Below are 72089 nucleotides of genomic sequence, written 5' to 3'. Positions count from 1 at the left end.
TTTTTAAATAAATAATTTATATTGAAAAAAAAAAAACACAAAACGTTATTTTGCTTTGCTAATTCAAAGATGAAACAATGTTTTTGAAGTGCAAATGTTTTTATTATTAACCGACGACAAACACGTGTAGCACGAGAGACATTTTAAACCAAGCATGACTAACACCTCAACAGACTACTATCTACAAGGGATTTTATATTTATAACAGAAACATGATTCACAAAAAAGTGTCAGAACCTGAAGACTTTTTTTTTTTTTTTTTAGATCAAGAGCGAGTTTATAATTTATTTTGGAAAAAAAAGTTATTTGGCTTTTTAAATTTCTATAATATAATTCAAATATTTTTATAATATAATTCAAATAATTCTATAATATAATTCAAATATTTTTATATAATTCAAATATTTTTATATAATTCAAATAATTCTATAATATAATTCAAATATTTTTATAATACAATTCAAATAATTCTATAATATAATTCAAATATTTTTATATAATTCAAATATTTTTATATAATTCAAATAATTCTATAATATAATTCAAATATTTTTATAATATAATTCAAATAATTCTATAATATAATTTGAATATTTCTATAATATAATTCAAATATTTCTATAATATAATTCAAATATTTTTATAATATAATTCAAATAATTCTATAATATAATTCAAATATTTTTATAATATAATTCAAATAATTCTATAATATAATTCAAATATTTTTATATAATTCAAATATTTTTATATAATTCAAATAATTCTATAATATAATTCAAATATTTTTATAATATAATTCAAATAATTCTATAATATAATTTGAATATTTCTATAATATAATTCAAATATTTCTATAATATAATTCAAATATTTTTATAATATAATTCAAATAATTCTATAATATAATTCAAATATTTTTATAATATAATTCAAATAATTCTATAATATAATTCAAATATTTTTATATAATTCAAATAATTCTATAATATAATTCAAATATTTTTATAATATAATTCAAATAATTCTATAATATAATTTGAATATTTCTATAATATAATTCAAATATTTCTATAATATAATTCAAATATTTTTATAATATAATTCAAATATTTTTATATAATTCAAATATTTTTATATAATTCAAATAATTCTATAATATAATTCAAATATTTTTATAATATAATTCAAATAATTCTATAATATAATTCAAATATTTTTATATAATTCAAATATTTTTATATAATTCAAATAATTCTATAATATAATTCAAATATTTTTATAATATAATTCAAATAATTCTATAATATAATTTGAATATTTTTATAATATAATTCAAATAATTCTATAATATAATTCAAATATTTTTATAATATAATTAAAATAATTCTATAATATAATTCAAATATTTTTATATAATTCAAATATTTTTATATAATTCAAATAATTCTATAATATAATTCAAATATTTTTATAATATAATTCAAATAATTCTATAATATAATTTGAATATTTCTATAATATAATTCAAATAATTCTATAATATAATTCAAATATTTTTATAATATAATTCAAATAATTCTATAATATAATTCAAATATTTTTATATAATTCAAATATTTTTATATAATTCAAATAATTCTATAATATAATTCAAATATTTTTATAATATAATTCAAATAATTCTATAATATAATTTGAATATTTCTATAATATAATTCAAATATTTCTATAATATAATTCAAATATTTTTATAATATAATTCAAATAATTCTATAATATAATTCAAATATTTTTATAATATAATTCAAATAATTCTATAATATAATTCAAATATTTTTATAATATAATTCAAATAATTCTATAATATAATTCAAATATTTTTATAATATAATTCAAATAATTCTATAATATAATTTGAATATTTCTATAATATAATTCAAATATTTCTATAATATAATTCAAATATTTCTATAATATAATTCAAATATTTTTATATAATTCAAATAATTCTATAATATAATTCAAATATTTTTATAATATAATTCAAATAATTCTATAATATAATTCAAATATTTCTATAATATAATTCAAATAATTCTATAATATAATTCAAATATTTTTATAATATAATTCAAATAATTCTATAATATAATTCAAATATTTTTATATAATTCAAATATTTTTATATAATTCAAATAATTCTATAATATAATTCAAATATTTTTATAATATAATTCAAATAATTCTATAATATAATTTGAATATTTCTATAATATAATTCAAATATTTCTATAATATAATTCAAATATTTTTATAATATAATTCAAATAATTCTATAATATAATTCAAATATTTTTATAATATAATTCAAATAATTCTATAATATAATTCAAATATTTTTATATAATTCAAATATTTTTATATAATTCAAATATTTTTATAATATAATTCAAATATTTCTATAATATAATTCAAATATTTTTATAATATAATTCAAATAATTCTATAATATAATTCAAATATTTTTATAATATAATTCAAATAATTCTATAATATAATTTGAATATTTCTATAATATAATTCAACTATTTTTATAATATAATTCAAATATTTTTATAATATAATTCAAATATTTTTATATAATTCAAATATTTTTATATAATTCAAATAATTCTATAATATAATTCAAATATTTTTATAATATAATTCAAATAATTCTATAATATAATTTGAATATTTCTATAATATAATTCAAATATTTCTATAATATAATTCAAATATTTTTATAATATAATTCAAATATTTTTATATAATTCAAATATTTTTATATAATTCAAATAATTCTATAATATAATTCAAATATTTTTATAATACAATTCAAATAATTCTATAATATAATTCAAATATTTTTATATAATTCAAATATTTTTATATAATTCAAATAATTCTATAATATAATTCAAATATTTTTATAATATAATTCAAATAATTCTATAATATAATTTGAATATTTTTATAATATAATTCAAATAATTCTATAATATAATTCAAATATTTTTATAATATAATTCAAATAATTCTATAATATAATTCAAATATTTTTATAATATAATTCAAATAATTCTATAATATAATTTGAATATTTCTATAATATAATTCAAATATTTTTATAATATAATTCAAATATTTTTATAATATAATTCAAATATTTTTATATAATTCAAATATTTTTATATAATTCAAATAATTCTATAATATAATTCAAATATTTTTATAATATAATTCAAATAATTCTATAATATAATTTGAATATTTCTATAATATAATTCAAATATTTTTATAATATAATTCAAATATTTTTATAATATAATTCAAATATTTTTATATAATTCAAATATTTTTATATAATTCAAATAATTCTATAATATAATTCAAATATTTTTATAATATAATTCAAATAATTCTATAATATAATTTGAATATTTCTATAATATAATTCAAATATTTCTATAATATAATTCAAATATTTTTATAATATAATTCAAATAATTCTATAATATAATTCAAATATTTTTATAATATAATTCAAATAATTCTATAATATAATTCAAATATTTTTATATAATTCAAATAATTCTATAATATAATTCAAATATTTTTATAATATAATTCAAATAACTATAATATAATTCAAATAATTCTATAATATAATTCAAATATTTTTATAATATAATTCAAATATTTCTCTAATATAATTCAAATAATTCTATAATATAATTCAAATAATAGATTATTTTTATTTTTTTGAGCTTATAAACTCAACAAAACTTGAATGATAGATTTGCAGCATTAAATCTTTGCTTGATCAGATCAAGACGAAAGTCTCATTATAGAGTCCCTTGGCTAAGAGCCTAAAAGACCCAATCTGCCCATAATCTGCCTCGATAGCTCTCACAAAAACCCACTGCCTGCTCTCCAAAATTCAACCCCCACTCTTGCTCCGCCTCCTCCTGGGTCTTTTCACGTCTGCCTGACTCTGGGCTTTTGTTAATGGTCATTGTTCAGCCGCCTAGAGAACACGTTCACTTAAGATAATATCTAACTCGTCTCCAAACATCGTTTCTCTCACAAAGTCACTCCTAGCTGGACTCTTCCATTAAATGAAGTACTTATTTTTTTCAAACAAAGAGAATATCTCTTGGGTGATCTGACTCTGGCTAGAGAAGTTTTCACGTCTCTGCTACCCGCCATCCACTCTTTCTCTTGCCAAGCATCCAACAAGTGCACATCTGCCACCAACATGCACATGTGTATAGTTGTTATCTTCAACAATATGCTCTGCGGCTTCCTCTGCTGCACGTCTACATTTCCTGCAATGAACCAATTGGCCTCTAAACTCGCATTTCGCCTGTCTTACATCAACCCTTTTCTCTTGGGGAAAAACTTATTTATCTCATGAGCTTTCTTCAGCGTGAAATTGCAAATGTCAATCTTGAGCCGCATCATTTTCAATTTTAATTTTATTTATTGCAGACAATTATCCTCATCTTTCTTAGTTGTTGTTTCATGATGTTTCGGACAACTATTCCTCTGGCCTTCATCAGGTGGTAACCGCGACGGGATAGGAACTCTGAATCTCTTAACTGCATTCTCAGTAATCACTGCCGTCCATAGTTGTTGTCGTCTCACTACGTTTTTGGCCAACTAATCCTTTGGCCAGGATTGAAACCGCTATCTTCAGGCAATGCTCATCTGCAACCGTAGAGATTCAACGTCTCTATCAACTGCGCCACGAGCCCCGAAGGGCGATCATGGTTGGATTTTTTGGTTTTACAAATCCACGTTTATTCATTATCTGATCTTCTATAGTCGGGTCCGTACCGAATTATATGTATTAGATTGGAATTTTTCTTGGGTTAGATTGAGGTGAGGAGGGGGAAGAACATATATCAATGGAAGACCTCCCAGAATGTTGACACAATAAAAAGAAATAATTTATATGATGCTGGATATGGATAGTAATAACAGATAATAATAGCTGATAACCAATTTCCTGGGGGGGGGGATTTCAGAAGAAAGAGGGGGAAAAGAGAAAAAAAGAGCTAGAGGGAGAAATAGCAGACTTCATAAAAACTAGGTACCCAACTAAAATCATGGTCTTTTCCCTCCGGCCAACTGAAAGATACAGACCAGCCTCGTAAAGAAGATTCTTAAGAACTAACGGAATTGTTAAGTGGGAGATAACTATTTGAAAAGAATTTGATTCTGTTAAAAATCCTGCACCAAAAAAAACAATTTGTTTTGTTTAAGTCCAGCCCCAACTTATCTAGTCTTTTTTTTTTTACAAACTTTATATCGAATTATTTTATTGTGAATTATTTTATTGTAAATTATTTTTTGATATCGAATTATTTTATTGTAAATTATTTTTTGATATCGAATTATTTTATTGTAAATTATTTTTTGATATCGAATTATTTTATTGTAAATTATTTTTTGATATCGAATTATTTTATTGTAAATTATTTTTTGATATCGAATTATTTTATTGTAAATTATTTTTTGATATCGAATTATTTTATTGTAAATTATTTTTTGATATCGAATTATTTTATTGTAAATTATTTTTTGATATCGAATTATTTTATTGTAAATTATTTTTTGATATCGAATTATTTTATTGTAAATTATTTTTTGATATCGAATTCTTTTATTGTAAATTATTTTTTGATATCGAATTATTTTATTGTAAATTATTTTTTGATATCGAATTATTTTATTGTAAATTATTTTTTGATATCGAATTCTTTTATTGTAAATTATTTTTGGATATCGAATTATTTTATTGTAAATTATTTTTTGATATCGAATTCTTTTATTGTAAATTATTTTTTGATATCGAATTATTTTATTGTAAATTATTTTTTGATATCGAATTCTTTTATTGTAAATTATTTTTTGATATCGAATTATTTTATTGTAAATTATTTTTTGATATCGAATTATTTTATTGTAAATTATTTTTTGATATCGAATTATTTTATTGTAAATTATTTTTTGATATCGAATTATTTTATTGTAAATTATTTTTTGATATCGAATTATTTTATTGTAAATTATTTTTTGATATCGAATTATTTTATTGTAAATTATTTTTTGATATCGAATTATTTTATTGTAAATTATTTTTTGATATCGAATTATTTTATTGTAAATTATTTTTTGATATCGAATTATTTTATTGTAAATTATTTTTTGATATCGAATTATTTTATTGTAAATTATTTTTTGATATCGAATTATTTTATTGTAAATTATTTTTTGATATCGAATTATTTTATTGTAAATTATTTTTTGATATCGAATTATTTTATTGTAAATTATTTTTTGATATCGAATTATTTTATTGTAAATTATTTTTTGATATCGAATTATTTTATTGTAAATTATTTTTTGATATCGAATTATTTTATTGTAAATTATTTTTTGATATCGAATTATTTTATTGTAAATTATTTTTTGATATCGAATTATTTTATTGTAAATTATTTTTTGATATCGAATTATTTTATTGTAAATTATTTTTTGATATCGAATTATTTTATTGTAAATTATTTTTTGATATCGAATTATTTTATTGTAAATTATTTTTTGATATCGAATTATTTTATTGTAAATTATTTTTTGATATCGAATTATTTTATTGTAAATTATTTTTTGATATCGAATTATTTTATTGTAAATTATTTTTTGATATCGAATTATTTTATTGTAAATTATTTTTTGATATCGAATTCTTTTATTGTAAATTATTTTTTGATATCGAATTATTTTATTGTAAATTATTTTTTGATATCGAATTATTTTATTGTAAATTATTTTTTGATATCGAATTATTTTATTGTAAATTATTTTTTGATATCGAATTATTTTATTGTAAATTATTTTTTGATATCGAATTATTTTATTGTAAATTATTTTTTGATATCGAATTATTTTATTGTAAATTATTTTTTGATATCGAATTATTTTATTGTAAATTATTTTTTGATATCGAATTATTTTATTGTAAATTATTTTTTGATATCGAATTATTTTATTGTAAATTATTTTTTGATATCGAATTATTTTATTGTAAATTATTTTTTGATATCGAATTATTTTATTGTAAATTATTTTTTGATATCGAATTATTTTATTGTAAATTATTTTTTGATATCGAATTATTTTATTGTAAATTATTTTTTGATATCGAATTATTTTATTGTAAATTATTTTTTGATATCGAATTATTTTATTGTAAATTATTTTTTGATATCGAATTATTTTATTGTAAATTATTTTTTGATATCGAATTATTTTATTGTAAATTATTTTTTGATATCGAATTATTTTATTGTAAATTATTTTTTGATAAGAAAGTGATCTCCAATGTTTCATTAATTATTGATTGCCTGTGGATTTAAAACTTAGTCAATTGTTTCCACACCAGTCTTGACATCCAATGCTCAGGCTGCAGCAGAGAAAAGATGCATATCATCCAACATTGGAGCATCTACGAAGTATAATTCAACCAAAACGTCTGACATCAAACGGCCAACTGAGAGACATGCCCGGTAGGGTCATAGATCAGCTAGCATGTTAAACGGGTTGCCACACGGACTTAGGGTCATTGTGAATTTTGTGTACTTCAGTGACGAGTGAATGTCTGATTACATTTTGAAGGGTCCAGAGGCTAAAAGTGTTTCTACTAGGACTTAGTGTTAGTGCGTATCTTGCCTTTGTATATGGCTGTATCCAATGGGCGACAATCAACGTATCGGTGACAGATTTTGAAGTTTGGTTAATAGTGCAACCAACATGTCGATTACAAGATCAAATTCTATGATTGTTTTCTGCTTCTGCATATCATCATCGCCATTTCCTCCCTACACACCTTAAAAACCAGCAAGGTTCTTTCCAACGTGACATTTAAATTTCCTGGCACAAGTACTTTTATCTCGCTAACCTTATTATTACAATGTCTGGCAACCCTCCTACCGTTTCTGCACCTGGCATCGTCGAAATAATTTTTCGGCATCTGATGACGTCCTTTTACCTTTCTGCACCTAGTAACGTTGGCAGATGCAAAAATGGTAGGAAGACGTTCCTACTTTTGTATCTGCCGACATCTTCATACCTTTTCTCTACCTGACAACAATGCCTTCTACCTGTTCTATGCTTGGCAACATCTTCCTACCTGTTCTGCACCTGGCGATGTCTTCCTACCTTTTAGACACCACAATGTCTTCCTACCTTTTCTACACCTGGCAACGTTTACCTTCCTTTTCTGCACCTGGCAACATCTCTATCTGCACCTGGCATCTTCCTTTTCACAACGTTTCCCTACCTTTTCTGTCCCTGAAAACTTCCTACCTTTTATTCACTTGGCAACATCGTCTACCATTTCTGCACCTAGCACCATCTAATCTTTTCTGCACCTGGTGGCATCTTCCTACTTTTTCTGCACCGGGCAGCAATCTCCTACTTTTTATGCACCTAGCGACGTCTTTATACATTTTCTGCACCTGGTATTGTCTAACAATTCTTCACCTAGCATTGCTGCACCTGGTGACGTCCCTACACTCACCTGGCAACTTTTTACACTTGACTTCCTGCACCTGCCGACGTCTTCATACTTTCTGCATTTAGCAACTTCTTATCTTTTCTGCACCTGGCAACATGCTTCTTCTTTTTCTGCCCCTGACGACGTCATCCTATATTTTCTGTGTACAACGTCCGTCTTTTTTCTGCACCTGTCAACTTCTTATCTTTTTGTCCCAGGCAAAGTCATCCTATTTTTTCTACACTGACATCCTACTTCTGCACCTGGCGACGTCCCTACCTGGAGTTGGCATCATCTAAACTTTTTCTGCACTTTGCGAAGTCCTCCTTACTATTTTGCACTTGACGACTTCTGTTTGTATCTGGTAACTCATTATTACTGTCTAAGTACTTTTTCTGCACCTGTCGACATCTTCCTACTTTTTCTGCACCTGACACCTGGAAGTGACTTCTTACCTTTTCTACACCTAGCATCGTCTAATACGTTTTCTGCACCTGGCAACATGCTCCTACCATTTCTGCACCTGGCAATATCTTCCTTTTATTGTACGTCAGTCCTTCTACTTTTTCTGCATCTGGCGACGTCTCTATCTGGACCGGGCAATTCTTCCTACTATTTCTGCATGGTGACGTCTTTGTACGTTTTCTGCACCGGGCAAAATGCTCCTACCTTTTCTACTGGTGACATCTCTGCACCTGGCGACATCTTTCTACCTCTTCTGCATCTGGCGACGTCTCTATCTTTTCTGCACCTGACAACATCCATACCAGCACCAAGTGTCTACCTAAAATTTGAATCATTTGCAAAGGATAAAAAAAGAATTATAACAATTATTTATTTATTAGATTTTTGAAGCATTTCTCACGCAAAATGTTGAAATGCTTTCTGCACGGCATCATCTTCCTACCATTTCTGCATCTGGCAACGTCTTTCTTACCTTTTCTGCATCTGGTGACATCCCTACCTGCTCATGTCTCCCTTTTCTGCATGGCAACGTCTTCCTACTTTTTCTTCACCTAGTGACATCATTCTGCCTTTTTTGCACCTGGAAACATGCTCTTACCTTTTCTGAACAACTGACAACGGTTCGCGACAACAGGTCTCATTCATTACATTTTTTTCAATGCAGGTGAAACCATTACTACTGACAAGTACTGTCAACAAATGGAGGAAATGCATCAGAAACTTCGACAACAACACCCAGCATTAGTCAACTGAAAAGGCCCAATTCTCCTCCACAACAATGCCCGACCGCACGTTGCTAAAGTGAACTTGCAGAAGTTGAACGAATTGGGTTACGATATTTTGCCTCATCCGCCATACTCTCCAGATCTCTCACCTAGCATCTCAACAACTTTTTGCGTGAGAAATGCTTTAAAAACCTAAGCGATATCAAAAACACCTTCAGTGAGTTCATCGCCACCAGAACATAAGATTTTTTACGTTACTGGCATAAATGCACTTGTTTTGGGTTAGCAAAAAATGTGTTGATTCTAACAGGGCTTATTTCAATGAATAAATTTTTGTTTGAACCAAGATTTGTTCATCTGAATTTAAAAGTTTAAAACCGCAAGAACTTTCTTGTTAACCTGCTATTAAATCAAAGATGCGGAAAAAAATTATATATATATATATATATATATATATATATATATATATATATTAAATAAGATACATATTATATACGTTTGAAGCCAGACCCAACGCATTGTTACAAAATAAACAGATGTTTATTTTGTTAAAAATTTATGTTAAAGTTCATGAATATATTTCGGGCCCTGTCGGTGGGGCATTAGAATACGTCGACTGCCCCCCTGCAGAGGGTAAAAGTCCCTAAATGGGGGTCCTGGATATGACCTTAAACTATATCCAGTGGTGAGGCCCCAGCTTGTGGGCTTTGGGGAGTGTGGAGCCACCCTTTAATTACCATTGCTCCCAGGTCCACTCTGACCCGGAGTGGTAGTACCTGTTAGGGTCCCAACTATGGGTTAAATAGAAACCGACGCGAAAACAACAAATATATTCTATTAAAAAAATTTTCTTCAAAATCTTTGGATTCAGCATTAAATAACCCGAAAAGGGTTGATATGCCGTAAAACAAAAACAACCAAACATAAATATATTTCGACGGAAACCGCCATCTTCAGTATGTTATTTTCTTTTTGTTTTTTTTAGCATCCAAAACTAAAGGACAAAATTTTCATTCTATCCTTTGCAAATTATTCAAATTTTAGTGTGTTATTATGGATGATAACGACTACCAGTTGTCAAAATTTCAGCTTTTCACAGTTGTTATTTCTAACAAATATTAGGTTTTAAAATTTTGTCCCTTAGTTTTGGACCCTACTGTGTGTGCATATATATATATATATATATATATATATATATACTAGCATGGGCGCCCGGCGTTGCCCGGGTGTTTGAATGTGTATGTTGAGCAAAAAAAAAAAAAAAAGTGGTAGTAGGAAGGCAGGCTCGAACTCCTATTGCAAAGGAGGAAAAGAACGGGGTAAAACCTAACATTTATGCTGTTACGACCACCGCCAAACCGGAAGCGACATTTTTTAAAATTAAGGCTAGACAATCTAAAGGAGAGGATAACTTTAAAAAATATTGGTGAAAATAGTGATCCCCCCCCCCTGTAGAAAAGTGCCTAGTTGAAGGAAAAGATATTAATGTTTTTAGCCAAGTTTTCGATATTTCTCGTATGAAAGGTCGAACTTTAAAATGATACTGATCTTGGTAAAATCTGTTGCATCTATTGAAAGTTTAAGGCAGACATGCAAACAGACATACATACATACATTTATATATTGGTAACTAAAAATCTTCGACCTAAACTGATTGAAAAAGCTTGCCCTATCTCTGAATACCCTTTATGTAAAATTTCAAATATTTAGACCAGAAATTGTCTGAGTTATTTGGAAGAGACCGCAGAGGTCAATTTTTGTTTTAACTTCGACCCCTATTATGACCCCTTAAAATTTATTGTTTCGGGCTCAAATCAAGTTAATAAGTTAGATCCATGTCCAAGGAACCTATATCTAAAATTTCAAGTGCGTAGACCCAAAATTGTTGGAGGAGTTTGGTAGAGTTCTCAAAGGTCAAATTGTTGAACTTTGACCCCTTAATCGCCAAATTTCTGGCCAAAAACCGATCACATCGATTTTCCCAAATCTCAGTAACCTGTATATCAAATTTCGAGTCTGTAGACTAAAAATTGACAGAGTTATTGCGTAGGGAAATGTACACAGACACACAGATACACAGACACACACACAGACACTTTCACTTTTATATATATATATATATATATATATATATATATATATATATATATATAAGGAATTCAATATAAACTGTATAAATTAGAAATTACAACAATTTATTATTTGACAAGGAATAGAAATTTTTTAAAAATTTTCCTTATTCCTTGCGGGATGAAAGTCATTTTTTGAAACTCCATGGAATAAGGAAATTTTTGTAATTTTTGTCGAATAATAAATTCATGCTGAATTCCTTATATCAGTGCTCCATCTCAAATATTGAGCTTTTTCATCTGGTTAACATTGTCAAATAAAATTAATATTTATACTTGCTGGAAGTTTATTATTCAATTTGGAGGCTTGAAAATGTTTTTTGAAATTTTTTAATTTTATATAGTAGCAGGACCTGTGGAAATTCCACAGCGACATCTTTCATGTGCAATATATTACTGTTGGGTATTCTGTGGACGTTAAGCGTGAATAAAGACCCTGCGATATTATTGTAGCCCTTTTGTTAAAACTGTGAAATTATTTATCTAAGTAATCTGGTTAATGTAGTGTCAGAATATATCTGGTTGTTACACGTTTATCTCCAATATACTGATAGGAGCCTGTGACATATTTCACTTGTATGGATGCCAGCACAAATGGAAACGCTACAATATCATCATACTATCTTTAAACTGAACAGATATTACCCTTGGATCCTAGCTAGAACACCAAGAAGGTAAATTTTAGTTTTATGTACATCCCAATGCAACCCTTACCCCTCTGTTGTCCAGGGGCAGGCCACATCCGTCGGTAACCTGGTTCACAGGAGCATACTTGTGATGTACTCTTGGCAGTGTTCATCGCTCCCGGCTCGCAGGACCATAGATGCAACCCAGTAGGGATGCATTCTTACTTGTTTGGTGGTGGACCCCTCAAGGGTGACCAGACTCTTACTGGTCACTGGAAAATATCTCTCTGCTGCTCAGGGCACACGAAATGTGCATGACCCTAAGTCCATGTGGTAACATTGTCGATTTTGGCCGTCACTCTGGCTTCATGCTGGATCCAGTCTATCTCTTTCATCATCTGACGTCAGGGCATACCTGAAATAAACTGCATTTTCATTCAGACCGGTAATCGAGAAACAAAGAAAAACTCTGGTTCATTTTCGTAAAAACCAAACAAAATAATTATTTCTAAATCATTTTACACTTGTTTAAAGTCGAGTTCTTTGATCCGAGCTTCGTGATGCAGGTTGTATAACTTAAGTTCATCTAGTTAATTTCCCAGCTAAAAACAAGAGCTTTCCAACTTAGCTCTTATGAGGGTTTCGCCCCCCCCCCCAGGCAGGGCAAGGGCAATGTGGACGTCTCGATGCCAGCCAGTAAAAAGACCCTAATTCTAAAAAAGCCAATCGTTTTTATAAAACTGGCCTCTTCCCCCCCCCTCTCTCATATTGAAGATTACTTTTCTTTTTTTTCCTCTGAACCTCATTTTTTTCTCTTTCCCATTATCTAATATTCTTTTTCTTTTCTCGTGAACTTCTTCCTCTATCCCCTTATTTTATATTCTTTTCATTTTCTCTTTTCTTGTGAACCTCTTCCTTCTCTTTCGTGACCATATCTCTCCCTAGGTTCAATTTTATTTATTTATCTGTCCAACTAACTTATCACTGGCTTGGTGGCCTGGTAATTAAATACAACAGGTGGACCCAGATGACAACATTTCCCAGACACCACCAAAGCAGACATTTTGAACCCAAGTCATTGTTTCCATAATATTTGAATTGTTCTTTCTAAACTCAACCAGAAAACGATCCTGTATTGTTTTTCTGCCAAACTCAAGAATCTCATTATCATATTTATTTATTTTTTTCCCCCCCATTGAAATATTTTATTTCTTATGGACACTTTTCCCTCTTTTTATCGCTACATAAGTACAAAATGGAAAATAAAACCGCTTAAAGAACAATTATCTACTATCCTCCTCCCCTCCTGATAAAGGGCCTACTTCACAAGATTTCCAGCTACGGTATAACTGGAAATATTTTCTCAATCATTAAATCATTTCTCTCCGATAGGCTCATAAGAGTAGTGGTCGATGAACAAAAATCAGAGGCCTGCAGTATTAATGCTGGAGTCCCTCAAGGGTCAATCTTGGGCCCAACTCTCTTCCTGATCTACATCAATGACCTCCCTAAACACATACTTAAATCATTCGTTGACATCTATGCTGATGACACGACCATCTACGACAACACATCAAAGGCTGCAAATGACAAAGTTCTCTCTAATTCTCTCTCCTCTGATCTCGAGCGCGTGGTTCAGTGGGGGAAGACGTGGCTGGTTACCTTTAATGCATCTAAAACCAAACTCCTATCTTTACATCATCAACGCTCTGATCCCCATCTGGCATCAATTGAAATGGATGGCTCTTGTCTAGGAGAAGCCCCGTGTTTTGACAAACTTCTGGGTTTGTCCTTTACTCCTAATCTGAAATGGAACACGTACATCAAGTCTGTTGCCAAGGTCGCTGGAAAGATGGTGGGATCCTTCTACCGCTCCAGAAGATATCTCACTACTGATGCAATTCTCTATCTATATAAAAGCCAAGTACGTCCAAGGATGGAATACTGCTGCCATATCTGGGCAGGAGCTGCTAAAAACAGCCTTTCCTGCCTTGACAAAGTACAAAATAGACTTTGTGGCTTAGTGGGGAATGCCCTTTTCTCTACCCTGCAACCTCTCTCCCACAGAAGAGACGTTGCGAGCCTATCCTTGTTTTATCGTTATTTCTATGGCAGGTGCTCGTCTGAACTCCAATCTCTGGTCCCCCCTCGCCAATCTTTCATGAAAAACACCCGTCTAGCCGAATCCACTGTGAAAAATTTCCCCCACTCTTTATTTGTGCCTAAATCAAAACGTGGATTCCATGAACAAAGCTTATTTCTTAGAACTGCACGCCTGTGGAACTCTGTTCCGTCTGCCTGCTTCCCACCTGACTACAACTTGGATGTGTTCAAGTCCAACGTTAACAAATTCCAAATGAACCGCCCCCTTAAGTAAACACTTCATCAAATCTCCACACTAACGTAATGTACTTGCAATAACCCTTATCCCTGAGTGGCTTCTGGGCCTTGATAAGTGGTGACCACCGTGTAAAAAAAATAAAAATAAAAAAATAAAGTCACAGGGACATTTTTCTTTTTTTTTCTTGATCAAATATTACACCCCCTCTCCTGCCTTCTCTTCCTGTATTTTAAAAGCAAGACCATCTGGTTTTGCTCAGAATCTTGCTACACCAAAAGCGAAATCATTTTATTTACTTTTTTTTTTTTACATTGTGTCTTCTGTGATTGGGAAATTCTATTTATTAGAAAGATGGAACGCGATAACAGACTACAAATATCAAATACGCATATCTGTATATAATAATTTAATATCTGTAAATAATAATTTAATATCTGTATATAATAATTTAATATCTGTATATAATAATTTAATATTTGTATATAATAATTTAATGTTTGTATATAATAGTTTAATATTTGTATATAATAATTTAATATTTGTATATAATAATTTAATATCTGTATATAATAATTAAATATCTGTATATAATAATTTAATATCTGTATATAATAATTTAATATTTGTATATAATAATTTAATATCTGTATATAATAATTAAATATCTGTATATAATAATTTAATATCTGTATATAATAATTTAATATTTGTACATAATAATTTAATATCTGTATATAATAATTTAATATCTGTATATAATAATTTAATATCTGTATATGATAATTTAATATTTATATATAATAATTTAATATTTGTATATAATAATTTAATATCTGTATATAATAATTTAATATCTGTATATAATAATTTAATATCTGTATATGATAATTTAATATCTGTATATAATAATTTAATATCTGTATATAATGAATTTAATATCTGTATATAATGAATTTAATATCTGTATATAATAATTTAATATTTGTATATAATAATTTAATATCTGTATATAATAATTTAATATCTGTATATGATAATTTAATATCTGTATATAATAATTTAATATTTGTATATAATAATTTAAGTCACTTCTCTCGCAAAAAGAGAAGTAAAAAGTGAAACAGAGAGAATGAAAGGGAGATAATCGGGGGAATTTTATTGAAAGCAGACGAGTGCCGTACATTGTTATTACATATGTGTTGATTGGGGCAAAAAAATAAGACTGAAATTAAACAAAGAACAAGTGAATTTATTGGATGCCTGGAAAAATCATGGATTATAATAAAAAAATGCGAGCATGAAAAATAATAGGGTTAAGCTTAAACGTGGAAAAGTAAAGGACTAGTTGTTAAAAGTGGAAAAGAAAAGGACAAGATATTTTAGTAAAAAATATAATAAATTTATAACTTAAAATATTGCAGCATTAAGAATTTTTTTTTTAAATTCAATTTATAACTTAAAATAATGTGTCATGTGAACGATTCACATGCATTCATAAAACAGTTGACGAACAGATAAAAATCCGACAATCCACTCATATACACATTTTACGATTTTAATTCCTTAGCAGCCCTTTTTTCCTGATGAAAACTGATTAAAATGTTTTCCACATGCCTGAATGCCCTATATACCAAATTTCAAGTCTGTGGATCAAAAATTCACTGAGTATATAGGTTGAGAAGTGTCATCATACACACATTCTCACTTTCACAGATAAATAGATTTATTATTATTTTTTTTCTGCAGCTCATCTCTATGTATGTGTTGGGAATCCGATATTGATTTCAGCTTTTTTTTTTTTCTGCCTTTCACCACTCGTCATTCGTGAAGATAATAAGACGTTCTTTTTTACACATGTTTTTGTTTTTGGGTTTTTGTTTTATTTGTTAGGTTTTCTTTGGTTTATTTTTGTTTTTTGGTTTATTTTTTAGTTTTTGTTTGATTTTTTGTTTTTGTTTATTTTTGTTTTTATTTTGTTTGTTTTTATTTTGTTCGTTTTTATTTGTTTTTATTTGATTTTTTGTTTTTGTTTGTTTTATTTGTTTGTTTTTATTTTGTTTGTTTTTATTTTATTTGTTTTTATTAGTTTTTGTTTGATTTTTTGTTTTTGTTTGTTTTTATTTTGTTTGTTTTTATTTTGTTCGTTTTTATTTGTTTTGTTTGTTTTTGTTTTTATTTTGTTCGTTTTTATTTGTTTTATTTGTTTTTGTTTGATTTTTTGTTTTTGTTTGTTTTTGTTTTGTTTGTTTTTGTTTTTATTTTATTTGTTTTTGTTTTTATTTTGTTCGTTTTTATTTGTTTTGTTTTTTTATTTGTTTTTTTTGTTTTTGTTTGATTTTTTGTTTTTGTTTATTTTTGTTTTATTTGTTTTTATTTTGTTTGTTTTTATTTATTTTGTTTGTTTTTATTTATTGTTTGTTTTTGTTTTTGTTTATTTGTTTTTTGTTTGTTGTATTTGTTTTTTATGTTTTTTTTATTTTTATGTATTTTTTAATTTATTTTTTGTTGTATTTTTATTCTTTTTCATCAAACAAAAGCATATTGCCACTTGCAATGTAAAGTGCAACTATTCGGTGTTGTGTCTAACTGTAGGGAGTTGAGCAGCGAGATGTTTGTCTGCATTACATTTAAACTTTTGTGTGTTAGTACAATACGGGAAGCAGGAAACAGGGAATAAATTCTGAAGTTGAGCAGTTCGAACGGAGAAAATATTGTAGTAGAAGACTTTCGAGCATCTAGGGGCCTCGACAGAGAAAGGGTGAGATTTTGCTGCTTGTTGGATTAGTCAGGAGTATGTACCTGAAGGGGACACAAGTGCTATCAGTTCATCAGAGCACATTTCATTAGTGTACTTGTATAATGCCACACCGAGGGCAACCGTCTTTGGCTTGACACTCCAATGAGAGATGGGGCTGTGATCTCAAATGGAGAGCCAACCGCGCAACGTTACAAGTAAAAAAGAAGAAAGACAAAAATTTCTAATAATTACTGAACCTTTTTTCGCCGTGAAAATGCAATAGGTTTGCTTAACAGGCCAATATGTTGTCAATCAGAAGCAAATAACAGCAGCCACACACGCAATCGTAACAAAAGACATAAAAAAATTTTTTAAAACAATCTCAATAGTTCAGATCAGAATTCAAACGATAAAGAAAAAGTGAGAATAAGAAATAGTAAAAAAAAAAAAAAAATGTGTACTAACGTTATCGTCAACAAACTTCAGTGATGGGTGCCATTTTTTCTTTCCTTTCTTTTCTCTGTTGTCATCATAGATTTATGTTGTTAAAAAATCGAGTCCTCTTTTTCTCCTTCCTCTTTTTCTTTTACAAAGGAGTCACCACTTATCAAAGTCCGAAGGCCACTCGAGGATAAGGGTTAAAGAGTGCACAGTAGTCAATGGGACAATATTATAGTAATCGTTAGTAGTGGAAATTTGGTAAATTGTATTACTTAAGGAAACGGCTCATGAAGAATTTGTTTATGTTGGACTTGAAGACGATGATATTATAGTCAGTTAGAAAGCAGGGAAATGGAAGAGAATTCTACATGTGTGCAGTTCTAAGAAAGAAACTTTGTTCATGGAATCTACGTTTAGGTTTAGGCACAGATAAAGAGTGAGGGAAATGATTGATAGTGGTTCCAGCTAGACAGATGTTTTTCGTGAAAGTTTGGCAAGAGGGGGACCATAGACTGGAGCTCAAACAAGCACTTGCCATGAAAATAACGATACAGCAGAGACACGCTCGCAACCTCTCTTCTGGGAGAAACAGGTTGCAGAGAAGAGAAAAGGGCATCTTCCACTAGACTACGAAGTCTATTTTGAACTCTGTCAACGCAGGATAAGGTGCTTTTAGCAGCTCCTGCCCAGATGTGGCAACAGTACTCCATCCTTGGGTGTACTTGGCTCTTATACAGGTAGGGAATTACATCAACAGTTAGATATCTACTCGAGCGGTAGAACAATCCCACCATTTTCACAGTGACCTTGGCATCAGGGCCAGTTGATTCACTGGAATCAAGATTTTTTATTAGCTTGGCAACATCACGTATAGATATTTGTATGTCACATAACGTGTTTTCAGATACAGGAGGAAATACCACATCCTGTCTGTTCATTTTTTGGCTAAAATTTGGCGGCCTTGTTCTTGGCAAAGAGTTTGGCTTTGTCCAATGCTGATGAGATTACCTCAGGTCAATTGATGATGGTTGGGATAGAGTACACGCTTCGGTTTAGGACCCTGTTTGTTATTTGCCAAAACTGGTGGAAACCAAGCCGCCGCTCAGCTACTTTGGACTTAACAGGCTGAGCATAAAACTCTCTCTGATTCTTTATTACTCTTTTACAGTGGTTGCTGGCAATCCTGAAAGCGGCTTTAGTCTCAATACATTTATTACGTTAATGGAAAAAATGATTTCCATGCGCAATGACAGCAGCACATTCTGGAGAGAACTACGGCTAGCTGTTAGGTTTTTGCTGGAATTTTTTCGAGAGTGTGAAGCGATCTATACCTACAATTAACCATTCTGTTAGGTCTGATACTATAGAGGACACATACTTTTTAAACATGGAACGCAGAAGTAAATCAGCTATAGAGTATTGCTATACGATGGAGACGTCCGAGGACATTTTGTTTTTATGGTAGTGGGAACAACCAAATGGTCGGAAGATCCCAATGGAGACTGAACGGAGGATGAATGTAGCTCAGGGCAAGTTGTGAGGAAAAAGTCTAGGAGACTTACATACTGATTGTCAGCGTCGCGTACACAGGTGGGTTCGTGAACAATCTGAGTACGGTCATAAGCAATGGAGAAATCGTGACAGAACCTTCTCTCATCGTCTGTCTTGTTTGAGTGAGTTAATCATTCCACATTGTCAATTTTCTCAGATATGCTTTTAAAGATAATAACTATGCTGTTGTGGGGATGATAAAGGGCAAATATAAATGCAGTGGTGTGAGCAAGTGTAACATATAGGGTAATTTAGGGTCTTCTCTTAAGATGTCCCTACCACATGGAAAGTCATCCCTAATGTCGACACATATTCCATGTCCATGGCTTATCTTGGGGATCAGATTTGGATTTTAAGTTAGAGTTGCAAATTGAATCTATTTACGCCAATTTGAGTTTGCCTCCCGAGTTCTTAATCAATTCCATGAACGAACTCTCTATTTTTGCCGAACTTTGACAGAACTCTTACAGGACTGCCACGAGCTGTGGTGGAAGAAAAAAACGAGTAATATTATTTTTTTAGCGCTTGAATAACAAGAAAAAAATGACCGACATGTCTTTGAAATTTTGATAATCACTTCAAAATAAGAAATGAAACAAAATGGCAATAGAAACCCACCTAATAAATGTTACCGTGACATTTATTGGGTAGGTTTTTACCACCATTTTGTTTTATTTCTTATTTTTAAGTGATTAGTGAGACTTCAAAGATGTAAAGAGACACCGTGGCCATTTTTTCTTGTTCTAATATTACTCAATATTACTGGTTTTTCGAACTGAATAAACATATTACATTAAATAAAAACACAAACAAAAGTATCCAGTTAGGTAGAAAAGTAACTTATCTTGCTTTTGATAACATTTATTTGTTATATATTTGTTTTTTGACAACTTTTTTCGTACCTCTGTGGATTGCAAAACAAACCCAAATTCTTATAAATTGTCGTGTTAAAACAAGTTATTTAGGTTTACCAAAACAAAAGTGTGACGTACTTGAAAAAGTTAGATGTTATATTTGGCGTTTATGTAGAATTACACCTAGTTAGAACAAAAATTCAGAAATTTTTTTATGGTGTACATACTCGTCAACGGAACGAAGATGTCATATTCCAAAAACCACGTAAATTGATCAAGTTTTTTTTTTTTTTTGTTTTTTAAATAAGAAAATCAAATTTGATGCTTAAGATGGAGTCGACAGATCGAATTAAAAAAAAATATATCGTTTTAAGCAAAAACAACAATACTTAATTGTCATGTCGAAAATAGTAATATATCCCAAAATTATGAAAATTCGTTGAGTAGAACAACTGCAATTGTGTTTTTAATAAATAAAAAAAAGTCTATCGTTATAGGTTACAAATGTCGGAAGTCATTACAGTGGCGATAAGAGAGATAAGTATGGTCCCTGTATTCGCAATCTTCAAGGTGTTTACATCTAGGGAAAGCGCAATTTCCCCCAATTTTCTGTAAATATTACTTTTAACTATAAATCATTTTCTATTCTATGAATTTTCGTAATTTTTGGATATATTACTATTTTCGACATGATAATTGAGTAAGTACTGTGATTTTTTTTAAACCACTGAAAAAATTGATTTGTCGACTCTAAAAGCACCTCAAATTTTATGAAGAAGCGAGATAGGTGGAGGCCGGAAGCAGCCTTCTTGTTTTAAATTTTGCCAAAATTCAAGGGCGACAATTCAATTCGACTAAAGAGATTTTGTTTGTATTCAAAATAATTAAGATTTTAATCGCTAAAAGCCGTAAATTTTGATTTTTTAATAAAAAATAAATAAATTAACCATTTACATAATTTTTGGAATATGACATTTTCATTCCGTGACGAGTACGAACATCATAAAAATTTTGCGCTTCTACACTATTGGGACGAAATTGCGGAAATCGTAATACTGAATTTCACATACAAATTCCTTGTGTTTTTAAGATGATTATATCCAAAAATTACGAAAATCGATAAGGGAGAAAATTATTTATTAAAGAAAATAAAAAAATAGAATTTATTTGATGAAAACGATCGTTAGACACAGGAAAGTTAAAAAAAAAAAAAAAAAAAAAAAAAAGAGGTAATTTTCCGTTTTGATTTAAACAAGATGACGGCAATTTTTCACCTACTAACACGATTAGAGTTAGGTTTTTTTTTTTTTAATGATTCAGTAATATTTAGGTACTTCGACTGCATAATTGGGAAGCTACCATTGTAATTTATTAGAATTGACAAAAAAATCAGTTTATATGGAAACTTCATTTATCGACTACAAAATCTCGTCCCAATTCTGTAGAAGCGCCGAAAAAAATTTTGTATTTATTTTTTTAATCAAGCGTAATTCTAAATAAGCACCTTATATTTGGTGATATTTTAAGTTCCGTGATTATTGGTTGAGGGTAAAGTAGGGGGTCCGGTTCCTTATTTCCTTTCCTTTATTTCCAACCAATGATTATGGAATTTAAAATGTTCATACTTCATAACTTCTATTAACGCATTTTTTTTTTTTTTTTTTTTTTTTATGAAAATACGTCACAAATTAGTTTGGTAAAAAAAAAAAAAAAAAAAAAAATTGGGTTCTTGTTAAAAATTCAATCTAATTTTTTAAAATTACAGAACAAAAAAATTCTTTAAGATGTGATGTACGTATTCGTCACAGAACGAAGATGCCATATTCCAAAAATCACGTAAATTGATCAAGTAGTTTAACTTTAACTAAGAAAATCAAATTTATGAGTAAGCAAAAAGGGACTGTCTCGCGTCGCCATCTTGCACAAAAATAAGAGCAGATGAGTTCACATTTATTCAAACTTGTGAGATCAACCTTGAGGGGACTTGAAGAAGCTTACCCTCCCTCCTCTCTCCTTCCCTATTTTTTTATTTTCTTTTTTGTCAATTTTTTCATCAGATTATTATCGAATGGACACTAATCTATCAGGTTATCAAATAAAATAAAAATGAAAAAATGTCAATATTAAAATATTTGTAAATCGGTCACCCATTTTAGAACCACTTGACGTTTTTAGGTTAAATTTAGCATTTTTTAAAAAGGTGTTTAGCCCTTTTTTAGAGATTATTTTAAAAAGCGAAATTCAAAAAAGGCTAAACTACTTAAAAATTCGCGAAATTTGGCCTAAAAACATCGACTGGTTATAAAATGGGTGATCGATTTACTATAACGTTGCATTAGAAACTGAGCACCCCGTACAAAATATTAAAATATTGACTTTTTAAAAATTTTATTTGATAATTTGGTAGACTAGTGTTCATTCGGTAATAATCCGCTGAAAAAAAAAAAATTGTAAAAAAGACGAAAAAAAAAAAAATAGAGAGGAGCAGACTCATTCGTTCGGGTCCGCCCAACTTTGTAATGCTACCGATTTCATATTAATTGCTTTAAATCGTTTAAATATGATTTCTGGTCAATTTTCACGACGTGCCCCAGCGTATTATAAGAACCCCAACCTCCCCACGTTAAGAAACTTAACGTGGGGAGGTTGGGGTTCTTATAATACGCGTTCGAGGTTAGGGGGTGTTTATTCCGAAAGCCGTTCTTAAAATGGGGAGGTTGGGGTTCTTATAATACGCTGGGGCACGTCGTAAAAATTGGCCTGATTTCTTTATAAAAATAAAACTACTTGATTAATTTACGTGATTTTTAGAATATGGCATTTCAATGACGGATACGTACATAATGTTTTTTTGGGGGGGGATTTCATTTTTTTTTTTTTTTTAATTAGGTTGAATTTTAAATAGATAACAACCCAAAATTGTTGACTAATTTCTATTAAAATAATTTATGTTGGCGAGTGTTACGTTCAGCGTTTTGGGTTAATTCTAAAATGCGTCTCTGTCGTCTCAAAGATTTCACAGAAGGGTGAAGGTTCTAAAGTGAAAAATTCCACCACAAACGACTTCATAAAAAAAAAAAAGGTTTCTACGACGAAGAGAGATGTGAAACGTTTTCATTAGATGAGCAACGTCTTTTACAAATGGCAGATGGATTTTGGGGAGGCGGAAATTTTTTGCAGTTGAAATTTCTTGAGGTCGAGAAAATATCTGCAACAATTGCTGCTGCTATGGAAGAGGATGGGGAGAGGGAATAGTACACGTGGTTTTTAGGTGAGAGGGAGAGAGAAGGGGAGGAGAGACCCTTTTTTTAGTTTTGGAAGAAGGAATGAACATTGCTAGATTGGATAGTTTTTTTTTATTTTTTTCAATTTATTTAAAAAAAAAAACAAAAAAGGAAAGGTAGTTCCATGAATCATAGTCATTTTTGTTAAATGTCAACGAGAGAGAGAGAGAGAGAGAGAGAGAGAGAGAGAGAGAGAGAGATTAATTTAGGGCAGCAGATGTCTTGGAAAAAAGAAAAAACACGTTGCCATGGCCAATGACGTCAATGGCAACGTAAAGAAGCACTCTACGTACACCCAGCCTGTCTGTTTCTGATATGAATGTGTGTGTGTGTATATATATATATATATATATATATATATATATATATATATATAATTATTTTTTTACTATAATAATTAAATACCTATGACGGATGTAGACAGGGAATACGCAGTCGAGTTCCTGCTAAGTCCATCTGTGTAGCGGTAGCCTTCGTCGTTCAGGTCGATACATCAAAGGATGGCTTCACACACACACACTCTCTCTCTCTCTCTCTCTCTCTCTCTCTCTCTCGTTCGTTTCCTTTTTCTGGTCTTAATTATTCATTCAGAGGCTTTTGCGTTCTTTGCTGTGAGCCTGACGTTGATACCGATAGAATCAAAAGGCGGACGAGACTAGTTCATTTATAGAAACTTTAACTAAATCAGACCAAATAAAACTCAGACCGTCATTACGTGTGTGTGTGTGTGTGTGTTGATAGTCATGTATACACATTTGAAATGGCTTCTTCCTAGCAAATATACACGAAAGCTCAACACTCGTGCATACACCCGTGAGTAATATATATATATATATATATATATATATATATATGATTCTAGGTTTATATTTTATATATATATATATATATATATATATATGATTCTAGGTTTATATTTTATATATATATATATATATATATATATATTATATATATATAATTCTAGGTTTATATTTTCTAGAGGTAAAGCAACCAAAGAATTTTTAACAAAGTTAATACAAGAGTGCTCAACAACGAAGTAGGGCAAGATATACTTTTTGTTTTACATAAGCATTAATATGTCGCTACACATTCATTAACATGTTTCGGCCAGCCAATTACTAGTAACTAGAGACCTATTCAGGTGATATTGTTAATGCAAAAGCTTAGTCCTTAATTATATATATATATATATATATATATATATATTAGTGGCCTGGCAAGGCCACAGGAGAGACAACCGAAGCAGCAAAGCTAAAACTGGCCTGTTACAAATGTAGGCAAATTTGGGCATATTGTATTGGTTTGAAAATATAGGGTTTTTTAAAATTTATTTTTATGTTTTACAAATTGTCATAAAATTTTAACCATAGAATAGTATTATAATCTTCAAAAAGCCTGCAAATTTTCATGTAATTTCGTCCTATAGAACTAAAGATATGAGCATTTCAATATTCAATTTGGCTACCAGGATATATATATATATATATATATATATATATATATATATATATATATAGAGAGAGAGAGAGAGAGAGAGAGATACCACTTTTTTGGCAATTTTATAAGTTCGAAATCTCGGTAACTATTAATCGGAATTTTAACAAATGAAGGTTCGTTGGAAAGCTAATAACCTGAATAGTATAGTGGGCTATGTGATATTTGCCCTTAAAACCGCACAGTTTTATTTATACAAGCATATCAATATTATACATTCAGTGAAAATGTTTCGATTGCAGTGCCCACCTCATAGTCAAGTGGTTAAAATTGTTAAATATAAATTAGATGAGTGAAGGTTCAATCTTGGCTTGGGGCGGATGCTAGTCTAGACGTATTGAAGAGTTGTGATACAGCAAAACAGTCTCTGAATGATGTATATATAGTGTAAAAAGGTGGGGGGGGTATCTGACAGTATTTCTACTGTTTTAAAAAACATTAAATCGCTACAATTTTAAATATATAAATGAATGATATAATCGATTGCGTAGTTGAAAATAATGGGGTAGAGGGCACAACCCTATCGAACACTTGACTTCATGTCAAACATCTGACTCTTCACCAAAGCCCATATATGGATCCTCATAGGCTGATAGTGGCATTGAAGATGATTTGCCAGAGTGGGTCTCAATCCAGAGTTAAAGGCAGCTGCGAAGTCAATGAAGCAAAAGACTGGGTTGCTAAAACGCTTAATGATTTTCAAGGTTGCATTAATCTGTACGATTCTTGCAAGGTAAAAAAACGCCTTGAAAAGAGCGTATACGGGTCACGGACACTTTGGAATCAACACAGCAAAAGAACTACAATTTACACAAATCAACTAAAGTAGTAAAATTTCAGAAAGTGACATTTGTTTAATTGATTTGAATATTTTTAACTGACAATTATTTTTACTGTAAGAAGTATTTCTTTTATTTTAAAAAGCATTAAATTGCTACAATTTTAAATAAACGACAGATATGTTTGGTTCATTTATAAAATACTAGCATGGGTGCCCGGCATCGCTCGGGTATTTGGAGGTGTGTGTTGAGCAAAAAAAATAAAAATAAATAAAAGTGTTTGATCTTGGTATAGATCTTTGATTTCATTTGCATCCCTCGTTCAGAATTGATAATAGTGACTAGTGCTAGTATGATTAATAGCAATCAGAAATTGTACAAATTGGAAGTTCTTAGGGTATTGGAATCTGTAAAATTTGTACCTATTTCTGATAAAAAACAAGAAACGCCCATTTTACTTTATTTTTTGCTTTGTTTCAAACTTTATTTTAATGATAAACATTTGATTTTACCAATAAATTTATAATCTGTAGATTTTATCCCGAAAGTGTATTTTTTTTTTTTACATTGTAACTGAAAAAAAAAAAAAAAATTCTACATAATATTCTGTTCCTTCCTTAGTCCATGTTATGCTTTGAATAAAGACCAAATACAATTTTTGACGGACAAACTGTTTCAAAATAAGGCCAAAGACACAAAATTTGACTTTATAAAGGCCAATTTGGTTACCTTGGACAAGAATATGAGAGTTATCTTGTTGTAATGGGAGAAAGAAACTCAATTTTGCCCTGCAGCAATTCTCTATTGAAAAAAGTCAGCAAAGTATTACGTAAAAAGGGAACATTCAAAAGAAACAGAAAAAAAAGGGGGGGTCTTGTCTGCCAAAATGTGTTGGGCTGACGGAACAAATTGATGATTGTCTCTTACAATGTGATTTTATTTGTATTGAACTATGTAGCACAATATTACTTTCTGAGTATTTATTAATTTATTTCATTTGGGTTAGTTCAATATCAATGGACATTTTTATTAGAAATGTTAAACTCATTTTTGCTGCAGGTTATTGTTTTTTTTTTCTGTCCCAAAAATCTAATTTCTTGCGTTCTCCCGAAAAATATCAGCTTTATTAAAATATTAAATTATCATGATTCTCATTCCATGGGTCCTGCTAGTACGTAAATATTTAGAAATTTGAAAAGAATGGAAATCGGTGGAAAATAATGGAATCGTCCCATCACCAATAATGACCGCAGATAAAATCGGAGGAAAATTTGAAAAGTATTAAGTTCCTCAAAGATTCAACATGTATTGAAAAGAATACAATGACATAACAGTTCTTGTGAGATCAAAGCTAGTTACGTTGAACCGGAATGAATAACCAACTACTGTACGTGGGTGGTGAAAGTTCGATTGATATGAGAGAGAGAGAGAGAGAGAAAGAGAGAGAGAAAGAGAGAGAGGAAAAAACACACCCAAGAGATGCCTTTGGTATTTTCATATAACATGCAAATCTACAACATAAACACATTGATTTAATGGAAACTGGTGTCAAAGTTCAGCCATGCTGAGCCTGGTTAATACTAAAATGGGTGACCATCTTGGCAATTTCAGGTGCTGTGTATACTCTCTGCTTATCTCGGCATTGTTTCCAGCCATCTAGCATTTCTCCTTGCCACTGGAATCAAGCAGTGCCGATTCAGGGGAGACGTGTTTGGAAATTGTGCAACCCTCGCCTCACAATTACATGCACAGCAATCCTTACGGGGGTATCCCTTGTTTCGAGACTGAATAGAGGCATCGATAACATGCAAATCCGCATGTATTAGAAATCCTGTTCTTAATCATGTGGTGAAGCTCAAAGAGTATGCAATTCATTCGTTTACTTAGAAACTTGTTTGATCTGTTTGTTTTTTTGTTAATACATCGATTTGAATAAACAACCAATTGTCCCCTTTTTAACTTGTAAATATGAAGAAAAAAAATTGGACAAAAATTAGGGGGAGGGGGGAGATACATACCAAGTCAAATAAAATTTACTTTTGTTGAAAGATTTTATATTTTGTCATTTTTTTTTATGAAATCCTTTGATAATTTCTAAGCAAAAAGTCTGGATTTATAAACAAACTTAGAATTTTTTTTTTTAATTATTTTATTTTGAACAATTTTGATCGTGTAAAAATCCTAAATAATTCTGTTGTGTTATTGTACCATTAGCATTTCTGCAAGATATGATTTTGATAATATCAAAGTTGTATTTTGAAATAATGTGTAGATATTTCCAAAGAAATTGATTGAACATTGAACGCCAGTTGAATGGCTACGAAAATCTAGTTTTGAGTTTAAAAAAAAAAATTTTCTCAGACATTTTAAAAATCCATGGTTTATGTCAGCAACATTACAAAGAAATTCAAACCACATAAAAAAAAAATAAAAAAAATTTAAGCCATAATTTAAAAGATTAAAACTATGTTAAAAAAATGTACAAAGATCATGTGTGCCAAAAATAAAATAAAAATGCTTGGATGATGACATCAATTTGAACACTAATTAGAAATTATATATATCATTCCACATTAAATTCTTTATAGGTTCAAAATTTTGTACTATTGTGTAAATTTGGTTTAACTAACCTTGCAAAATGACTTGATAAAAACAAACCCATCAAATAACATTTTCTAATATATACTAGCAGAGAGACCTGGCTTTGCTCGGAACTGAATGAAAATTAGCAAAAGAATTTAATGTAGAATGATATAACATTACTTTTATTGTCATCTAAATTGGTTAAATCACCCATTTTTCAATCAAATCAATTGAATGCTCTAGCTGGAGAGCCACTGCAGTGCATTAGAAAGTTTGTATATCTCCCCACAATACATTGCACTGTAGAGAACCTACTGTTGATTTTATAAAATTATTTTAATAGCTTGAATTAAAGATAATGCAAAAGACGAGTATCATGGTTCAATAGTGTTTTAAACTAATTTTGAATGCGCTCATCCAACCAAAGAACCCAGTGTTGAGTTTATATGTTTGGCCCTTCTACTTGTGTGGTAGTAAAGTTTTTCAAATGCACTTGTGATGTTAAACTGTATAACAGTGTTAACTTTGGCCAAAATTGGAGGTTTTTTTTTTCTTTCATGGAATTTTGATTATTAATACTTATCAGGGACATTAATACAATACATGCCAAGATTTGTGTGTGTGTGTGTGGGGGGGGGAATTGCTCCAGCCGTTTAGAGTCCATAAGGAACAAACTCACACAGTGCCATACAATATATATATATATATATACACACACATACATACACTAGCATTTCAGCCCCGCGTTGCCCGAGTGGTTGGAAGTGTATGTTGAGCAAAGAGCGGTCAATTTTTTTAAAACTTTGACCCGTATTACGATCCCATAACATTTGTTTTGGGCTCAAATCAAGTTATTAAGTTAGATCCATGTCCAGGGAACCTATATCTAAAATTTCAAGTGTGTAGACCTAAAATTGGCGGAGGAGTTTGACAGAGTTTTCAAAGGTCAAATCATTGAACTTTGACCCCTTAACAGTCAAATTTTAAATTAATTAAAGATTTTCCCAAATCTCAGTACCCTGTATATCAAATGTTGAGTTTGTAGACTTAAAATTGACAGAGTTATTGCATAGGGAAATGTACACCAACATGTTCACTTATGTACGTGTATACACACACACAGCATTTCCTTTAGATGTAAATATAGAATTCCTGTCTGCATATTTTGGTTCTGATCCTTTCTAATTTTGTTTGTGGCAAAAACTGCCATAATCAGTTTTGACCCGAGTACTTTTATATCCATCATCAGGAATGATCATCAGTAAAAATTTAAAGATATTCATAGAATACATACACACGCATCTAGTTCTCAAGTATTTTTTCCCTGTGGTGGTGTTATGGGAAACTACATACTAGAGATATTAATGACGAAGCAATAGTTTTGATGCTATCACAATAATTTCAATTATTGTCACCCAACAACCTTATGTGATCTCACATGTGTAAAGAAAAATTACAAAATGAAAATTAACGTTGGGACGATTAATTGGAAAAATAACTTTTCGGAGTATTGGAATGAGAAAAAGTGTGCCTATGTTCTGATGCCGAAAACGATTGTCCTGATTTGATTTTCTTTAAAGTATTAATGATAAAATATTTTTTTCATTTTAAACTATTAATAAGACTAAAATTTAAAAAAATAAATTAATAAATAAAAAACAGATCATTGTGTGAGGGAGGAATTTCCAGAAGAAAAATAATCGTGACGGATACATTAACTTACCTTTCAAGAAATCTTTAGGAAAAGATTTGTAAAATGTAGGTTTTACAGAAACTACACTTAAGACTGAACAACAATTAACAAAAGACAAAACGACAAAGTTTATATATTAAGAAGTAAAAATGTAAAGATCATGAGACGTTGGGTCACAATCACTATTTTGATTTCGTTTAAAAATTCATAAACTAAAAAGTTATCTTTACAACTAATAATTATTAATTCTTAAATAGAAGTAAAGAAACCTATTTTGCCATCCAATTCAAATTCATGCTTGTGGTATGCACAGACGTAAATTAGACGGTTACTCTGAACAAGGAACTACTGTCTAAGAGTAAGGGAATTTTTTTTTTATTTAACATGAGTGGTCATCACTTATCCAGGCTCAGAGGCCACTCGAGGATAAGGGTTAAATGTTAGGTACATGGTGAGGCAAGATCAGTCACGGTGGAACTTAGGCAGGGCTCGATTATCTAAGGAGTGCTCAATAGGAATTTATTAACATTGGAATTGAAGACAATGTTATTCCAATCAGTCGGGAAGCCGACTCATGGTACTGCATTCCACAGACGGAGAGTTCTAGAGAAAAACTGCTCATGAAATTTCCATTTAGTTTTAGGTACAAATAGAAAATGCACAAAGTTATTTTTGATTGTTGCAGCTAGCCGTGTATTTGTAAATGTTTTACGGGGAGAGACCATAGATTGAAGCTATGGGTGACTTGTTTAACAAGTTTTTTTTAATTACTTGTTCAATTTTTAGCACGGGCATGATCAGCTCACTACTTCATAACCTTTTATTTTAAAATATTCAAAGTTTCATGGTAAACAGAATTTCATCATTTCATATATTTAAACAAACATCAAAAATCGGTCCTAAAATATAAAGCTCTCTATATAAGAAAAAGTGTATACGCCCCAATAAATATGGGAATAAAATTTCAATTCAAGGAAATGCTAATGTTGATAACATAAAATTTTAAGGAAAACAACCCAGAACTTTAAGACATTCAAAATTTTTTTTTTTTTTCATTCAAAAAATGACTTGATAGGAGTTATTGTAATTATAAAAATCAAGCAAGGGTAGTAACTGCAAAAATACTATTTTCTGTCACTAGGGGTTAATGATCGATGCCCTTTCTGTGTTTGAAATTTTACATTCAGCAATAAAATTTAATTTAATATTTTAAATTTAAAAATACTGGATTACTATTTTTTTTATCACCATAAATGTATATTTCTAAAATTTAAATTTTTTATGCAAGAAGCACTCTCCTCCCATTCATGAATTAAGGTTTACAGCATTTCATTTTTCATCAATTTGTTTAAGCTGGGGGACAGGGCATCTTACCGGATGTCAAACATTGAAGCAAAAGTTATATTAACTCATAACATTATGGCAAAAAATGATTATAAGTTCAGAGCCAATGAATAAATTGGCTCAATTGTTTCTCCAGATGTTTCATCTAAAACATTTAGATTTCTTTATATTTCCGTAGAAATAAACTATCAAAAATACAAAATGTTAATGCTGTATGAAGAATATACAAACAAAAAAATTAACAGCAATGATGGTAATATTCAAAATATTACTAACACGAATTTATGTAATGTTTTAGCACCTGCTAATTACAAGAGATGCAGAAAGTTCAACTTATAACCAAAAATTGAGGGAGAGGGAAAAAAAAAACTTCATTAGGAAAATAGCAGAAACTAAATTATGTGTAGAGGAAAAATATTAAAAATTTCAGAAACCCAATTAAATTACTAGATTTTTTTAGCAAAACAGACAAAAAAAATATTCAAATCTATGTAAAAAACTTCATTGCTGTAAATTGCCACATAATTTTGGACACAAATTAGAAAAAAATTGTATTTAAGAATATTCTCATTGTCATAAATTTGGAAAAGAGTTTTAAAACACTTTAGACTTTCAATCAAATGGATATGGCAATAAACTTCTGCAAATTGCATTCACTGTGAAAAATGTAGGAAGTATTAAAATAAGTCCGTTTTAATAAATAGTTGGTATTAACTTGGGTAAATGGCCTTGCTGGGCCGTAAAATGTGCTCAAATATAATTCCTGCATATTTCGTATTTATTATAGAGTCAAGTCTATTGAATATTATATTGTACCCATTATGTATTAGTGATTTTAAAAGTTTAAGACTTTGGTGCCATCAGCTAGAATCAAAACATTTAGCGCTTCAGCCGCGTTTCCTACCGATGTAGTTGTTGAGAGATAGGTAAAAAAAAGGTTTAATATTAAACGACGATTAAGAAATGAATTTGGGCATGTGCAGAAAGTAAAAATGACGGCAAGTTGAAATGAACATTTTGCATTTTAACTTGCTGACATTTCTGTACGTATTATTTATCCATCCAAACAAAGATTTTACTCGTTAGAAACCATTCTTGGTGTACGATTATTATTTCTTGTTAATTTCAGTGTTATGTGACCAATAGTTTAAGAGTTTATTGGTTAAATATTTACACACACCCACACCTGTTATATTTGTATAAATTACTTTCTAGCATGAGATTTATCATCAGTGTTAATTTTTTTTTGTTCTACCTGCAACGTTCACTTATAATTTTGGATTGTCTATTTCTAAGGAAATAAACTTATATTTCCTGATAGAATTGGACTCAAAACAAGTCTCCCTCCATTTTGTTAGAAATATTCATGGAATAGCAAAGAACAAAATAAGGGAAGCATACGTAATGACAGAATATGAAAGGGCAATTTTTTGGTACACTTCAAACGTTGCGCATATAAAATAAAAATACAAGATGCTATGAACTTTTTTTTTTTTTTTTTTTTTTAAACAAGTCACCGCTGATCATGACCCAGAAGCCATTCCAAGCTAAAGGTTGGCTACGAACAATATGAGAGGATTAGAAACAAGTGAAATAGTGAGAATTGGTTTAGGATGACAGCACAAGAATCCGTTAAAATAAAACTTGAAAATGACCATTTTGTAGTCAGCTGGAAAGCAGCCCAGTGGTATTGTGTTCCACAAGTTCTTGGAAAAAAAATCATATTCATGGAAATTTCCAGTTTTAGATTGACAAAAATCTTCAATTAAGTAAGATGAATATGACAGTAACAAAAAAGGTGTGAATAATGAAATTCAATCGATTATCACAGAGCAAATACATTATTAAAACTTAGTTCTGTAGAGAAAGGGAGAAAATAAAACAAACGATTTTTATATCTAACAGGTTTTTATTGAGTCCATGTAGAGCCTCCAGTTTTGATTTCTAAACCTTTCAAATAAATCAAATACTTAAGTTACTAAAAAAAAAAAAAATCTCAAAACAAAATAGACGTTCACAAATTTTAAAACTAATTCCAATATGCGCATTTATGCACACAAATACAGACACTAAAAAACAATTATCCCAGGAGATTGAGGAAAGCAAAAGAATATTGCTGTGCTGGAATGCAGGTAAAGAAATGTTGCCAATTTATATAGAAATTAAAATCTCATTGTTTTTTTTTTTGGGGGGGGGGGGCATCAAGTGGAATGAGCTACATGAGAGGTAGGGGAGAATATAGAAGTTATAAAAGAAAAACAATGGGGGGGGGGGAGAGAAATTATGAAAAAAAAAAAAAAAAAAAAAAAAAAAAAATGGAGTCTTTAAAATGTGTTTAATAAGGCAAGCGGCAAGACAAGTTATGTCCAGGCAACAATATTGGGGATGTTGTGTCTAAGATTGTGAGGAAAAAAAAAAAAAAAAAAAAAGGAGAAAAAAGTTAAATCCATTGAACAAAAAAATATTTAACGCAGTCGGACACATCCATAGGCAGCACAGGGTCGATACAGTCAAACTTTGATATAAGAGTTGATCAGACAAAACAAACCTAATAATGAACAGTTTATATATATCTGCATAAAAATAGCTCTTACAGCAATCAGAAATTATTTGTAATAAGATTTTCCTTGTGCAATTTTAAATCTAAGACTGGAGAGTTTTTGTTTTTTTCTTTTACTTTTTTATATTTAATGACTGAATAAAAATCTAAAAAACAAGATATAACAAATACAGAAACATGTACAAGTTGTCAAACTAAAAAAACTTTAAGCAATAAGAGAAAGCCTTACACTATCCGACTTTACACAATTCAAGAAAATGGCAAACTACAAAACTAAAAACGTTTGGTGCAGGAAAAATTTCAGTTTTAAGGGAGAATTTGTATTACGTGCTAATTGTTATAGCTGCATTTGTGTAATGGCAGCTCAGTTTGAAAGAAAAATTGGCATCCAAAATGTCAGATTTTTTTTTTTTTCCAGATTGAATTTCTTTTGTTGGAATCTTTTGAGAAATAATTTGTATTTTATTGCGGACGGTTGTCCTCGTCTTCAAGTTATTGTTTCACCACGTTTTGGCCTTCTCTACGTGATTAACCACGACAGGATACGAATGCTGCGTCTCGTAACTCATCCCCAATAATTTCTGCTGTCAGTAGTTGTCTCACCAAGTTTTGGCCAACTAATCCTCTGGCTTGCTTGGGTAGGATTGAAACCATTATCTTCAGATAATGCTCACCTTTAACTGTAGAGACTCAACGCATATCCACTGCACTATGAGCCCCAAATCCTCATCTCAAAGGTTTAATTATATATATATATATATATATATATATATATATATATATATATATATATATATATATATACACACACAGACACACACACATGGTGAGCATTGTCTAAAGATAGCCGTTTCAATCGTATCCAAAGCAGATCAGAAGATTAGTTGACCGAAACATGGTGAAAAACCTATGAAGATGAGGATAATTGTTTGCAAATAAAATGATCAATTTCCATTCAAAAGAATTTCTTTTGAAGGAAAGCATTATATAACTTGTTTCTACAATGGAAAGATGCCTAGAATTGGCATGAACCAATGTGGCTGGCTCATCTAATACCTTGCTCGAGAGAGATTTACAAAACAGTCTTATGAGAATGAAACTCAAACGTCAATCACAGGTAAGACAATTATCAGAGGCTGAAAAATAAATGTTTATCATATCAGACACCATATACAAAAACGCAGACAAAACATGTAAGAGCAGGTAAAAAAAAAAATGCTGGAAAAAAATCTTATGAAATCAACTTGTTCATTAATTTCTTCAGATCTGTAAATCACAAAGAAAACCAACTTAAATCTGAATTTCTATATTTTACTGAAACGTTGATATAAAAAGATTTTTAGCATTGATAAATAACGTTAGTAAATTTGGTAAGTATGAAAAATAGCAAAACGGATTCGACATATACAACTTTATTGGACAAAACAATTACACAACAGAAGTTGAGGAGTTGCACAAAAAGATTTAGACTGACTAGTGCTTCCTGACACCTTTTTTTTTTTTGCTCCGTTTTAAAAGCTTGGAGGCTCAAATATAGACAACCGAACCGACAACTGCGGCAGGACCAACCACTTGGCTTGCTTTTGTGGTGGTGGTAGTAGTAGTAGTAGTAGTGGTGGTGGTGATGGTAGTGGTTGTTGTTGTACTGTGAAAAGGTGGTATGTGATCATTTTATTTGGGACAGACACACAGATTTAAGAACCGTCTCCAAATGACCAGTCAATGGAGATAGAGATAGAGAGAGAGAGAGAGACACTAAAAAGAGCTATGTTCTTTTTTTCCTATATCCACATTTTTTTTTTTAAGTTAAAAAAAAAAAAAAAAAGGTTGAGGTTACAGTTGATAACCCTGCTAGCAGTGTGGCGAGCGTTGGGGTCATAATCACCAGCTGAACTTCAACAACTCAATATGAGGAAGGACTTTTCTCTTTAGTTTTTTTTGTTTTTTTGATATGCTTAGTGCATGTGATGGGATTTTCTTAGAATGTAAACATTATTTGTATTTTGAAATTGAAAGGCTTGTCTTCGATTACCAATTGCGTACAATCGCAACTGACCACATACATGGGGGAAAAAAATAGCGGACATTCATGAAGATTATAAAGTGGTATTTTGTAATCGCTTAATACAGCTAACTAGCATGATTATAGTACATGGCCAAAGAATTCTTCCAAGACCTTTCATTTAAAAAGGGTAGAATCACAAAATGAAACGTTTTAGAAACAAAAGAAAGGGAGTCAAAACTCAGCCAGTTGCAGCGTCCAGAATTTTACCACTCGTGTGTGTGTGTGTGTATATATATATATATATATATATATATATACATACATACACACATTTCTAGTCTTGTTGCCTGTTTAAGAGGCAGTATAGAGACCAATTGAAGAAGCTGACAGAATAAGGATGAGCAAATAGAAGTATGCAGGTGGGAAGAGAAAAGATGAAGCAAAGAGAAGGAGGCAAGGAAGATGGTGAATAGGTAGTGTTTAAAAGAAAGGGTGGGGCTCTGCAACTGGCCAAGGGATTCTATAATTACTGAGTTGGTCGATCCTCCAAACAGCAGAGTGCTAATCATTCTAAAATTGGCAACTAGTAAAAATGAAAGATTTGATAAATCGTTAAATCACATGTAGCCATCAGAAATAAATAAACCATTTATAATCGGTCAAATAAGAAAGCCTCCCGGATAGAGGAGGACGTAGAGAAAGAAAAGAAACATGTGGCTAGAAGTTGGGTTTCTTTTTGTTTTCTTTTTCAAGTGGAGGATATACATCCCGATTATAATGAAGATACAAAAGGGGGTGGGGAGGAAGTCAGGATCGTAAAAACACAACTGATAGAACTCACAAGCAATTTCTAAAATAACTAGATTATAATTAGGTGCCGGTTTCAAATTTTTTTTGAAAAATAAGGGATGGGTTGGGAGAGAAAAAAAATTAATCCAATATGTGCGTTTATTAATATATATATATATATATATGTATATATATATATATATATATATATTAAACACACATGCTTACATGCACACACATGCAAACTGGCATACACGCACAGAGATACACACACTTATACACATATGTACATATAAATAGCCACAAGTGGCAATTTCTAGAAATGGGGGATAGGATTTTTTTTTTTTTTTTTTTTTTTAAATGGTATCTTTGTTGGTTTTTTTATATATATATATATATTTTTTTTTCTTTTGAAAGTTATTTTTTTTGATAATTTTTTTTATTCAAAAAGACTTTTCTGCCAAGATTTTTTTTTATTATTAATTTTTTTTTTGTTAAATGATTTTTAAAAAAAAACTTTTTCAATTTTTTTGTTAAGACAAGTGCAAGAAGCCAGCTTCAATTTGGAACATTTAAAATATCCTGTTTGTTACTGGACATGTACAGTGGACACAAACAGACCTAGAAGACAGCCCTTTTTTATCTTTTGGTATGGAAATTTTTTAATTTTCTTTCTCCCGACCATGGTCCCAAGAGAAAATAAAAAATATATTACTAAGAAAAATGTTACAGGAACGTGGTGAACCAAAACGTTTCTAGCAGACTAACACAGGGTTTTAGGGTTATTCTTCTTGCATACAAATGTTTGATCGGATAGTACACTTAAGGATCCTGCAGAAATATTGGATCAGGTAAGGTGCTATGTGGGAGCACTTGCCAGATTTCGGCCAATCCAACCAAAAACCTTACCCAAAGAAACTATTTTTGTTGCCTTTTTTAACTGATGTTTCCTTTTGTTGTAATACATAGAGATGTATAAATTGTCAATAGCTTTAAGAAGGCATACTAGACAGTTTTGCAAATGGGAAGAAGCAATGTCTATGAATCATGCAGAATAACGTAGCAAGACGTTGGATGCAAATAGAGAGATGATCAGGAGAGAGAGAGAGAATAGTGGAGAGAGAGAGAACTGTTTTATTTTTTTTTTCTTTTGTTGTTTTGAAAAGTTTGAATGAGTTCCATTAAGCATTTGTTAGAAAAGTTCGGTGCCAACTGACCTACACTGAAGATGGCCTGCGCACACACATTTGAAATATGGAGGAACTTGTTTGCAGGTCGTGGGCTCTCTTAGAAACAGTGCAGAAGCAGAATACGATGAGACTTGAAACATCAAATACATTAATTCCAGATCTTGAGAAAACTGTCCCATGAGCCTGTTGCTACTGCCATGCCATCTTCTGTAACACCCAAGCAGCTCACCCTGTTGTCATGGCCGGCCAAAACACCTGTGAGGGGGGAAAAAAAAAGAAAAATCAATAAGGATTGAAAGATTTCTGATAAAAAATTAAAAGACTAAATTATACCAATATGATAAATGGGAACACATTTTGCATTAAATTTATCAACTAGAATCCAAATTTAATTTCATAATTTCTGAAGAAAAAAAAAAAAATGTCAAAACATTAGATTCTAACAAAGCGTAACGAGCATGTGTATATTTAATATTAAATCAAATCATTCAATTTTAATACTGAAGAATGTTATCAAATTAACATATAAAAGATTAACTCATTTCCAATATAATGAATGGAAATGAAAAGTTTCAACATGTAGAACAGTTGAGATAGTTGGGTTAGTTGGCAAAAGAAAATATGGGAGAAAAGGATACATTTGATAGAAAAAAAGGATAAAGACCTGGCCAGAGATTTGGAAGTCAATTTCTAAAAGCCATCCAACTAATATGGACATATAAACTTAATATGAAGAATAAAATCTAACAGATTACAAAATAAAAATTCAGTCAGCACTGATCTATGAACATTTGAAATTAGAGTAACACTGAAAAATATTCTTGATAAAAGTAAATGAAATCAACATACTGACTTAATGCCACCCTTTTCATTTGCCGCAATCAGACATGATACAACTTGTAAAAAAATTCTGAGGTTTTTTTAGATGACGGCTAATTATTCATATTGTATGAATCTGAATATTGTTCTCGTTTTATTTGTGAAATATTTTGGTTGGATTGGCCTTCAACCGTCCTCAGGCATGTTGGTAGCTTGGAAACGGCCAAATTGTCCGAGGACGATTGAAGACCAAACCGACCGAAAGATTGCATAAATAACACTGTAAAGATGAGAACAATAGTTTGATCGATACAGTATAAACTTGTAAACAGTTCCTTTTTTATTTTTAATATTATTAAAAATGACAAGTGGCATAAATATTGCTCAGAATTTAACATGAAAAATAAAAATTCATGATTATATGATAAGATTAGAAACTGGTTTATAGTCTAGATGCATTTTAAATCATTTTTACTATAACAATGTTCACTGATGCTTTTTGAAGAGCTACAACAAATTTGGTACAAAAATCCAAAAGATTTTGTTATAAAACCAAACAAAATCAGCAAGACAACCACTTGGAATTAAAAATTCAATGTGACAAAATGTTTAAAAATATTCCATAATTCAAGTATTAGATATGGTTTTTATAATGCAGTTACAACTGCGAGCAAAACAGTAAGGAGGAGGGAGCAAATACAAGACTAAGCATTAAAGAATTTCCATTCTTACAAAGATATACCAAAGCTTATATTTACAAATTTATAAGAAAAAAATCTTACCAGCTCGTTCCTGTTTGAGGACATCCCATACATTACAGTTGAAATCATCATAGCCACCAAGTAAAAGACGACCACTCTTAGAAAAGGCAACTGAAGTGATACCACATATAATATTATCGTGTGAATACATTCCGATTTCTTGATCTGCACGGATATCGAACAATCTGCAGGTTGCATCATCGGAGCCAGTTGCAAAGGCAAAGCCGTTAGGAAAGTACTAGAAAGAAACCGATTTCATTAAGAAAATAAAGAGAAAAAAATTGGAAAAAGTGAAAAGTGGTGAAAATAAGAGTTTTACTTACTGTTATGGCATTAATATCCGATTCATGGCCTGTGAAGGTCTGCTTACAGATTCCATCACGGATGTCAAAAAGCTAAAACGAAAATACAAAATTTAATGTAATAAAAATTACCTCCCCATTTCACTCAATTTTTAAAGAAAAACAGTTGAAATCTTATCAGGTACAGTGTAAAATAAAAAAATAAACAAAAAGGTATGAACTTGCACCCTCCCTTCTCAATTACAAGTAAAATAACCTTTTCTTCAGTAGATAGCAAACCCATAAGGATTGATTTGACTTTAAAAATATGGAGATCAAAAATTAAATATTTAACTCGCTTCAGTAGAAAATATTTAAAAGGTGGAAGAAAAAAAAAAAATTAAGTTAAACTTAGCTTTACAAATTTAAAACGGAACTTATGGTTTGAGATCTAACTTATATACCCCTCCCCCCTCTCGAAATGTAAGTTTACAATTAATATGCACAAATCATTTAAAGAGAGGAAGAAACAAAGAAATGGAGAGCTATACTTTGTAAACTTTCTCTGAAAAGAAATCAAGTTCAATAAAAATTCAATCTGAGACAAAATGTTAACATCTTGTTTTTTTTTCAAATTTCTTTTAAAATTGATATGGCCTTTTACATTCAACTAAAAATATTTCTATTTAAATAAAATTTAGTCTATGAATAGTTTGTTAGAATTACAAGATTTTCCAATTTTTTTTTTTTTTTATTTCATTGCCGCTAGACTTTTCAGTATTATTCCATGGAATCATTTTTGGAAGAGACAATATTTATGTACAAAGGTGTTGATTTGCAGAAAATATTGGCTTTAAAGGATTAAAGAGAAAAATGTTTTACAATGATATAGTTTATAAGAATTAAGTTTTTATTTTTAATTTTTGTTAGTCATATGCAACAAGAGAAAGCGAAGGATAGAATGAGCCAAGACAATTTTTTAAATAACAACAAGTAACTGTAACAAGTAATTTTGCTTTTACAAAAAAGAAAAACAGAAAACCCATTCTGTGGTTTAGTAGTTAGCATTAAGGAACCTGAATGTTTTTGGACTGTTTTTGTGTTAATTTTTTTAAAAATAATATTGAAATATATTCTTATTTCCATTTCTTATTTATGAAGATAAATTTTAAATTAAAAAAAATCCAAAAGTATTTATACAATTTTGTTTACCATTCCATAAGATGAAAGAATTTCAAAGAATTATTCATATTTCCAAATTATATTAAAAAGAACTTCCGCTAATTCATTTATTTCTAAATTTAAGATTTGAAAACAGATTCAAAAGTTAGGATGTAATTTGCTTGAGACATTATGCACAGCAAGTTAAATCTTGAAGCAGCAACAATGGAATTTGATTGCGAACATTAATACAAGATTAAGTAAATCAGTGAAATTACAAGATTCAACAATTCGATTTTGATTTATTGACAGGACCGGTTGAACCAAGACAGAATAGTTTTATATTCTTTAAAATTTCAAGGTAAACCTTTTCGGAAAGAAATTACTATCCAATCACAGTATTTTCACTCGAACAAGACTAGAGTCTGAGCCCATACATTGCTATGGAATCGGAGCTGCTTAAAATTAGCTGACCAACATTAACTCAAGTGATACAATCACAATAGTGTTAATAAGCGATAGTTTTAAAGATGGCCAACGATACATTATAAACACACAAAGTTTTGCTGCATCACAACTCTTCAGTTAGGCTAGCTAAATGCTTCAAAGATCAAAACTCAAGTTTAGTCTAGTTAAACAGTACTTCTAACCATTCAGCCGAGTTACTATATATATATATATATATATATTTCCCCAAAACCTCTGGCCTTGATGGAGGGGAGACTAAAACTGGCTGTTACGGTTTCAAATGAACTGAAATAACAGCAGGGGGAGACTTGATTCTAAATATTTCTCATGTTATATCTCCTCTTTTTTGAAAATAAGGTACAATTATGAATATATCCAGTATCAAATCTTTGTATACTGTGAAATTTACTTCATGTATAAAAACCAAAGAGGGGAGATATAACATGAAAAATATTTGGAATGAAGCCTCCCCTTGCTGTTATTTAAGATCATTTGAAACTATAGCAGCAAGTTTTAGTCTCCCCTATATCAAGGCCAGAGGTTTTGGAGAAAATCAGATATTTTGTAATTCACATGCAAAACTAGAAAAACATTTTGTGGCTGTAAAAAGGTGCCAAAAATAGACCCTGGATGATTCCCTTAATGTGCGACCTTCAGTTTTGCTTCTTTGGGATTTGCTTGGTTGTTTCCCCTGTGACTTTCCTAGGCCACTAATATATAAACAAACTTTTAGCCCTTAAAAACAGGAAAAATTTAGTTTGACTTAGAATGGGTGCTTTATGCCAAATATTAATATTAAATTTGTGCTCATTTTTGCATTAAACACTAATCTGCATCAAATGGATACCATAATACTTTGTTGCACCTTATAAAAGATCCATACAAAATTTCAGACAGATGGACCCAATACTTTCTGAAAAAAAGTGGAACAGATCAAATATAAAAATTGGATCCCATAAAGAAAAAGCTGCCTACTGCTTACCTTTGCTGAAGCATCGCAAGCACCAGACACAAATGTCCTCATATCTGGGGCCAAAGAGAGGCTCATCACATCACCTGTGTGGCCACCAAAAGAAGTGATTTGATTCCCTGTTTCTATATTCCACAATGCACTAGAAAAAAAAATTATACAATTATTCATACGAATCCATGGAAAGTCAATTCTCATAAAAAGCTCAAATTTACATGCGCAATATGATGCCTATTATAAACAATTGATAAAAACCTAAATTGTTTTAAAAGGTTTAAATTTATACACATTGTCATAATTAAAATTGGGCACCTGACAGTTTGGGTTTCTAATCAAGAAATGATGCAACCCGTGTATTTAGGGAGAACTTTTTGCAGACATTTCATTGATATTGTGTTTATTCAAATTGTATTTACAACATAAGTTAAATTTTAAGATTGATCTGAGATGCGATACAATGAAATAGTTTCCAGACAAGTGTTTTATTGTATCATAGTTACTGCGTGATAAGATTGCAAGTCGAGAATCAAAATCAAGCTGTAAAAGTAATCAGTAACCTTTGCCGTATGTTATCATCTCTGCTACTAAAGAGAAATTTTAACATTGGTTTACATTGCTAGCTATAGAGAGAAATCAATTTCAAAGAGTAATACTTTAAGCTAAGTGGAAACACTTAAACTAAAGCTAATTTACATGAATAGTAAAAATAATATTCATACAATTCAACAGGGGGAATGTTTGGATTGAAGTGTTCAAAACACGTACCATGTCATATCTCCAGAACTTGTAACTATTTGGTTATCATCTATGAATCGACAACATGACAAATATCCTGTGTGTCCAGGCAATTCACGGCTAACTCTCACATTTCCTTCTCTAGTCTTTAAACTGTAAATGGAGCAAATATTATCCAGACCACCACAGGCTACATAATTTCCTGATGGAGCATAGGCACATGTCATCACCCAACTGGAACGAAGGGGTATTGCATGAACCTGGAAGATTAAGACAATTTATTAAAAATAATTCTCGGTTTCAGAAATTTAAGGAATAATTATTAAATTTAAAATTACAATTCAAAACAATCTCAAAAAATTTCAAAAGGAAAAAAAAAAAAAAAAATGTGTTCCTGTGTATCTGTGAAAAATTATACAATAACAAGTGCCAAAACTTGAACATCGAAACTTACCTTGTTTGTTGTATAACCATCCCATACAATTAATTTACCATCTTGAGAAGCTGATACTAAGTTTCTGAAAGAAAAGTTAAGATTATTTAAGAAAGCCGTCAAAAGTTTAAATGTGAATGCAAACAAATATTTGCAATTTATTGCATGAATTCAGAAGAATGAGTAATGAGGTTGATAATAATCATAAAATTTGTTTTATCAACAGTAAAATCAATAATTTTGAATATTCTAATAAGATGGGAAGGGATAATTTAATTAAGATGTACAACTTACAGAATAAAAAAAAAAAAAAAAAAAGTTCAACTTTTAGTAAGTCGAAACTTCACACTCAAGTTTGATTCTTGCTAATATGATTCCATGTTTTAAATTTCATCTGGATGTTTTTCGTAACTGATTAAAGGTTTATAGAGGATGGAGGAGGAAGTATATATTTGTCAGATTCACCAGATTGTTTTTCAATTAAGATTTCAATTAAGATGTAAAATCTTGAACATTTTACCAATAGCTGAGTTGACCCAAATTCTATTAAAACCGGATGTAAAAAGAAAATTCTGTAGAATCACAGAAATTGTAACAAATGCAATTAGAAACAAAATTGAAAAACTCTACTTACCATTTTCATAAATGATTTTAAATGAAATTTGAAAAAAGGGGAAGGGGTAACCAATTCATGCCTCTGTGACCCTCAAAAGAGAGCTAGAACTTGTATCAATGCAGAGAAGTTGGAGAAAAAGTGATGTAATTGGCAGGGATTCAAAAAGCGTGTGAAAGCATTTAAAAGTCCAAATTTTTGCCAACATTAAATTTTCTTTAAAAATTTATTGGTTCAGGCAAATTCTTAAAAGCAGAAATTCATAACTTGTTTGATTTTATGAAAAGTGTACAAATTTGAAAGCAATGTCAACTTTTGACAAAAAATAAAATTAGGATATATTTTAAATTGTGGTACGAAACATTGTTTAGGTAAACATGGAGATTTGTTATTTAAGTCTTCCCCAGACTTTCTGTACATTGTTAAGATTAAAAGTAATACAGGAGGTGAAAAAGACAATTCTAGTTCATGTATGCCGACTAGAATGTGCATTTTACATTTGACCATGCAGTGAGGTGACCACAAAAAGGGAACAAACTATTGCAATAATCAAATTTGAGGTAAACAGTTAAAATAAAAATGGGATACAATTCAAAAAAGTAGAAATACTAATTATTTAAATGTTAAGAGCAAAGATTAAAAGTTTGCATGTTATTGGACAAAAAAGAAAAGTCTACTTTTAAAAGTGAGAAGCATTTGGATTGCTTAAAACAGAAGCTGACTCAGTTTTTTTTTTTTTTTTAAAACAATCCTGAAAGATTAACATTGCTTCAAGGGGGGCACTTAAAGGCCCATTACTCAGGAGTTTTAAAACATTAAGTGCTAAATTTCTAAAGAGTGCAATAATTGAGATAGCAAAAAGTGTACAGCAATCATGCAAGGAATACAGAGACAATACAGTTCTAGCAAACATTGGTTAGAGAAAAATAGATTAATGAAAAAATCTGAAAAAAGAAAAAATAAAGAAAAAAAAAGACCACACAGAAGAGGCTTTTTAAAAATCACAAGTGCAAAATAACAAAACCCAATTACAGAAAACAGACAAAATATAAGACTACAATCAAAAGGCTTTAACATTTTGAATTTAGGCAAACAATCTGTTTCCCCCTCCCCCCATCCAATGTTCTTCTCACAATTGAAGGAGAAAAGCAATCAAAAAGAGAATCAGAAACAGTTGCCATGGTTCCACAGTTTGTGGATACATTTTTTGCCTTTTGCATTGTCTAAGAAACAAAAATAAAAATGAAGAAAAGCTAAAGTCAAGCAAAAAATAAAAATATAAATAAACTGACAAATTATTGGGAATAATATTACCTTCTGTTCTCAAAGCAAGTGGAGAGTGAAAAAAGATAAAAGGAAAATTGGAATTAATAAAATTCAGTTGATAACTACAAGCCTAGCCTTACTCTTGGGATGGGTGAGGAGGGGAGGATTACAAACTGTTGTGGTTTAAAGAAATCCCAACAATGAACAGGAGAAGTGGGTGAGGTGACACTTAACAATGTTACCAGATTTTCCATTAACATAATTTTGATTTAAAGCTAAAAAACATTCTAGCATGTACTTTTTGTTTGGAAGTAAAAAAAAATAAACTCAAAAGGTTTTCTACTTAAAAATCTTTGGCTAAACTATCATACACATACTATTGATTCATATCCAACTTTGTTAAAAGAGTTAATTTTTATCGAATTGAAGTTTTATTGTAATATTTAACAAAATCCTATTAAAAAATAAATTCAAACTTTAGTTTCATCATCCACCTAAATTTAATAAAGGGTGTTATAATGGTTTTTGGGGTCACCTTCCGCACACTCAAAATGAATAGCATGAAATTATTAACCAAGCCAAAACCGATTTCACTAATTTATGAAATGTTTTAAAGATAAAAAAAAAGCCTCATTTTAAAAATTGTGACTAATTCTTTTCAAGAGATTAAGTTTTCCAGATTTCATTTGTTCATCATTCATTCTAAAACATCAACTGCTGTCCAAACTTTAAATCCATTAAATAGTTTGTCTAAATTCTAATCAAATCATGTTTTATTGAATAAAAATTTAACATATCTGCATCAGTGTATAAAAAAAAATTTGCTAAAATATCTTTCATTTTAGTTATTAAAATAAAACTTACATCCTTTGAATATCACTTAAAAAAAAAAAAAAAAAAAAAAAAAAAAAAAGAAAAAGTCAAATGATCTTGGCAACATAAAAGCGATTTAACATTTAGCTTAGCTGTGGAGTCAGGTTTTAGGAGTCATAATGATGCTAGGTGTTTGAGTTGGAGTCTAGCATAAAACCTGTTGACTCCGCAATACTGGTTTTACTAGGTGTATCAGAAACTTTGAAAAATATTGAATAATTCGACCCCGTCTTTCCAAGCTTATAATTAATCTAAAAATGTAATTCAAACCCTATTTTTTTTTTTCAAGGTTTCATTAAAAAAAAAAAAAAAAAAAAAAAAAAAAAAAAAAAAAAAGGCTTACAAGTAAATTTCTAAAAAACTTTGTTTTGAATTAGAATATATTGATTTTTTAAAACTTTGGTGAGTAAATTAATTATTTACTTTTTAATAGACATTTCAAAATAGGGGGCGTGAATAAAAAAAAACGTTTGTCTAAAATATTATATTCGGTTTATTGGAAAGAGCATAAAATTTCACATTGACCCTGAAAATATCGTAAAAATAGAATCAATAGAAAAATTGATAGATTTTTAAAATTGAAAAATACTGAACTCGTAAATTTCATTACTATTTAAAAAAAAATATATTTCTATTACTTTTTATAGAACTTTAATAGTTTATTTTGGAAGTATAATCCATAAAGAAAATAAACCCACTTTTAAAAGAGAAATTACGAGTTTTTTTATATTTTATTCGCAGTTTCGTGTTAGGGGTGTCAAAAATTCTGATACACCTACTGGTTTACATATGCAAAAAAGAAACTAGCTCTACTCTCTCCATTATATATATGCGTAGGATCTACCTGCAAGAATCGAGAACAGAACAGACTTATTGCTCAGAAGCAAATACATATTTTGTGAATTAAAAATTTCCAAGGCACTTTCTTCAATCAAGATTTTATTTATAGTAAAAAAGTGTATGTTAATTTAAAACACTTTACTCAAAACTTTGTACATGCATTTTAATGATTTAATGGATTTGATTGGTTGATTGAAAACATAACTAGCTTGAGGAAATGTACATTAAATATAAGAAAAAGGATGAAATATGTCAAATATTGAGATTTTAAAAATCTATGACCAGTGTAATTTTACTTTAAAAGAGAAACTATAGAAAATAAAAAAGAATGTGAAAAAATAAAATTTTTAAAAACATTGGAAACGAATTCATCTGCCCAGAAGCAGAATTGATCAAGGCATACATTTTCAGCAGCATTTGAAAACGTTCACTCATGCATAATGTATACAGGATTGAGAGCATTATGCAGGAATCAGTTTTAAAAGATCAGGATCAAGTCATTCATCTGTGCACATATTTTTTAACGTTTAATTTTTTTTTTTTTAATCGGAATTAAAAGAATATACGAGCATGACTTAAATATGCCATAAAAACAAAAGAATTTTGTTCACGTCAAGCAAAAGATGCAGACATTCATTAGTTTCATTTAATAAAACATTTAAGATTTGTGAAAATATTTAAAATGTTTGAATATTTGTTCATTTATAAGGAAATTTAACATTCTAAAACTTGAACATAAACAGGTGTAAATGTGTACACAGACAATTACAAATTAACGTATTGGGATAGTTCTGCATAAAATTAATGAAAAATTATTTGAGATAAAAGATGCAATGCTGATTAGGTTTAAAGATGGACGCAAATTCAACGGTTTTAAGTAGAAAAAAAGGGAGCCCACTTAGGATTAGTGAACAATCAGTTTTTGCACATAACACACAAAAGCTGGAATTAGTAGTTTAATGTTTGTACTTCAAATATCAATGTACATATTGAAACTCCCATCTTTCCTTCATGTAATAATCCCATCATCTGAAGTTGTCACAACCGATTTCATTGTGCGAGTACACACACACACACACACACACACACATACATACATTCGCGGAGCTAACAAGGTAATTGAAAGCACTTATTTATAAATTGATAATGCAATATATTTCCATAAAAAATACTTATGGCAAGTAAGCAATACAAAGTTTGTTTAATCTCATTGAGGGAACCCAGACTAAATGGAAAATTTGAAATACTATCAGCAAATATTTTTTCATACAAATAGTTTAACAGCTTTTAACATTTAAGGAAAAATCAGTTTGGTGATCAATGGAAGTGAAGAACTGAGAAATATAGTTTTTATTTCAGAACCATAAAAAAAAAAATGTAATGCCAACCATATTTAATCGCAGTAAAATGCAAAGGATCGAGAGAGCATGGGCAACTGGAAAGCAATGAAATGTTGCAAGAGGGTAATCTGCATCATTACTTGAAAGCTGTGTGTTGGAGAATTGCACAGAAGATGTGGAAACAGTGGAAACAGCACAAAAGCTAAGTGTTCTGATAATTGCACAATCACATTTGAGAGGTTGCAAAAAAAGATCTAGGCAATTCAAGCTTTGGCGAGAAAGACTCGTCAAAGTGGCAATTATGAAGAAAGTGCTGAACAAATATCTTTGATATTTGTTCAGCAAAAATCAACTAATTACTCAACAAAAAGAATTACCTTACAGAAACTCTTTAACAAGGTTAAAATAGCCAGTTAAAAAAGATATCCTGGTTTTGCTCAGGACAAGTTGAAGAGATGGATAACCGAGATGGTCTTTGAGTTTCCAACAAAGGTCACGTTGCCCTTGCATTTTAAGGGAACGAATGCAGATAATGAATTGTTGTCCATTGTTGTTGGACGGAAAGAGTTGCGGTACAGCCATACATGTGGCAACAGAACCGTTTTACACTAAGAAAAAAACAAAAAAGTATCCATCTTAAGACCCCCCCCCCCCCCCAACTGGATTGCAACTCGATGAATCGATGCGTGGAATTATTGACAAGGATGAGTTAGGATTAAAAAAAAACACTGAATGCTGTCAATTCAGGTCACGTTTAAAGGCCATGATGGATGTTCAGGTGAATTTCTTGCAAGTTATATGTGCGATAAGATCTTCTAAGATTGTCAGCTTGAGAATACAGCAATTACTTTTTAGAAACAAATTTTTTATTATGAAGTTTTCATCCTGGTTAGTCGAACGATAATGGGACAATTAGATTTAAACGAGTCAAAAAAATAAATTTTTGCTTATAAAACCATTTGTTAGTTTAATGAATTCTTTAGAATGAAACAATCGATTATGTGTAGCTCACTTGCCATAAGTAGGTTTACATTAAGCTCTATTCATGTACTGAGCACTATTGAAGTAAATACAAAGAAATGTGTTCATACGTGACAAATGCTTTTGCTGTAATTTCAGTTATAAACAAATTTCAAATTCTTATGGAAATCAAAATAAAGTTTGTTTTTATCAAAAAGGATTTAAAATATAAAACTTAAAATGAATATTTAAATATTTTCCGTTTAAATATTTCCATGCATTATGCCAAATGTAAACAATTGAAATTTTTTTGCAAATCAATTTTTATTGACTTTTCGATATTGCAGTGTTGAAATTAAAATTTAATTTTTGTTAAAGAAAAAAAAAACCAAAAAGGTGCATCACCTTGAATCTGATGCCCAATGCATGGCATATATCTTGGCCAAATGACCCCGAAGTGTCCGCCTTGTTCGCATTTGTATCCTTCCGACAGGTTCCACATTTGCTGTGGCCATTGCTAATGTTGTGTCGGCGGCAGCTTTCCGCGCTTCCTAAAAAACAAATTCATGTTTAACAAAACTTTAATTACACATTAAATTATTGGACTACAAAAAAAAAAAACATTTTTAGAAAGCATTTTAATTTTTATAAAACAACCATGATAAATCAAATTTTCAGAAAATCCTCATTCAAGATTGAAAATTTTATTTCAGAATTTGGTTTAAATATTCAAATAAAATATTTTTTTAACATTTTAGTTTCAAAGCACAAAACTTGACATTTGCTTTGAATTGTTAGTTCAAAATTACTTTTTAAAAATTTACAGCCAATTTTGGAATCAAAATGGCTATGTATTTACTTGTGTGACACTTGGAATTTCATTTAAAACAAAAATGAACCATAATACTTGACTTGAAAAATTTCACAATACACTCAACAAGTCAGCCACTTTCATTTTCTCTTTAGTGAAAAGAGAAGAAAAGGCTGACATGTGTTTTACTTTGTGATTCATTTTACAGGATGAATTTATGGCAATAGAAAATATTGAAACGATTTGGTATTGCCTGATTTATTTTTTATTAAAAATTTTTAATTGGACTTTTTTTTAAATTGACATAAAATATTAAATTTGTAAAAAGTTACAAAACTTGATTTTAGATTCCAACATTTTTTAAGGCTTTCAAATTCCTTGAAATTTTGAAATGTCAAATTTTTCCAACTATTTTTACAAAAATGACTAAGAACTGAAATGCATTCTGGTAAATTTAATTTCGCATTTAAAAAATAGGTACTTATACAGAAAAGTTACTGTGCTGGAATAACATTTAGAAAGCCATTCTTAACATGAATGTTTTCTAACTAGTCTGTACTTTCATCTAACAATTTAAAACGTAATCCTACCAAAAAAAAAATAAAGTCAGAAAATTAATTTTAATAAAAAACACATTCAGTTTTTTTTTTAACCTGAAATTTAATATTTTCCAATCACATTTTGACAAAACTAATTTATTCGAATGATGTGATCTCCAACCTTCTTCAGTTGCTAGGTATGGGCAAAAATGTTGATAAAATAGGGGGACAGTTTTGAAAGCTGATTTATAATTTTTGTAGGTTTCTGACTACTTTTTGATTGTATTCGAAAGATAAAAAACTAAGGTTTGTTTACAAAAACAAGAAATATTTGTACATTGTGAAAAAAAGTTAAAAATTGTTTTCACGACGAGCTAACCAATTCAGCTAAATTTTGTTGTAAAAATCCTTTAAAAAGGTAGTTTTCTGTGTCTATTTCAAAAGGCAATTAGTAAAGTCTTAAGATATTGAAATAAAAGCATTTTAGCTCACAAAAGCTAGAATCACGACAAACGGAAGTTTTGTAAACATGGATTTTGTACGAAAGCCCAAATTTCAGACAATCGAAAGGCTGTCTGAAAATGACGTCAGGTAATTAAAGGGAGATAGGGAGTGTTGATCTTTTTTCTCCCAGATGTGCATCCATACATTCTTATCGTGAACGTTTGTCTAATTTGTGCAATTTTTTTAAATTAGTATATTTTATGTTCCTGCTTTTATATTAAAAAATTTCATTTTTCAAGATTATATAAAAACTATATTACGCTGAAAGTTTCACATTGATTCAAGGAAAATATTAGAATTTTACATAAAAATTATGCAAAAAAAAGTCTTAAAAAATAGAAATATTTTTTGCATAAAAATATTAAATAAAAAAAAATGCTTAATTCAATGCTAATATCGGTAGTTTGAGAAATTTTTATTCAAGTTGTACGGAATTCATAATTACAGGCTTTTTTTTTGGTAATATTTTTTGAAAAAAAATTTTACAATGCTTTTTCATGCAGATTTTTTTTTTACTGAAAAGCATAAGTTTTAAACACAATTTGGTACTCATTGGACGTTCAGTTCCTTGGCGACCAGCAGAAAAATTTAGGTTAAATGTTTACTTTAACTACAACAGAACACCGACCAATAAAATTTGGTTTTCAGGGTCGCTGACAATTTTCAATTATAAAACTTGTACAACATTTAACAGGTGCTTCTGCAGTTTAATTTACCGTTTTTCCGTAAGTAACGCGCCGACATATACACCGACACCACCCGTCCCTCAATGTAAACAGAATTTATGAAAAATTAAAGTTCCTGTTCCAAAAAAATAAAAAATGCTTTTGTAAATTGCTCAAGAAAACTTAATTTTTTTAGATCAATAAAAAAAAAAAAAAAGCATCAAAAACTGCACAACACAGAAAAATGAAAACTATTTTAAATGTCCGCTAAAAAATTCTTCCGCGATGTGACAAGTCACCTTACTCGCTCGCGAACGCATCATGTAAGAATAGCATAAACAATAGCGATGAGTTGGCACAAAATAGTGCGAGGGTTCAGGGGTTAATACCATGCAAACGGTAAATTTGCGACAGATTCGTTGTCAGCGACCCCGAAAACCAAATTTTAAAGTAAACATTTAACCATTAAATTTTTCTGCTGGTCGCCATGGAACTCAACGCCCATGGAGTACCAAGATATATTTTGGTTTAATAAAATACATTTCTACTAAGAATTAAAAACGAGTTCATTTCGTGATTATTTGATAAATACACAAAATTTCATAAAAATTGATTTCCGTCTTTTTGTGATTTTTTTTAAGTAAAAAGGGGGGGGGGTCAATTCATTTTACACAATTTATGAGTTGCATAATTTTGTTCAACTCCGTTGTTTAACAAAAAATATGGAAATTAATGACACCCCCCACCCCCCCATTACGGTTTTGATCAAAATTTCATTTTTTTTTTTCAGAAAAAAAAAAAAAAATTGATTCACATGAAGGTCGGAGGTCAGATCGGTCGAAACAGGTGCTAGTTAAGATAAAGTCAACAAATTGATTTTTTTTATTGTCATGTCGAAAATAGTAATATATCAAAAATTCATAGAACAACTGCTATTGTTTTTCTTTCGCTGTAGATTACAAATGGCGGAATCCATGGCGATAAGGGAGATAAGTATGTTCCCATGTAATTGCAATCTTCAAGGTGTTCACATCTAGGGAAAAAGCAATTTCCCAATTTTCCGTAAAAATTACTTTTAACTATAAAAAAATTTTCTACACGAATTTTCCTAATTTTTGGATATATAACTATTTTCGACATATTTTCAAAACACTTAAAAAATCGGTGTCTCGCTTTTATTTAAAAAAAAAAAACACCAAAACAAAAATAGTTGAAATATTTTCATGTGAAAAAAAAAAAAAAAAATGGCGCTGAAAATTTTTTAAATATTTTTTGTAGATTTTTTTTTTTAAACGAAAACCGGGTATTGGGGGGGGGGGTGATGAGATATTTTGTTCCTATTTACAATGCCTCCCCACGGGACAGAGTTAGACACCAGGGTCGTTTTTTAATGTGGAGAAAAGGAACAAAAATAAAAATTGTCTCAGTCGTGAAGGATTTTTCCTCGACTGACAGAAAACAAGAAATAGAAGTGTAGCATCTGAAGAACAGATACTACACTTTGATCTTGTCCCGAAGGCCATATTTTGTTGCATCAAATGTGAAATTTTGTAGTTTCAAAAACAATAATCCATTATGAAATCCATTTGGTAATCCAATATTGAAGTTTTTTTGCATTCAAATCCAGAAACATGAAATTAAAAAATGTCCAAAATTTTCAGATTGTAGTCGAGTTTTTCTCCAGTTTTTTTCTTGGTTGCTGTAAAAAAAAAAAAAAAAAAAAAAAAGTCTTACCCTAATTTGATTTTTCAATTGTTCGGTCTCCTGCCGTAAAGCCTCGAGTTCGCTCGTCATGGTTGCGATTTTGTTATTTGCTGAAATTAAAAAAATGAAAATATTTTTTATATATAAAAACTAAAAATTTGATGAAACGCAAAAGATGCTAAAAAGATGAAGCATTTGTTGTTGGATGTTTTTACCTGATGCAAAAAAAGATGAAAACACAAGAAGGAAGAAGTGTTTTGTGCTTAACAGAGGATGAACGTTAAAAACCTAATTGCAAGAAACGAGACTTTTCTTCCTCCTTTCCCCCTCCCCTTCAAATTAGAGAGAGATGGAGAGAGAGATGGAGAGAGAGATGGAGAGAGAGATGAGGGGGGTGATGGGATGGAGGATGAGGATGGTGGTGTTTGAAAGGCTTAAATAGTATTAGTAGAGTTGGTTGGTTCCTGCTAAGTTTAGCCCATAACAGATCAGGACGAAGTTAAATCCGATCCACTCTCACCAAATGGTAAGACAGCCACTCCCTTCTCGTGATTTAAGCCGATATTAACCTTATTAAGAGAAAAGAGAGAATAACCCAATTTGTGTTTTTTTTTATGATTGTTTTTACGAGGATAAAAAAAAACATCAATAAGAAATTTGTTTTAAACTAAAAACAAAAACACGAATCGTTTAAAATCTGGAATGTTTACAAAAAAAAAAAAAAAACTGACATAATAGTTGCACTTTTAATAAAATTGAAATCAAGTTGGAGGTCACGGTTCGGGTTAGGATCAAAGTATAGTATCCGCTCTGCTCAAAGAGACCATACACCCAGGCATTATCTTTTAGCCAAGTGGATGCACGAATCAGTATGAGGGGCGACGAGACTATATATAGATAGATTTTGTTGCTATTCCAGTTTTTTTTCGGGAGAGGAGAGAGGAAGGGATACTCACCCACCCCTAAAAATAGTATCTAACTTTGTCCTCGTGGGGAGAGGAAAGTAAATAAGGGACAACATTCAATATGGATCTGATGTGTGTGGTGAAAGGAGGGGGAATTGTCAAACCTCGATTCGAGAAGGAGGAGGAGGAGGAGGAGGAAGTGATGAAAAATGAAATCAAAATTAACAAAAATTCACAGAATAAAAAATGTGCAATATATTTATTATACAATGATTTGTTTTTTTTTTATGTAAAGGTTTAAATAGAAGTTGCACATTCGATAAAATTATTTTCACAAATTACGGTACAGGTGCACAGAGAGTGATCCGGACGTAAATAACGTTATTTAAAAAGCCATTCTTAACATGGGGAGGGGAGGGTGTTTTGTACCTATTCTATACTTCAACCTTACAATTGAATAAAAAAAAAAAACTTTAATTAAACTTGGAAATACGATTTAAAAAAATAGCGCGGATCACTCTCTGCATTAGCACCCAAATTACAGTTGATAAAGGGCAGATGACTGTGCGAAATATTTAGAATTATTTGCTTTTTTTATTTATCAAAATGTTGAGAAATGTTTTGTATAAGAAACAAATATTTAATTACATAAACTCAAAAAGGTGTGGGGGGGGCGATAGTAATTTTATACACAAAAAATCTGACATCAAAAAGTCAACATTTGCAATTCAACCAAAATGTCGGCATTCTATCTTCAAAAGAAAAAGTAGATGTTTTTAGTAGTGATTTTGTGTGTGTGTGTGTGTATATATATATATATATATATATATAGAGAGAGAGAGATTTTGTGTGTGTGTATATATATATATAAAAATAAAATGAAAATTACAATTAGTGTTTCCTTTTCAGATTAAATGTTTTAAACTCATTTCAAAGTTTTTTTTTAACATTTTATTAACTGTTTGCTCACATATATATATATATATATATATATATATATATATATATATATACTCTGCCAACAGAATCGAACGATAAAATGAAAATAACAATTAAATTGCCACAGAATAAAAAGATTGGAAATGGGTGTGTCCGAAGGTGAATAAATTTTATGATGGAAAAAAGCAAATTTTTTAAAAAGTCATGGAACAAAAAAAAAAAATGTTAGAATTTAAAAAGTTTATTTAAAAAAAATTGTACTTGTGTAAAATATGGACAGTGTTATACTTTTTATTTTGATAGGATTTTCAAGTTAAATTCAATATTTTTATTTTGTTAAATTGTTAGGTGAAAGTACAGAGTAGTTATAAAACTACTCACTGCAATGTTAAGAATGGCTTTCTAAATAAAATTTCAGAACGAGTGCTTATGCACTTATGTTACCGCACTATTTTAAAAAAAATGTTTTCAAATTAAAGTTTTACGCTATTTTTTAACTGTAAGGTGAAAGCACAGAATAATGACAAAACTTCTTCCCCATGTTAAGAATAGCTTTCTAAAAATGTTATTTCAGCACGGTAACAAGTGCACTCCAGAGTGCCACTCCACTCCACAAGTACCTCAGTACGATCCGTATTCTGCATAATCACCAAAAATATTAAAATCATAATTAAAAAAAAAAATATTGAAATATTTTAATTCTTATATATTTTAAAAATTGGCCGAATTTAAAGACCCCCCCCAAAAAAAAAAAAATGCGTGTGTGTTGGGGGGGGGGGGTTAGTGTAAAATTGCTGAGCAGATGTCAACACAAAAAATGGTCATCTTTAAAATGTCTATCGTTAAATGATTGTATATTTCGTTAAAATAAAAGCGAAAAACTAAAAAAGGTCGTTTATTCTAGCAGTTTTTCGAATAATAATGAAGAGTTGTTGCGGCGTGATTAGAAATTCTAGCCCATCTCGCCATGTTTGATGCAACCAAAAAAAAACTCAGATTCGCAAAACAATTTTACCATTTTATTTCAACCATTAACAATTTAGATTTTTATCAAACTTTTGACCATATTTTTATTTCATTCTTAATATCAAGGGTAATTCGATAAAAATGGAGGAATTTGAAGAATTTTTATCATGAACAACTGCCACCATTAAATTACCAACCCTATAGTAGTAGTGACACCATTTATTATTATTAATAAAAACTAAAACGAATGCAATTAGATTTAAGTTACATTAAAAACATTTTTTTTTTACGTATGTTTAAAAAAAATATACACAAAAACCGTAATATATTGAAATAACCATCTTTTCAATCGTTTAAATTTAAGATATTTTAGGAGTGAAACTTATGGTTTTTATAGAAGTGATAAAATATATTCAGATAAGCATATTTTAGACTTTCACACACACACATATACATATATATATATATATATATATATATAACATTTGTACGAGGTTTTCAGTTTCCAAAATTCGATTTTACACTTCAATTCGATTTTTAAAACTTAAACATTGCAAAAGATAAAACCGCAAAAGATGGTAGATCCAAACCTAAAACACTGATATATATATATATATTCTACATAGATGTATATAATTGAAATGAATCCAAATCTTTAATATTTTTTTTTTATTTCTTAAACTGAATTATAATTTTTAAAACTTCATAGGGATTTTAGGAGGCTAAAAGCGTACGAAAAATTCTGCATCAATTTATAAAAATACTTTTCTTTTAAAGATAGTATTGGCATATATATATATATATATATATATATATAATCTTTGAGGGAATTAGACATTGAGTCTAAAGAGCAGAGTTTATTTTAATGTACTAGTAAATTATTATTAAAAGAAAACAGTGCTAATTGTACTAATATATATATATATATAAATATATAAAACATGATTTTCATTTACATGTTCTTAAAAAGAGCAAAAAGATCGAAACGTCTTAAGGCTTCAAAAAAAAAAAAAAAAAAAAATTGAGAAACGTCAGTTTTCATTAAGTAGGAAAAAAAATGGCAGCTTAAAAAGACGGAAATTTTAAAAGGTCTTAAATGCGATTTCCCTTGTTTGAAAAACATTTTGGCATTTAACAGGAATAAAACAAAATACATTCTTTTTAACTGAACACATTTTGAAACGTTTTCTATTATTTGTAGTTTTAAAGTGTACAGTTTGCCAAAGGTGTAGAATAGTTCATTCGTATAAATAGAAAAAAAAGGTCGCCATTTTTATATTTATAGAATTAAATTATATTTCAAAATGCAAACAAATGTTCATATTGAGAAACTGTTTTTCTTTTTACAAATTAAATTGTTGTGCATGTTAGATTATTTACAACTAATTAAAACGTATTTTTATTTATTTACTTTACATTGAAATAAGCAAAACAAAATACAGACTTCTCTTAAAATAAATAATTACATCTTGAATTGCATTGCAATTTTAACGTTGCTTAATTTTATTTCGACAAAAAGCAAAAAAAAAAAAAAAAAAAATTAGGATAAAAAAATGTTTTTAAAAAAGAATTTGGGACGCTAAAAACGTACATGATTTTTATTTGCATATTTTTTTTTCAACTTCGAGAAAAAAAAAAAAAAAGATGCATTTAATAAATTTATAATTTTTAAGCAAGCAGGAAAAGAACAAAACACTCAAAAAAAAAAAAACCCAGAAACGAAAGCTGTTTTTTTTTTTTTTTCCTCTTTCCGCCATTCTCGCTGGTTCGCCATTAAAGAGACAGACATGTCACAAAAATGGAGGATCAGACCAGACAACACTAGCAAACGTATTTTAAAAAGGAAACCCAAACGAATGACCAAAAATTAAATACAGTTCAACAACCCCATTCTTTAAACAGACATTTCTCAGTGATTTTTTTCCTCCCCAGAGTTTAACGAATAACAAAAAAAAAATAAAAATCGACATGAACGTTCAAGTAAGGAACGCCATTCAACAGTGATCCCCGACTTTATGTCCACCTCGACCGGCCAGTTTTCAAACGAACGAAAAAAACAATTCATGAATTCAAAAAAGACAGCATTTCGTTTTTTCTTATCCATTTTTCGGGCATTGATTTTCGTACTTACCCCCTAATTAAAGAATAATATATAAAGAAATCCAAAGTTTTTTAAACAAACAAAGCGTTAGCTGTAGGTTCCTATTTCCTGATCATGGAGCATGAGTAACACTAGAACTCATAGCATGTAAGTAACGTGTGTGTGTGTGTGCGTATACGCGTGCGTGTGTGTATGGTGTTGTTGCTTTCTTTCGTTTTCTTTCTCGCTCGAGCGTGCCGCTACTTTTCTTCTTCCTTTTCCCTTTTTTCTTTCTCTTCTCTTCTTCTACTGCTTTTCCTTCTCCTTCTCGCCGGGGTGCGGTGCCCTTGCTTTCCAGAATAGCAGCCCCGTAGAAGAAGAACAGCGAGTGAGCATGCGCAGAAGTAGTGGCCTGCTGCTGACGTCCACCCAACCTCATTAACATATCACACACACACACACACACACACACACACACACACACACACACACACACACACACTCTCTCTCTCTCTTTCTCTCTCTCATTTACTCACACACACACTCTCTCTCTCTCTCTCTCTTTCGTACGCACCCTTCTCCTTCTATATATCTCTTTATCCCTCTCTATTTCCCCTCTGTCTATCTATGTATAACTGTTACCCTCTCTCAATATTTTTTATTCAGAACTAAACCTCTCGCTCGTTCTCTCACTTCCCCTCTGTCTATCCATCTCACACTTCCCCCTCTATCTATCTATGTATATCTCTATCACTCACTCCGTCCTCTGTCTATATATATTAAGCTCATACTACTACTCAGTACCAAATCTTTTTCTTACTCGCTCTCTCTTTTCCTTCCCCTCTCTCTAGCTATGTATCTCTTTATTACTCACTCCCTTTTTGCCTGTCTCTCTATCACATAGTACTAAACATTCACAGAGTGATCTCCACCCCCCCTCTCTCTCTCTCTCACATAAATAAATAAGCTGGGAAAATACGTACAGCATGTATCATGAATATTAGCTTTTCTAATTGCAATTAATCAACATGTTTCATGATGGAGTATGATCTTTTCGGCTAGGAACAAAGTGTAAGATCTGCTCTGATGCTGCAATTAGTCTATTCGGTGAACTAGTCCTTCTAGATTGAGGCAATTACATCACACACACATACATATGTCTGTCTGTCTTTCTCTCTCTCTCTCTCTCTCTATATATATATATATATATATATATATATGTCTGTCTGTTTCTCTCTATCTATCTATCTATATATATATATATATATATATATATATATATATAACTACTTCATTTACTCACATAAAATTAATATACGAAAGTAAAAATTTATTTACTTCAAAAGTGCTCAATACGTAGGTAGAGCTAGTTAATAAGTTATAAAATATATATGGCGATTAAGCTACACTGAATATTCCGCGTTTCATCTACTCTAAGACTCTTCAGAAGAGTCCTAGAGTGGATGAAACGCTGAATATTCAGTGTAGCTTAATTGCCATATATATTTTATAACTTACTGTATATATATATATATATATATATATATATATATATATATATATATATATATATATATATATGACAATGATCTTGCATCACGATGCCATAAATGTAATCCTCTGTGGGCAGGTCGTGCACATGGACAAGGAGATGTGCACTAACCCTAAGTCCCAGTGGTTACACTTATAACTTTGTCTAATGTGGAACTTCTCAAAATGTAACCCGATACTTACTGGTTGCTAGAAATTACTGCTCTGATGCCTAGTGCACACAAAACGTTGACTGACCGCTTGTTGTCCGACATTGTGGTTGAGTCCCTTCTTCGTAGATGCTGACATGCCACTTCTCTTAAGCTGCAGCTCGGATATCAGCTTTCAGGGTAAATCTGAAATCAAGTGGGTTACTCAAAAAATCAACAAGAAATCAATAATTAGGAAAATCATCGATCATTTTCTTAAGAAAATTAATTATTTGCATAAAAAATTTCAGATACAGTTTGTGAAAAGAATTACTTAAACAATTCAGGGTTTTATTCGAATTTAAGAACACGTGAAGCATGCATGGTCCCCCGTGAGTGCACAGTGAACGAGGCATAAAAAAAAGTTCAGCATTTGCCCCCCCCCCCTTTTAGCCCCAAAACTCCCCAGGGGACGTCAAATTCTGGTGAAAATGGACAACCAGTGCAGTTTTAGGTCTTAACATATGTAAATTTGAGTTCTACACCATGCAAAAAAAGAAATGACTTAGTCCATCATTTGCGCCCCCCCCCAATTAGCCCCGACAGTTTTCATATTTAAATTTGAGTTCAGCACTATGCAAAACTGCTAAATAGACATACACAGAAAATTTTGGACAAATATAGTAAAATAGTCCAAAAAATGGAGTGTTTTTATTAGCCCTAAAAGAACCTCTTGGGCACACACAAGAGTTATTGCAAAGTATAGACAAACAAAATTATATAGAAATTAGTTAGTTACAACTTTTCAGAAAGTTTTATAAAAATCCAAGGTATTAATTTTTTTAATAAGCACAAAAGTGTAAATTTTAGCCATTTTAATTCAAAAGGCACACGTAGGTGGGCAACCGGAGTTTTCCCGGAAAATCGATTCTGTTACTTTTTTACTCATATCATGTTTAATGTTTGTGCAAAATTTAAAAAAATTCCAAATCGTAGTTATTGAGAAAACTGCGGACAGACGAACAGACGAATGGACAAGGGTGAATTTACAGGTCCACCCTCCTTTTGTCGGGTGAGGGGGCAACAAACTAATGTTTTTTGGATGCTGGATTTTCATCTTAATTCGATTTTTGGTGTAAGGTTTCAGACAAGGTTTATATTTGTGTCAGCAATGGAAGGTTTTACTTAAAAAAGAATAAAAATAAAATAGGATAGTTAAAAGAATCGCTTTATCATTGGAAAATAGTCATAATTTTTCTGATTCCGATACCGATAATTTTTCTGATTTTTCCGATCCCCAATTCCAGTTCTGATTAATCATACTAACATTAATATATATATATATATATATATATATATATATATATATATATATATATATATCCTTTTTCTCCCTTTTTCCCCATTTCTTGCTTTCTTAATTTCATTGAATCCCTATAAACTGTCATTAACTGTTAAATGACTTCATATTGTTTGCTTTCTTTTATGCATTAACCTGTAAAGTTTATTGTATATTTTGCAAGCCTCTTTCCTCTGATGAGAAGAATTGCATTGTTCGAAACTCTATGGAATAAGGGTTTTCTTGTTTTATTTGAATTCCTTGTCGAATAATTAAAATTTTGTATACCTTCCTTACAGGTTTATAAAGTTTTTTGAAAATTTGAATAAATTTTCAATATCAAGATTTTTATTTTATATATATATATATATAATAAATGACAAAAAGTTATATTCCAAAATTCATGATGTTGGCCATCTTATAATTTATTCCTTTAAATCAGTTGATTTATACAATTCTTGACAGTATCTGTTTCGTAGCACAAAATCAATCACTTAATTATTATATCAATCAGTGAATCTATTATGCCCTTAACTCATCAGAAGGGCATAATAGATTCACTGATTGATATAATAATTAAAAACGGTAATAAATATATATATATATATATATATATATATATATATATATATATATACAGGGTGACCCAAAAAAACAGAGGACATTCAATTGTTGTTCTGAGCATTTTACAGTCAGCAGAGAAAAAAAGGCCAAAGACCCTAGTGTTTTGATGTGATGTTTTGAATATAATAAACTAGTTATGACCAAAGTTTCATTTTATTCGGACAAAACACTAAGAAACGTGGCCTAATTAGAGTTGGGGCCCGTTTTTTGGGTCACTCTGTATAAATATATATATATATATATATATATATATATATATATATATATATATATTAGTGTTTCGATGATCAATCAAAATTGGAAAAATCAGAACTTTCGAGGTATTGGAATTGGTATCGGAATCGAGAAAATTTGAATCTCATCTCCGATTCCAAATCGATTATTTTATTTTTTCAAGCAACAAATCTCTAATTGAATATTGAGGAAGTTTAATAGAATCGGAATTAGTGATTGTATCTGTTGTGGTAGGATCCACCTAATTAGCATATGTGGAGTGTCAACTATATAAATTTAGTTGATACCGTAAAGACGGGAGAGACCAAACGAGAGACTCAGCGAGAGACTCAGAGAGACACAAGATCGAGAGTCGACGACTACCCAGTCGACACCTTCTCCAGGGACGGTCTCCTCATGACTATATCAATGAACTCTACGTAAATATTGTATAAACTTTTTTGCTTTCAATATATTTATTCTTTTTTACTTTTGTGTTGTAGTTATTTATTTCCATGTGTTCAGTTGAGTTTCGACAGTATCAGAATGAGGAAAAATTTTGGAATCGCCCCATCACAAATATGTGTGTGTGTGTGTGTGTGTGTGGGTGTGTTGATGATTACATTGAAAATATCTTTAATATATACCGATTGTGAAAGATTTTTAAAAAAATCAATAAAAATAAAACAATAAAAATAAAACAGCACAAAAATTTAAAGTACAATCTATTTTATCCTTTGTGGTTCCAGAGCATATAGATAAGAAAATGGTTCGCTTGATTCCAAAGACAATTTTTTTATGTTTATAATTTGTTTACTATTTTCTTGAGGTTTAAATTAAAGATCTTTTTCGTTCACAACTAAAATGCCAATAAAATTATGTCTTTACTGCATGTTTGAATTGTTTACTCCCCAGACATCAACCCCAAAGTTCAAGAAAAAAGCATTCTTTTAAAACAATTTACAATAGGTAGCCAATCCGAAGAAGTCCCGAGACGAAGAGCAAAGTTGCTTCTCACGTGAAGACAAAAAAGTATATACTAGAATTCTAAAATATCTAGTACCATACTTTGGAGTGATTGCACCAACTAGCTAAAAGTGCTCTTTTAGCAACCATGCATGTAAAGAGCACTTTTTTTTAGTTGGCGCAAAGTATGGTATGTTTTATGAAGTGATTCCGATTTCTGATTGGTTGGTAGCAAATCATGGTTCCATTTGATTGGTCAGCTCCTATCACTCCTGTTTGTAAATACAGGGTGGAACGATAAATTTGTCGCCCTAAAGAAAACAACACTACAGCTTTATTTTAAAACTTTTATTGAAAAAATCAATTCAGGTAACTTGATTAACATTATCAATAATTTCCCCCACTCTTTATCTGTGCCTAAACCTAAACGTAGATTCCATGAACAAAGCTTCTTTCTTAGAACTGCACACCTGTGGAACTCTCTTCCATTTGCCTGCTTTCCAGCTGACTCCAATATGGTCGTCTTCAAGTCCAAAGTAAACAAGTTCTTGATGAGCTGTCCTATTAAGTAATCCAATTTACCAAATTTCCACTACTAACGGTTACTACGATATTGTCCCATTGACTACTGTACACTCATTTATCCTTATACTCGAGTGGCCTCTGGGCCTTGATAAGTGGTGACTCTTTTGTAAAAAGAAAAATAAATAAATAAACTCACTATCCACCCCTCCACGCCATACAAAATCCTCCAGCATATAGCATAGCAAAAGACTTGCAGAGTTCTTTCCTGTGTGAAGACGAAAAGTTATGCACAGAAATTCTTAAGAAATTCGGTATCTTTTATGAAGTGATTCCGGTTTCTGATTGGTTGGTAGCAAAGCATAGTTCCATCTGATTGGTCAGTTCTTATCACCCATGTTTATAAATAGAGGGTGGAATGATAAAGTGTCACCCTAAAGAAAACAACACTGTCACTTTATTTTAAAACTTTTATTGAAAAAATCAATTCCGGAAACTTTACTATGTGGTAGAGCTGACATCTATTCATTGTAGCCATCTTCAACTGTAATCACCGCCTTGATACAGGTTCAGGACTGGGCGTATGCCTTTTCCACAAGCACCTGTGGGAGTTCGATGAATACTTGGTGGATGGCGGCGATCAGGCTAGCTTTGGTGTTGTGGGAGGTCATGTTGGTGATGTTCTCAATATATGATCAAACGAAGTAGTTCAGTGAGTTCAGGTTGGAGGAGAGAAGATCACAAAGTCGTAGCACTCCTTCTGAAGCCAAGCTGAGGTCTCTTTGAACTTGTGGGCTGGCGCTGAGTCCTGCTGCCACACCCAGGGTCTGCCAGTGACTACCTGATTGCACCAGGGGATCAGTATACTCTTCAGCACATCCAAGTATACTTTGGTGTTGACGATGAAGTCAAATTCGAAGATGTGGGTAGCATGATGTGGCCCTCACTTGAAATCACACCAAAGACCATAACCATGGCCGTAAATTTTGTTTTCATCACTATGTGCACATTCATGTTATTTGTGGCAATCCAGCTATGCATTTTGAGGGTGCTGGCAATGGTCCTGTTGTCATAACTTGGATCAGTAGAGAGCATGAGTTGTACAGTGGCGCATCTCCGATCTCACTCGTTGAACATTGTGTCAGTTTCAGACATGATAGAAAGCTCCTATCGCTCTTACGGTTCGTACGCAACTGGCCAACTAGTAGATGGTCTGCAACAAAAAAAAGAAAACTGACTTTCATTAAACAGAAATGGAATCATGTCGTCTTTTCTAGGGCGACAATTTTCTCAATCCCGCCGGTTGAACCTTCCGATTTTTTGTAATCATCACAGGACAGGATCAGAGTGTATTATCTGTTCTGATGCTACACTCAAGTTAATTTGTCCTTGGCCAATGGAAGGGGAAACCCTTGTATACTAAGGCAATTTTATTTTTGCCTACTTGCAGAGTGCCACTTTTTGGGGAGCTAGTTTTCCCTCCACATTAAAAAGTGACCTTGTGTCTCATTTTGCTTTCATGTGGGAGCAAATGAATACCTACTCTCTTTACTACGTTTAGTAATGGGTGGGGTCTTTTTGCTAACATTGTAAATATCATTGTATTCTTTAAATAAAATCTTTATACCCTTAACCCCCCCCCCCCCGCTCTGTAGCATACTTTCAACTATAACTTTTAAATAGGTTACTCATGGCATGTTGTTTTTATGGTGATTGATGAAGGATGTATACTATAAATGCGGTATTGTGATTAGAGTAGAGTGAAAATAGAAACTAGTTAGGTTAACTTAATCAGCAATAGTTTGTGAAGACCCCATTCCACTCCATCCTCCAGTTTTCGTTGATAAATAATATATTTATTACATAAAAATATAATTATTGTTAAACAGTGTATTTATTATATAAAATATAATTATTGTTAAATAATATATTTATTACATAAAAATATAATTATTGTTAAACAGTGTATTTATTATATAAAATATAATTATTGTTAAATAATATATATATTATATAAAAATATAATTATTGTTAAAAAATATATTTATTAAATAAAAATATAAGTATTGTTAAATAATATATTATATAAAAATATAATTATTGTTAAATAATATATTAATTATATAAAATATAATTATTGTTAAATAATCTATTTATAATATAGAAATATAATTATTGTTAAATAATGTATTTATTATATAAAAATATAATCATTATTAAATAATATATATTATATAAATATAATTATTGGTAAATAATATATATATTATATAAAAATATAATTATTGTTAAATAATATATATTGTATAAAATATAATTATTGTTAAATAATATGTATATTATATAAAAATATAACTATTGATAAATAATGTATTTATTATATAAAACTATAATTATTGTTAAATAATATATATATTATATAAAAATATAATTATTGATAAATAATGTATTTATTATATAAAAATATAATGATTGTTAAATAATATATTTATTATATAAAAATATAAGTATTGTTAAATAATATATTAATTATATAAAATATAATTATTGTTAAATAATCTATTTATAATACAGAAATATAATTATTGTTAAATAATGTATTTATTACATAAAAATATAATTATTGTTAAATAATATATATATTATATAAAAATATTATCATTGTTAAAAAATATATTTATTATATAAAAATATAATTATTGTTAAATAATATATTATATAAAAATATAATGATTGTTAAATAATATATTGTTTATATAAAAATATAAGTATTTTTAAATAATATATTAATTATATAAAATATAATTATTGTTAAATAATCTTTTTATAATATAGAAATATAATTATTGTTAAATAATGTATTTATTATATAAAAATATAATTATTGTTTAATAATGTATTTATTATATACAAATATAATTATTGTTAAGTAATATATATATTATATAAAAATATAATTATTGTTAAAAAATATTTTTATTATATACAAATATAATTATTGTTAAATAATATGTTTATTATATAAAAATATAAGTATTGTTAAATAATATATTAATTATATAAAATATAATTATTGTTAAATAATCTATTTATAATATAGAAATATAATTATTGTTAAATGATTAATTTATTATATAAAAATATAATTATTGTTAAATAATATATTTATTATATAAAAATATAATTATTGTTAAATAATATATATATTATATAAAATATAATTATTGTTAAAAAATATATTTCTTATATGAAAATATAATTATTGTTAAATAATATATTATATAAAAATATAATGATTGTTAAATAATATATTTCTTATATAAAAATATAAGTATTGTTAAATAATATATTAATTATATAAAATATAATTATTGTTAAATAATCTATTTATAATATATAAATATAATTATTGTTAAATAATGTATTTATTATAAAAAATATAATTATTGTTAAATAATGTATTTATTATAAAAAAATATAATTATTATTAAATAATGTATTTATTATATAAACTTTTAATTATTGTTAAATAATATACATATTATATAAAAATATAATTATTGTTAAATAATATATTTATTATATAAAAATATAATTATTATTAAATAATGTATTTATTATATAAAATATAATTATTGTTAAGTAATATATATATTATATAAATATATAATCATTGTTAAATAATATGTATTATATAAAAATATAATTATTGTTAAATAATATATATATTATATAAAAATATAATTATTGTTAAATAATATATATATTATATAAAAATATAATGATTTTTAAATAATATATATATATTATATAAAAATATAATTATTGATAAATAATGTATTTATCATATAAAAATATAATTATTGTTAAATAATGTACTTATTATATAAAAATATAATTATTGATAAATAATATATATATTATATAAAAATATAATTATTGTAAAATTCATTATCAGCAGCAACAGCAGCATCATCATCGTCAACATCATCGTCAACATCATCATCATCAGTAGCATCATCATTAAGCATAACAAACCTGCACATATGGGGTAAGAACAAGAACCCTAATTACAAACTATGTACAAAGAAAGGATCATTATATCCTAAGTCGTTGTATCAAATCGATACTATTTCAAACTTAAGCATGACTAAGGTAATGTCAACTTGCAAACTAGATGCTTTATTATCACTAGTTTCCTTTGTATCAACATTTCACTTGCGGCTTTAGTCTAAACTCGTGCCTTTCCCGTTAAGTTGTCGGTCAATCAGTCAATCAATGAGTCAGTGTGGAGGTGTACAGCCCAGGCCTGCAACTGCAGCACAAGATTAAGCCCTTTCAGTGTGGCATCGTTCCGCCAAATTGATATGCTGGGCATCATTTTTTGGACGAAGCCAGCATCTTCTACAATGTTACCCAATCGTTCAAACTCTACACCTGAACTCGCGTCAACCCATACATTCAGTTCATGTCCAGATACATGCCACTCTCCCTGGGCAAGGTCGTTTCTTTATATATTAGTCAACGTTTCAGCCATCATTTGCTAGAAAAAATCGTCATCGACTATGTCGTCCCATCCTTTTGTGACCACAGTTGCTAGTCTTTTTAATACTCCTGTTACCACTCGGAGCCATTCACAGTAAGTAAATGTCCTAATAATTTACCGCAGATAGAAAACGTGATGCATCGCATTAACATATTAGGTACATCTGGAATCGGGCTCCCTCGATTCCATCGTAAAGTATTACATTCCTCCCGGACCTCAAGGCTCAACATGAGTGCCCCATCCTTTAAGCGCCTTTAGGGTCTGAAAGATTCCAGTTTCAGTTGAACCGCATCTGCAAACATTATGTCCTCATTTACGTAAATGTCATCAATGTAAGCTGAAGCAGCTCTCACTGTGGGCTCATCTCGCATCAAAACACGTTTAATGATAGCTGCCATTATTAAGAGTACTACGTGTAGGCCAAAACTTAAGCACATCAAACAGTATCATTTACCCTTGATTATCACTGTCTGAAATGGCCACAGTAATTCATGAAACCGTATCTGTAGGTAGGATCTCTTCAAATCCAGCAGTGTTACATTACTCCGTTTCTGATGCAGCCTGATTCTTGATAGAAACTGCATACTCTGGAATGCATAACCGATCTGGTGATTCGTTCATGGACCATTTCCACCTTGCAGTGCAGGTCCTTTCTTTGTTGTCAAACGTAGCAGAGAAGTCTTTTTCCTCAATAGGAATAGCTATACATACTTCTTTCCCGCTACCAAGTGTTATACCTCCAGCTGCTGTAATCCTGACGCCTCCTAGAGCTGTTATTGCGTCAATTCCAAATAATAAGTCGTATCCAAGGGACTTTTCCTGCATCATCAGGACGTCAACTTCAGCTGTGTCACCTTTCTCAGTGCAGATTGTGAGAGTCCCAATACCACAACATGCTTGGGATAAGCCATTAATGGTCATGACCTCCACTTGTTGCATCCTCCATGTCTGACAGTGATTTGCACTAACTATAGACTGGGAACATCCTGTGTCTACAAGTGCTGAACATTGCACCTCATTAATGCCGACAACAGGCAATGCTGTGTTCATTGCTTGGCAAAGGGCAACGGTGGTGACTTTGTTTCCTGAACAGTTGCAAGATATGTGACCTCATTGCAGCGATAGCATCGTAGTGTTCCGTGTGCTCAGGGATAACCATTCATTGTACCCCTTCGACTGCAACACTCCTTAGCAAAATGGTTAGGACCCTCACTTTTATAGCAGACAGGGCTCTCACGCTTAGTCTTAGTTGGGAGAGAATCCACATTATCTCCATAGGGTTTAGATGCTGCATAACTAGTGACGGCTGCTGCTGTAATTGGTTCTGGTTCCTTAAGGATGTTTCGCGTCCGGGCCAATAACTCGTCTGCTGTTAATCTGTCAATACGCTATGATGCTCGCAAAAGTCTACTGACATACTCAGATAAGCCCACCAAAAAGGCACAGCTTAAAATTTTGTCGTTGACACCACCAAATGGTGCTAATAACTTCTGTAAATCAGCTAAGTAAACATCCATCGTTTCATTGGGATGCAGTTGCCGGGTAGTGAACTGGTGCCATGCAACAAAAGGATCCGTACCAAATGCTGTATATAAGCTCTGCTTAATTTCTTCCCAGTCAGGTTCATCCCTGAGTTGCTTGTACACTGAATAGGCCTCTCCAGTTAACCTCAACGGAATGACTGTTGCTGGCTCCTTCATTTTGCACAATTGGCAAATATGATCAGCTTTTTCAACCCTTTCGACAACAGACGGCCCAGCAGAAGATCCATTAAATTCCGGTATTAAATGAATGTCGAATTTGTCCATTTTTTTTTAAGTAACCACTTATCAAAGTCACTTGAAAATAAAATAAAATAAAAACGCTGAAGCTTATAAAAAAAATGGCTGTGTCAAACAGTACAAAGCATGAAAGTCTTTTTTCCTTTCTTCTCGCAACAAATCCTCATGTTTTCGATATTATCTTCCACCGTTCGAAGCGTGTACCAGAGCAGGGGTGATTTTCAGATCGTCTAGCATGGCGTCTGTCCGCAAAGGAAAGTCAGGCAGGGGGTGGTTGGAAGGGTCCAGTGTGGAGTTTGAGGCAAACCGGCTGGCAAGCATATTAGCCTTCTCAGTTGCTGAGCAAACAACCTCGTGATTGTTGGATAGTGGGGGAATTGTTGATTGCCCATTATTTACTACACTGTTGTAGATTTTCCAGAAGTCACGATTTCCTAATTTTTGTGCTTTGATGCGTTTTTTAGTGGTTTCAGTAAATTCTCTTTTAGCTGTCGCTATTTATTTCTTAACGTTCGTTCTCATTCTCGTTCTCGATCTAAGCTTCCAACAAAAAACTCAACTCAACACCCCTGCTTTAGAATTCCATTTAACAGTTACCAATTGTTTACATAAGCAAATTAATGCCATACGTTCACCAATGAGCGACCTACAAAATTATGCTTGCCTTTTCTTTTCGACATTTTCTGCTGGCATTTTACAAGATGTTGTTTGTGAGATTGATTTCTATTGCAAAGTATGACAGACCGACAAAATTGCTATTTCGCAGCTAAACCATTTAAGACTGTCAAAATTCGTATTTCAAACCTAAACCTGAAAAACTGTAACATGACTGTTACGCTCGAACCGTGTTTATTACAGTTCAAACATCTCTTGGACCCCCACGCTGTCTGGCACCGTCGAAAAGAAACAAACAAAAATGAATAAATCTTTCATTTTTAACATAAGTCGTTTATTACTGCTTTTCTTTCTCCCCATCCTGACACCAGCTTAAAGAGTCTCTTTGCCACTGTGGGGCCACATGTCCATCTCCCCTGGCTTTTTTTTCTCTCTGCTCTACTATTACCAGCCGTAAAAAGCCATTTCTCGTCTTCAAGTTTACACGTCCATCTTTTTAAACTGCACTTTTTCTTCTATCCCGACCACGTGGTGTCCTTTTTTCCTTTTTCTTGTCACAACAGCTCACGCACACTTCCTAATTAGCATATGTGCATTTTTTTGGCTACTGCTGCTAATATTCTTGTAAAGCAGCTATCTTACATGTTCATACACACTCTCTTACATGACCACTATGAATACTATTTCAAAATTGAGCATGACAGACCAACAGACAGACAACTCCTATAAAGACCGTACCTAAAAATACACGCTTGTATCTAAGCGTCTCATGGCAAAAATTATATTTCAAACTAAATCATGACGGACAAACTGATCAACTATTAGACAGACAAAGCCTAACAAAGAGATACTCAGGTTTAAAAAGCAATCATAATTTCAAGCAGATTTTTTTTTTTTTTTTTTACATAGGCATCACCACATTATCAAGGCCAAGAGGCCGCTCAAGGATAAGGGTTGAAGAGTGTACAGT

At 30.2% G+C, this 72089-nt stretch overlaps 1 protein-coding gene across 3 annotated transcripts; it reads right to left on the bottom strand.

Annotated features, from left to right (window-relative positions):
• Positions 1–37957: 37957 nt before the first annotated feature.
• On the bottom strand, positions 37958–60019 carry LOC145297814 (guanine nucleotide-binding protein subunit beta). 3 transcript variants are annotated; one of them, XM_080144126.1, is made up of 10 exons: positions 59379–60019; positions 58886–59335; positions 53975–54054; positions 50127–50272; positions 43851–43914; positions 43427–43656; positions 42674–42803; positions 40105–40176; positions 39803–40019; positions 37958–38456 (listed from the first exon to the last, which is right to left on the bottom strand). In XM_080144126.1, the coding sequence occupies exons 3-10, from the start codon at positions 54032–54034 to the stop codon at positions 38350–38352; spliced, it is 1026 nt and encodes a 341-aa protein (XP_080000252.1). In that variant the 5' UTR covers positions 54035–54054; positions 58886–59335; positions 59379–60019; the 3' UTR covers positions 37958–38349. The 3 variants fall into 3 exon arrangements, with proteins under 3 accessions (XP_080000252.1, XP_080000251.1, XP_080000253.1); XM_080144125.1 differs by having other exon boundaries at positions 58886–59997; XM_080144127.1 differs by lacking the exons at positions 58886–59335; positions 59379–60019 and adding an exon at positions 54160–54978.
• Between the last annotated feature and the right edge of the window lie 12070 nt (positions 60020–72089).

The sequence above is a fragment of the Euprymna scolopes genome, chromosome 18 (genome assembly GCF_053919585.1).
Source record: "Euprymna scolopes isolate OS-2025 chromosome 18, ASM5391958v1, whole genome shotgun sequence".
In the NCBI taxonomy this organism is placed as follows: Eukaryota; Metazoa; Mollusca; class Cephalopoda; order Sepiida; family Sepiolidae; genus Euprymna; species Euprymna scolopes.
Note: the sequence above shows the minus strand (reverse complement) of the source record. Positions and strands in the feature narration are given on the sequence as shown.

Excerpts from the sequence above, each read along its gene's own strand:
- LOC145297814 (XM_080144126.1), bottom strand. The coding sequence starts at position 54,034 with ATGACGAGCGAACTCGAGGCTTTACGGCAGGAGACCGAACAATTGAAA. Across the intron at positions 43,915-50,126 it reads CATTGGGCATCAGATTCAAG|AAACTTAGTATCAGCTTCTC; the intron begins GTGATGCACCTT and ends CTTTTCTTTCAG. Across the intron at positions 40,177-42,673 it reads CTTGCGATGCTTCAGCAAAG|CTTTTTGACATCCGTGATGG; the intron begins GTAAGCAGTAGG and ends TTTTCGTTTTAG.